Source organism: Numida meleagris, chromosome 19, assembly GCF_002078875.1.
Source record: "Numida meleagris isolate 19003 breed g44 Domestic line chromosome 19, NumMel1.0, whole genome shotgun sequence".
In the NCBI taxonomy this organism is placed as follows: domain Eukaryota; kingdom Metazoa; phylum Chordata; class Aves; order Galliformes; family Numididae; genus Numida; species Numida meleagris.
In genome coordinates this window covers 7,734,852-7,804,110 of record NC_034427.1, presented here as the reverse complement: position 1 = coordinate 7,804,110, position 69,259 = coordinate 7,734,852, and the positions used below count along the sequence as shown (strand labels likewise).

Here is a 69,259-nt window from a genome sequence, read left to right as displayed (position 1 = left end):
AGGGTGTGTATCTCTTACAAGGAAATGGCTTAATCTGGGAAAGGAGGCAGAAATACAAGGTCAGATCCTCACTCCTCTGCCCTCATTTCCTCTTCTGGCCATGCTGGCTGTCCAAAATCTGTCAAGGAGTCAAGAAATGAGTGTCTTTGAGGCTGGTGTCTGGGATGTCTCTCAGTGGGAAAGGCCGCACTGCTTACTGAACCCAGGGCACTGACAGCTGCCAGGGTGGGCCTTGGGCAGGGATGCTGGAGAACCTCTCATTCAGTGATGTCTTGCAGGTAACTTGGTTTCTCTGCCCAATATAACACTCATCTGCCGATCAAACAGACGTCAAGCTCGTCACAGAGTTTGGTTGGAGATACCACTGACTGCCTGCATGACTGGGAGTTTGGTCTTGGATATGTGGTCACAGACATTTATTGTGTCTTTGACAGCGCTCCCTGTACATGGAGGGTCCTTCATAATATGCCAGAGAAACATACTGTTATTTGCCTTATTTCCAGCTGTTGGCAATTAAGACAAAGGATGGGAAAGACTGAAAGCCAACGTATGCTTGGGCTAGAGAAAAACACCTCATGCATGGCATGGGTTGTGGAAGGACGGGGATTACCCTGGAGAAGGAACGAGACTTTGTGGCCACAAACCATGAGAAAGCCCTTCCCCAGCTCTGCTCACAGCAAGCTGCTGGTTCTCGGGTTCTATTTTATTTCTGCCTGTCCCTGTGTTTGTGAGACTTCTTGTCTGTAGGCCTCTCCCCCCATGAAGCCATCAATCACTGGTGCTGACAGAGGTTCCTGCTGCCCGAAGCGGCCAGGAAGACTTGTTGGAGCCAGAACCCCAGGGGTCAAGTCCAGGTTGTCGTGTCTGAGTGAGAGCTGCTCAGGATATACGCGGCCTAACATCATGTTTGGAAGGCAGCAAAGGACCAAGAGGGAGGAGGAGGAAGGATAGGATGTAATCTTTCATCCTGCAAGTAAGCTTTCAGAATGGGAATACTTCTTTTTGCCTGGGTTTTGAAACAAACGCTGCTGGGGGTATGGCTCCAGGCAGCTGGAGGAAGGGACTCCCCAGCCCAGGGAAAACGTGGCCACCAGCTCCCTCCTGAGAATCTGCTCATTATTGCTGGCTACAGGGGAAATGCTGGGCACCTCACGCTGAACTCAGTGGTGCTTCTCGCATGGAAAAAGAAATAGGAGAAGATCTAAAGGCCCTGTGACCACTGGGGTCAGTGAAGGCCATGTGCATGGCCAAATGGTGCAGGCTGAAAGTTCTCCTTCATGTGCCAGTCTCGCCAACAAATTGTCATATCTGCCCAAGGAAGCTGGTTTTGTGCATTGGGAACACTGTCTTGGTGCTGAGCCACCAGTACACCACACACAGCTGTTCCCATGAGCTATCAATGAAGAGTTGGACTCAATGATCCCTATGGGTCCCTTCCAGCTCAGGATATTCTGTGATTCCAGCCAGTGGGGACAGCAACATTCCACAGCGCACTTCAGCACCCCCGCTTTATGTCAAACCCCATAAAGTGACCCTTTCTCACTGACTGCAGCAAGACAATGGTCCCGTGGCTGGGCACCCACCAAGCATCCTCAAGGATATGCTGAGACGCCACCCAGAGCAGTGATGAGGGACACTCTGGTCACACCCCGGCAGAGGGATGCTCTGCCTCAGCCACACGTGGATCTCACCCAGCAGCCACGGCACAGCCCGAGCCAGCTCTCAGAGAGCAGCGAGCACTCCATCACACTTGCATTGTTTCAACACATTTACATAATTAGTTTATCAAGAAATGTGTTTGGCCTCGTCTGATACTCAGGAAATGCTGTCTGTCATTTGCAGGCATCCTGCAGGGCCCCGGGGAGCTGACAGACCCTGGCTCCTTCCTATCTCTCCTTAACTCCATTTGCTGGGACTATTTCCCATTATTTTTTTTTCCATGTAGCACTCCCTCACCATTTTGGGATTAAAGTAATAGATAACAACATTATGCCTAAAAGAAGGCTGTGACGGGTAGAGGAACAACATGAGTAAGGACTGGGAAGAGTATCCGGAAAAATGTTAACTGAATGAAAGTGCAGGAACTTGAAATGTTTTTACACCCACCCAGATTCTCTGCAGATTGGATCCACTTCATAGAAGTGCTGATAAATGAAAAATTGCTAATTATGAATAAAACATTCCTGCCACCAGAAGTTTCTGTTTGTTAGAGAAGTTCTTCTCCAACAAAGTGAGTTTGAATGAGGATGGGCCTGTTCCCAAACCACTGACGAGGATGGGCTGCTTATGGGGATCAGGGCTCAAGTCAGGCAGCCCGTGGCTTGGCTCCCTTCGTGCCCAGGGCTCAATGAGCTGGGAGCAACCCTGTGATGCTCACGCAGCAGCCAGCCCACTGCCTGGCACTGCTTCCATGGGAGCAAAGGCCTCTCCTGGGCAAGGCTGGGTAATGGGGGGCACAGAGTGACTTCAGCGCCAGGTCTCAACTAGATGGGCTTGCTGCAGATTTGCTTATTTTGAAATTGAAAGCTTCAAGATGAGGTTTGATTCATGCAAGCTGCAGAAATATGCGGTATTATGAGTTTTTTACTCCTGGTAGTCACCCATCATTAAGTTGTTAAAATAGCTCAGCTGGGGAAAAAAACTCATTCTGTTTAGTGCCTGGAGTAGTAACACAGGAGGCATTTTCAGAGACCTGTCAACCATTCCATAACCAATAATGTTTCAATCTCCCTACAGGCTGCAGAACCAAGGCAAGACAGGAGAGCTCTGCACGGACCTACATCTTCAGCACATCTCCTCCAGAACTCCTGTGAGTACTTCTCATGGTCCTAAATGAGTTTCCTTGTCTTCAACACTACTGCTTGGAGTTCAGGTGTGTGGCTGAATCACTTCAGCTGAACAAAATGTATCTGCTGAACAGCAGTAAAGATTTGGGTGTGCTGTCAGCCTGACTCCAGTGCTCAATGTGTGTTTTCTGTGAAAGCAGTGCAAAGCACTGAAGTAAGTAGGAACATTTAAAAAAGCATATGTGATCTATTAGAGCCATCAGCAAAGGGGTAAAGCTGAGTTCAAGTAGGTCTGACTGGTGATTTAGGATCATAGAATCTTTTGGGTTGGAAGGGACTACTAAAGGCCATCTATTCCAACTCCCCTACAATGAACAGGGACATCTACAGCTCAGTTAGGGTGCTCAGAGCACCGTCCAGCCTGAATGATGTTGAAGGATGTTGCTGAAGGATGTTGCCATCATCATACATCTGCCCATCATTGAGTGGGCTGGAGAAAAACATATTCTGGAGTTGCTGCTAAAATCTTGGTTACACTGATGGAAGCACAGTGTATGAACTTAGTGTGCCATGACAGCTCTGCCTTCAGTGTGTTGAACCCCCCGTGTTCATCAGGTACCTGGTGTGTTGTCAATGTGCTACCCTACTTCCACTGGTGACCTAGAACCGTGGACTGTCCCCTCTGACCTCAACCAGACACAGGACTCTGAGGCTCATTCAGCTGGGAAGTGCTGTCTTTCCCTTTGCTGAAAATTGATATCATTCCATTTTTCCTTGCTGGGACTAGGGCTCCCGTTATCATAGGGGAGGTAACATGGGATGGGGTGAGGGCAGGCAGTGCTGAGTGAGCTTTGCCAGGTACCCCACTGGTGCTGCCAAAGCGTGCGGGGCTTTCCTCCAAATGCTTCCACCGCAGGAGAAACATGTCTTCTGCTGCCAAGGGTCTGGGAATGCCACTTAACTCGGAGAAAGCATGCACTGCAGCATGACAGCCACTTCACCAGTCAGGCCAGGAACGCTCTGTGAAAGCAAAAGAGTACGTGCTCCGTGCTAGAACTGTCCTCACTAGCAATGGAACACATCAGATGTCTGGTGTGTCCAGGGAGCCTTTCTCAGTAAGAACATGAGGAAATGGGAGCCATGAGTTATGCAGTAGAGTCCTCTATAGTTGAAGGCATGTTGGCTAAATATAGGTCACATTTCTGTAGCTCTTCTTATGACAAATGCTGTACAAACTATATCCAAATCTGGTTTCTTTCCCCATAAAGAGCTCCTCCTAGATCCAAAGATATCTGACCCACTCACATCCTGGATCTTTTTGTTTGTCTTTCAGCAAATGAATAAAGATGGGTGCTTTTTTTTTCTCAGATGTCACTTAAAATATGACACCATTCTTTTGACCTACTTATATTTGCTTCTTTACCTATCACAACATCCTTTAAAACATGGCATTAGAAAAGGTAATTTCATCTCTGTAGGCAGAAAAAGCTTGCTGGGGGGAGTGAAGGGGAAGAGGAAGCACTGAGGAAACACTATGTCTTGGTCACTAGTCAATAGAAGAAGAAGCTAATGGTTGGAACAGGTTGGCACTTCCCACCGACCCCAATTAACAGATGGGAAGTAACATAAAAATAAGTATCACTAAACTTTCCTGCAGACCTTTAACCAACACACAAGCTGTATGAATAGCTGCCTAGCTCTGAATAGAGCTTCTCCTTACACAGAGTAACTTGATTCTCACTAGAAAGGTTTGGTGAACACTGATCTAACCCCTGCTGCAGGCATTTATTTGAGTACAGTGAAATGCAGAGTGGTCAAAGCCCTTTCTAAGCACTAACTCAAATTCAGAACACAGACCAACTCCATCCAGGGCTCTGCTGTGTTTTAATCCACATTTGAAGAGTAAATAGTGATACCCTTGAGAAGGTCACAGGAACTTTCTGCTTCTGCCCTCTCCCATGATGTGCATGTGTTGGTGATTTGCTGGCTGCTCCTGATCCCCTGTCCTACAGCAATCGCCTCTGGAGTGGTTGGTAACATCTCCTGTACCTTTCATGCTCCCATGGGCTGCACAAATACAGATGTACAGCTGCATCTTAAGCAGTATTTGAAGAAGTCCCTTCTCTTACTGAAGGCCCTTGCCCGTGTGCGTGGTGTCCCCAAGGTCCCCTGCTTGCCAGATGTCACACAAATGGGGTGTGAATTGCTTGCCTGCAGTAGCTCTTCGTAGTGTGCAACACTGGGTGCTGAATGAATGAATGAATGCTGAATGAATAAACCCTCTACTCAGACAGGGTTCTAAGCTTTGTTAGGTGGCACAGGAGTTAAGAACGGGGGAACCTTGTCCTCGAGCTGACCCCAAGGCTGTGAGTAAGTGCTTAATTAAGTATATAGCTAAGTGACAGAAGGGGCAGCACGGATGTGACACATATATGACTCAGAAATGCGAAGTTCTGACTTATCCCTTCCTATACTCCCACCAAATGGCTCAGGGGCAGCACCTGGGTAGCAATACTTGCTAGAGTACTCAGAAGCATATAAACATATATCAAGCTCATTGCCAGCCCTGCTAAGCAAGTGCGTGAAAGGCAGTTAATTAAAATGCTTTGGAGAGCCTCATAATCCATTCTGGGACAAAGTCTCGCTCCGCCACCACTGCTGTTGTTGCTAACTGTATTCCAACTTTCCTGAGGCTGTCATACCACAGAATGCTGCCATGATCTGTGAGTCTTTGTTCATAGATAAAGATGTGAGCTCCCAGCTCTTGTCATAGATAACAGCACAAAGCATTGCAATGACAATGCAAAGACGTAAAACTCAGCTTCAAACACGCAGCCATTTGTTACTGTCCTCAGTGCAGCTGCTGAGCAGCACTGAGGGTTGTTCATAAGTGGGAAAGCTGAGCTGTGAGGGTTTGTCCATATGTTCCCTGGTTTCTGATGGTGTTTTGCCCCTCTGCATTGCTGGGTGAGTGCCTCTTTATCTGCCATCACCCGCAGTGGGGCTGCTGAGGATTGGGCTTGGGTTAACAGAGGAATATCATGCTCCTAAGCCTGCTAGAATTGGTGGGAAGATCACAGTGCTTTTTTGCTTGGGTTTTTGTTATGAAGTGAGCCTTGAAGTTCTTCATGCATTTAAAAAACACAGCAGCTCTCTTCCACAACCCCATAGGATCCCTATGGCCACAGGTAACTGTGAGCAGTGGGTGCGTGTCACCTGCCTTGTGCAGCAGGATGAGGAGCCAGCCTCTGAGCTGCTGCACTGAAGGTCAAGAGTTGAGACCTCATTTTCTTGTCAGAGAGGTCTGACCCATCTCTCACTGGAAACCTGTAATGCTGGTTCAAATTGCTGCATCAAAAAAAATTATCCAAAACCTATCACCTGCTTTTATGAAAGCAAAAAACTTGTTCTGAAATAAGTTTTTTCAGTGAAGACACATCCAGCCTTCCACTTGCAATGCCAAGGAGGATAATAGAAAGTTTTCTTTAGAGCTCTGCACCGCATGAACTGCTACCTCAGAAGGTGGTTTCATGTCCTTTAGTGAAGCTGCACCATTTCTGCCAGGTTTGGTGTGAGGAACAATTTCTTCTTAGAAAGAGCAGTGATGCAGTGGCACAGGTTGCCCAGGGGGGTGGTGGAGTCACCATCTCTGGGAGTGTTCAGGAGCCATGGAGATGTGGCACTGAGGGATGCGCTCAGTGGGCACAGCGGAGTGGGCTGGGGTTGGACTTGGGGATCTTAGAGCTCTTTTCCAACCTTAAGGATTCTGTGATTTCACGTTCTGATTTGGGAGCCCATTCGAGTTACGGATGGCGGGTCTTTATTGCTAGAAAAGTTCTTTGTACCTTTGTGCCTGCTGGGAAGCACTCACAAACTGCTTCTCCTCCCACCACGTTGCAGGCGACCTTCCTGCTGGCACGGAGGCTGGCACACCGCGCTCTGCAGCAGCCTCGGTGCGGGAGGTTGGTGGGGCCGCACCGGGCTCCCATTGTTCCCCGCCCGCGAGACAAAGGGTTAAGTAAATGTTTGGAGAAGATAAGGTGCCCTGTTGACAAGCAGCAGGCTCCAGCGGTCTCGGCAGGATCTCTCGCGGCGGTGATAAATGGGGAGGTTTTCAAAGTGGAATCAGCAGACGCCACGGAGAGGGCGGTTTCTGATGCCGTGATTGGCAGCGAGGAAGGAATCTGAAGGTGTTTAATGATCCCACACTCTGCTGCAGTTTTTTTAAAGGCGCTGTGTCTAGCCAGGGGAAAATCCTCTATCAGTCACAGAGGCTTGCACGCCCGGGTCTTTTTTGTTGTTGCTGGGCTTTTTTTCCACTAAAACATGGGAAACACTGAATGGGATCCTGATAAAGCTCCTCTGGGATTCTTCATCCTCTCACATTGGCTTTGTCCCTTTTAATTTTCTCTTTGAAGTGTCTAGCATATGTTAGGTGAACTGTTTTCTTTGGATAACTTCAGGCAGGAGCTGCGTTTTGGGGGAAATAGCGTGCTAAACTAACAAGGTTCTTTCTCTACGTAGCTGTATTATTCCAATTACTACCATCTCTTTGCTATAGTAAATATACAACCAAATGACACCAAAGGGTAAAGCCCTTGGAAGGTGCTGAACCCCTGGCATGACATTATTGCACATGCAGGAGGCCAGAAAAGAGTTTTCTCCTCCTTTAAATAGTTCCCAAAGCTGTTCATCAGGCCAAACTCCAGTGCCTTTTTTTTCCAGATCACTGACATATTTTCTGTCCTAATCTCTGCCCAAAAGCTGCCCTGGGTATGAGGAAGAGCTGCAGTGGGAAACAGGCAATGGCAGTTGGGTCAAGAATGGAGCTTTGCTGTGTGTTGTATTCCCTTGCTCTCTGCAGAGTGAGGACTAGGTCCTGGATGCTGCCTGGTCTGATTCACACCACAATGAGAGGGCAGGGTGGGCAAGCTGCTGGATAAGGGGGATCCAGGCACAAGGCATGGGCCAGTCCTTGGGACCATGCTCATCCGGGAAGGTCTGAGATAGATGAATGGATGGATGGACGGACGGATGGACAGACAGACAAGTCTGGTTTGGGGAAAGCAACTTGCCCAATAGTGCTGCTGTCAGGCTGGAGGAAGCTGCTCTGATGAGCAAAGATGAAAGGAGCAGCGTATAGCCCAGACAAGGGACAAATGAGTTGGGACATGAAAAGCGGTGAAAATATCTGAAGAATGTAAACACCAAGGTGGAAGAGGAATTATTTAGTATGTTATGGGCTCAACGCTGGGTGCGAGGTGATGGGACAACAAGGAAAACTTGCACTTGCTAACAGGAAAGCCTTGCTGACTGCTAGGGCTGAAACTCAAAAGGAAAGGAATGGTTTCTGACGACCAATTCTAGAAGAAGTATTGTGGGCAACCAGCCCCCATTGCAGGAAGACTGCAAAGCTGCCTCCGTGATACTGCTCACATTCGTGCTCTATGCCTCCGACCATGAGCCGAGTGGGTCATGGCAAGAACAAACAGGATTTAGTGGTCGTAAGAGGGAATGCGCAATGCCCAAAGGAATTTTGATTGAGATTTTATAACTTCAAGAAAATCTTTTGCAGATAAATCAGGAGGGGGTTTAATAAACAGTTTGAGAGATTAGTATAGAAACAAATCCCAGTTAAGTCTCAGCGGAGATGCTGGTAATGGAAGCCCACTGCAGCAAAAGGACGTCAGGGGTATTACAGGCACTAAACAGAAGGCTTTCCAAAAATATAAACAATCTGGGGAGGGGGCAGATTGGGAAACCTGTAAAAATAAGCAGAACCACATTAAAAGGCTAAACAGAGGAGCAAAATCAAATGTTAAAATATTGAGGGAGCTTCCAGCCACGGTGTTGGCCGGCTCTGTTCTGAGAGCCGAGGGTGTGCAGGGACATGGGGACACTGCTCGTGCCACCACGGGATCCCTGCAAGGAGTGACAGCGTGCAGCCAAAGCAATCAGCGTCCTCCTCCAGAGATTAGGCATGAGATAAGAGGGAAAATATCCCTTTAATGAGTATCCTAAATGCATCAGACACTAAGCAGATGCCCTCCACCAAAGAAGACATCTTCCTAATTTCTGAAGCAATAAAAGAAACCTGCAGCTCAAAGACTAAAGCTCTCGAGATCTGCAGAGGGGGGATCCTAGAATAGCCAAAAGATCTGGCAGAGAGGATGTGCAGGTGATTTACATGGGGCAAAACCCAGACCAGCAACAACTCACTGTAAATAAGCTAAAAAACAGGAGAGAACTGCAGTGATTTCACCCATCAGGACAAAAATCTATCCCATTTCCACTGCAGAAATCACACATCAGTCCACATTGTTCTTAAGAGCAGAAGAGGATGGTGCTGAGATCTTCCATTTGTGAAATAATTTGGTGTCCAAAATGAGTCTTCAGCTCCAGGTCGCATCTTCTCTTGGGCTCCTTTGGATGAGAAGGAGAACCTATCCAGAGTGGTGTAAGGAGCCAGGCACTGATGCTGAAGGCACAAGCAGTTTCCATGGGTGACGCTGATGGGTTGATGGTTAGACAGGATGATCTTAGTGGTCTTTTCCAACCTAATATTTCTATGATTCTACGTCCATCCAGGCAGCAGCAATCAAAAGCAATGGTTGATGTCCTGCTCTTGGGTGGTGTGATCCCTGCTGAGGGGAAACTGAGGCACGGCAGGAGATAACTGCAGAGCTGAAGCCTTGAGGAGGTTGTGCCTCTGCCCTGCTTTCCTCCAGCCAGTGCTCCCCACTGGTGGCACATTGACAGCCCCCATAGGTGCTCATCGAGGGACTATTTTTAATCACCTTTCCACCAGCTTTTTGCAGCGCCCCATTCACACTTGCTCTGTGAAAAAGGATGTTAGAGCAGATTAACAGCTGGTTCCTGCCTGCTCCGACAGCTCTGACAATGCGTCCCTCCTTCTCAAGGTGACAGGAACATGCAGCTGCCTAATGGGTACAGAAGTGTCTATTCTTTCCCAGTGACATTTATTGTGAAATATCTGAGTGGGACTGAGAGACATGCAAGGCTTTCCCTCCCTTATCAGGCGACCCTGGTCAGTGTCCTGCTGTCAAGGACTGAAGTAATTTATGTCAGAGCCGCGAGAGTTTACTTATCTGCCCCAGCGCCCGCCTGGGCCCGGAGCAGCCAGACTGGCTCCGTGGGGCTCACCAGCCTCTTCCTGCCACTGGGAAAATCCTGGTGGGAGCAGCAGCCGAAAACGCTCCTGCGATGCAGAGGAGAAAGATGCAGTGCTGACGCAACGGGTAGAGCTGGAATCCTGCAGCACAAGGGACACAACCCAGCCCCAGCAGCGGCATGTGGCGTATGCACAGATGGCACTGGGAAAAGCGTGAATTTAGGGAGAGTTCTGCAGAGCAGAGCAAAGCAGTGCCTTCTCTGTATGTTTTCCCTGGGCATCACAGCTGACAGCCTGCAGAAAGCATTAGTTCCAAAACCTTCCAGTTCTACCAAGCATCACTGTGATCCCAGCCATCCTCCGCACACAGCCACCACTCCCCATCCCAACCATGGGGACTGTTCCCATCCCACTGGGCATCACAGCCTTCAGGCAGGGCAAAGTCAAGCCAGGACCTGATTGCTCTGCTCCCAGGGGCTCCTTCTTGTCCTCCCAGCACGCAGAGGTATCTTGGGTGGCCACAGTTTCCTCGCCAGTTCTCACCAGCTCTTGCTATTGGGAAACCTTTAGCTGGTTGGGACATCACCAACAATAGATTAAAGGAGACAGACCATCTCTTGCTAAATGAGCTGTTACTCTAAATTTGCTCCTCCTTATCTTTTTTTCCAATCCAGGGCGCTCATCAGAAAAAAATGTGTTCTGGTGACGTTCTATTGCTGCTGATTTATGTTGTGTGCTGGCTGCTCTCCCCACCCATCAGGGCACAATCAAAGGGCAGAGCCAGCACTGAGGAAGCCCTGGCTGTGGGCTCCGTGATGCAAAACCCATGCTTTCCCTCCGCTCCCCCTAAGTGTGATGCTGCATGATGCTGGGTGCAAGGAGGAGCCTGGGAGGCAGCAAACAGCTTCACACAGTACCTTTGCATTTGCAAAAGTGCATTGGCAGCTAGTGGAGAAGGAGCCTGATGGCTGCTCATCTTTTTTTTCCCAAATGCTGGGAGATTTCTGAAGTGCAGACCAATCAACCAAAGTGTGATGCCTCATCTTTCTCCATTGCAACCATGAGCATGGCAGACAGCAACACACAGTAGACAGCAACACACAGCCTCAGCTCTTGGCCCTCTGCTCTCTGACAGAGGTTCCTATGCAAAAGTACAAAAGCTTCACTTGAAAAAATAAGATATTTATTATGCCTTTGATGTTCCATAAGAATGGTTGTGGCTTCTGCTTAGTCTCCAACATCCGATTGACAATTGTTTATTAGTTTTAAAATAGCTGAAATTCATGTCAAACATTCCGCATGTTAGAAAAATGTTTATGAAGTGTTATCATCGTTTATTTAACTGCGAATGTTTAGGAAACCAGCATAAAATATAATGGACCACACAGGGCTCTGAGCAGTCTGACGGTGGCAGCCTTGTTTCAAGAGCACCGCCATCCCCAGCATCATGCAGGGTCTGGCTCATAGAGTGTTCTCCAGGTACTCTGATAGGGATTTGTGAGAGAAGGAGCCAGGATTTGGGATTGTTCCATTTTGTTTAAAAGATATTCCTTCTAAAATGGTCACTAGAGCAGTGCGCACCATTGCTGCTTGTGGACAGTCGGGGCCAGGGAGGGAAGGATCACTTCTTGGCTGATGTGCAACCGGAGTGCCCTGGGAGATCATTCAGATGTCAGGCATTAATATTCATTCATCATGAATATTTACACTACACACACGTAATACACTCTGCATTAATATTTATAGTGTCCAAGACACTACATATTTGTCTTAATATTTTGGAGGGGAAAAAAAATGTCTTTGTGATGGCAACAGGTTTGGAGGAAGTTTTAATACTTCTTTCTCCAGAGCTGTAATTTCAAGCCTTAGGGCATGCTGGCAGCCAACTGTTTTGTGAAATTCTTTGTGTGATCTTTCGCACTCAGCTGGGGCTGGAGGAGAGCACCCAGTCTGCAAGGACAAGGCACACACTGCAACCTGAGCAAGCAGCTCCCATCATTTTAGGATCATAGAATATCCTGAGTTGGAGGGGATCCGTGAGGGGCATTGAGTCCATCTCCTTCAGGTCACACCGCTCCGCACAGATGACTGCAAGTGGAAGTAGCAGTGCTTTGTCTCAACTGAAGACCCCTGGAAGTAAATATACGGTAAAAAAAAGTCCCTATGGGTGATCGCCAACAGCAGCTGCTTGACATCAATGGATGCATATGGAGGAATAGATTTTGGAAATTCAGCACCAGCAGCTCCTGTTTTGGGGAGTTTTCCCTTGAAAGCTGCAGTGTTAGCGGCAGGGCAGATGAAGGAAATACAAGGTTATCCTTCCCAGCAAGTGACAGAAAAGTGGAACAATAGGGAAGAATGTTTTAAGCATTGGGTTAAAATGCTTTTTTCCACTCACTGATAGAAACAATCACATCTGTTTCATCATTATTCTTGTGCTCAGGTCTTTATTCTGTGCCTGGAAGCCAACAGCTCTGCAGGGATGCGCTGACACTGCAAGCTCTTCCTGGGACATTCCTTGGGAACTGCCCTCCAGACTCTAGTCATAGGCTTATCCAACAAAGGTAACACGAGGAGATCCATAACATCAAAGCTGCAGTGAGCTCTCTCCTATTGAGGATCCCACTGAGCGTGGTTCTGCTGGAGGCAGCCTCCTGCTGGATGTGATTCCATGCAGGATGTTGCAATAGTCATTCCTAGCCCGGAACCAGAGAGGACCAACCCATACTCCAGCTCAACCCCCAGATTGTTTTTTTTTTTCTCTAAACCACGTCTGACAGCAAAGCATTGCTTCACTGATTTTATTTTTGTCTGTTGGCACACACGTGGGTTTGTTTTAAGCAGCTTTGCTTTCCTGTTGTTTTACAAGAAGACACTGGGTCGTGTCCATAGCTCTGACCTCTGGAGCCTGATTCGGATCCCACTAAAACAGGTCTCCCACTGGTGTCTGTGGGGGCACTGCATGGTAGAAGGGTTCCCATGGGGCAGGGCTGCAGCTGTCTGCACCAATGTACCAAGAGCCACACTCCTGTGCTCTATCTGCTCCCATCACCTTCAGCTGAACGCCTTTCCCCCTCCAATCATAAAATTTCCACTTTTAATATTTTAAACTTATTTCTCATAAAACCCCCAACTACGAAAACTTCTTTTAAAGAAATACGCCATTAATGTATCTTTATGACGTGCAGCTGATGCTCGCAGCATGGTCTATGACTTTTTTATGTTCCTTACTTGTTCTAGAGACATTTTATTTTGACATCATATCCCTATATGCTAAATTAAAGCAAATTTTTATTACCTACTATATGCCAGCAGACAGCAGTGCCTTAAAGCTGTTGTATAGCTCGTCATGTCCATCCCGGGGCACCTTCCCCTCTTCCTCCCCACTCCCTCCCTCCACCTCTCCAAAAACCCATGGAGCGAGTTATCCCCACTGACAGCAATTTACAGTCCCCATTAACGGTCATATAAATTCCAGTGGATCAAGGGAGCTTCGAGTCCACGATATTCAGACGCAGCTAATAGCTCTGGGATAACTGCCATCTCGTGTTACCATGCTCTGAGCCCGACTGTTTATAAGTGCGGGACAAGCAAGCAGTAAAACAAGTTTCCACATTCCCCACGTCACCCAAGGAGCCGCCGGCTCCAATAGCAGGCAGAGGTCTGGAGGTGGCAGTCATTTCCTATAGTTAATGTTTGCTGCTGCTGCACAGCTCCCCGCTCCCGGAGGGAAGTGGGGTCAGCCCTGAGCCCTTCTGCATGCGGGCGTATGGGGAAAAAGCAGCCAGCTTGGTGTTATCGCTGTTAGCAAAGCGGCTTCAGCGCATGCTGTGAAAGGGTGGCACTGGTCAGTTAAATAAAATGTCATCTGTCATTTTAGGTTTTGGAATCAGTGGTTTGGAAGCTTCATTGATAGGGGTATTTATTGGAAATCCTTATAGGCTTTGAATGCTCTGTTAATAGAGATATTTACTGTGCTGATAAATAGCCATTTAGTTTAATGGTGGAAGGAGTAAGGCAACATGAAGAGCCATCCCCTTCTTGCCCAGGCCCCTGGCAGGGGTTGTTTGTTGTCCCACAATGCAGGAGCGTGGCCAGCATCACCCCTAGGGGTGCACCAGCCTTCTGCAGACAGCCTGGGAGATGCCATGGGTAGCCATGGTTAGGCTCTGCAATGAGGAAACACTCACTGGATGGGATCTAAATCCCTCCATGAAAACAGCCTAGGTGTGGGGAAATGTCATGTTGTCACGTGCACTTTCTCTTTGCGGTGAGAAAACAAGAGATTCTTCAGTCATAGAATCATAAAGGTTGAAAAAGGCCTCTAAGATCATCAAGTCCAACCTCAGCCCACTCCACCATGTCCAATGCCCATGCCCCTCAGTGCCACATCTCCATGGCTCTGGAACACCTCCAGGGACAGGTGACCCCACCACCTCCCTGGGCAGCCTGTGCCACTGCATCACTGCTCTTTCAGAGAAGAAATTTTCCATAATGCCCAACCTGACCTTCCCTGGGTGCAACATGATGCCATCACGTCTCATCCTGTCACTGTTACCTGGGAGAAGAGGCTGACCCCCACCTTGCTCCAACCTCCTTGCAGGGAGCTGTAGGGAGTGATAATGTCTCCCCTGACCCTTTACTCTGGTTTTCTTGAAGTGATGCAAAACTCAAAATCTTTGTGACTTAAAACCTGCATGTTTGTGTTATTTTGCTAGGAATTCCAAAGGGGAAGGTTCTTACTTCATTGGAAAGTAAGTTGAAGCTGAGGGCTTCCCATGTCCTGGTTGCCCTATGATGCTGGGGCAGTGGGGGCAGCACTGCTCCTCCTGCTGCATCCCGCCCCACTCCTGCTGTGATTCACTGAGCCCTAACGCCTTCCTTCACACTCTTGCTTGCTTACTTGCAAGCCAAAAAACCTTTATTTTTTGATAGGAAATTAAGAGAAACCCTCTCCATTATGCACATTTCCAATAAATTACTGGTGAGTTCACGCCTTTCATGTTGGCAAGGTCTGTCAGAGGTGTTTGCTCACCATTGATTCACCCCACCCCAACCGGGGGGGATCTGATCGCGGCACATTATGCCTGACAGGGTTATCAGATGGCCTTCTGAAAAATTGCAAAGCACTTTCCATCTTTTGCAAGGCAGATAAAGCTTGGGGGGCTTCTGTGGTGCAACAGCTGAAAAATGCAGCAGGGATGTGGCTCTGCAGGCAGCCCCAGCTCTTTGCCTTGTGCTGGTGGCTGCTTCCCTATAAATCTGTGGGGCTGGCGGGAGCCACTGGCTCTCTGCAGTGAGATGCCAAGCAACACTCCAGAAGAACCTCATTTGTACAGAGCCCTCTGAAACGTGGAGCCGGCCAGCCAGGCATTCCGCAAAATCTGAGCACCACACTGTTTTGTTGGAGGGGCAAAGGGCTATTGGGGGAATCCAATAAAAACTCCTCTGTGCAAACGCCAGGGCAGTGCCAGTGGGATTCTGACTCTCCTCCCTGTATTTGCACCTTGTTCTCGTGGATCAGAGCACATTTCTGTAGGGCACGTGCCAAGCCTGCTGGTAGTGGGTGGGAGTTCTACCCAACATTCCCTGCTAGCCCCGGCTATTTGCTGATTTGCTTGGCAGCTTTCATCCTCCCAAAATGTTTCCTTCAATATTTTTTTTTGTCTGGAAAAAAAAAAAAGTCTTTTCTGCTACACATCCAGAAATTGTCGGCAAGGCTGAAATTCTCTTTATGAGAATTTTTGGTGCTTACTGAGAACTGGGACTCTGGGAGGAGTGTGGCAGGCTGCGAAGCATTTGCAGAATTTATTCACTGCGGCCAAACTCTGCCACTTTCCACCAGCTCTGCTAAAACACACACTGTCTTTAACCTTAAAAACTCCAGGAATGAAAACGGAAGAGAGGATACATGGGATTTGCTGATGGGCTGCGCTGTGCTGAGTGATGCTCAGCCACGACGAAATGATGTCTCTGCTCTTACTTTTCCTCTTCTTATTTTTCTGACCATTTGAATCAGCACTATAATATCCCACGTTGTTGGGAATGTGCAGATTGGCACTTCCCAGCAAATAATCTGGTTTTGCCACAGTGATGCTGGTGAAGATGAGAAGCCACCAGCACCGCTGGAAGGAGGTGACCAATGCATCCCCATCCTCATCTCCATCACCATCACCATCCTTATCCCCATCCCCATCCCCATCACCATCCCGACCCCTGTCCTCGGCCACCACTGGCACAAAAGGGAGAAGCAGCAAAGCCATGGATGCAGAATGAATTCAGGTTTTAACTTTTTTGATTTCGCAGTAAACCTAAGTTCAGTAAATTGATTTTTGTAGTAATAAAAGCTGAACACTCATAACCCCCAAAGCGATAAACTTTTTACTGCTATTTAGAATTTATATTTTATTTCCAGTCTTTTCCTTGGATGTGCCCTGAGGGGGAGCACTTTATGTGCAGCTCTAGAAATGAACTGAGTGCAAATATTTTTATTTTCCACTAAGCATCAAAATTTTGATGCATTCTCATGAGACCAAATGCACTTCTTAAAAGTACAGGGCAGCCAGCAGAGCAACTTGGCTGCTCTTCTTTTAATTATTTTTTTCTCCTGAAGAAAAAGCACTGCCGGTACAAAGGCTGGGCACTGGGCATGGGGAAATAGACTGTACATAATAAGCGCCAAATTCTGATCTTGGCCACCTCTTTTATTGACGTTCAGGTAGAATTAATCATTCTATGACCCTACTTTTTTTTTTTTTTTTTCCTGAGCTTATGAGTCCCTGTAACTCAGAGGGGCAGAGGAAATCCTATTGACGTTCCTCAAGAAAAAACGTTCATGTCCCTCTGGTTCAACACTGCCTTGGAGGGTGGGGAAGTCCCAGGATGCTGAAGCTTAAAATAACATCATGGTGATGGATGAGGAGACCATTGCAGGTACGTTTTAGAGATTTTTGAGATGTCTGAACTGTAATTCTTCTCTCCTTACAAGTCCTGGGTGGCCAGATTCACCTGGCCTTTTATGCAAAGCGATAAAAGAAGCAATACATAGAAATGGTATTAATGCTCCCTAAAACATCCTGGAAATATTCCTTCTGTAAAATCTGTATGACAAGTATAGATGGCATCTCATAAGGTGACCCAGATGATTCAGCACTTGGCTGCACATGAGTAATGTGGCCATCCCCATCACTGCAGCAGTAACCTCTTTACACTGTGTATTGCCATCCAGGCGATGTACAGGCTTTCTGCACGTAGAAATGAAGGCTGGAGGAGCCAGGTGCCAGATTTCAGCTTTCTTGACTGTTGCAACATCCCAGAAAACTTGATGGGGTAACAGCAGCTGGAGCTGGGAGCCCCCAGAATCTCTGCCTGAGAGGACGTCAATGGAGGCTCAGTACAGGGGGCTGCTGAGTAAATACTGAGAATGGGGAAATATTTGAGCATTGGCCTCTCCATACTATTACCTTGCTTGCACCCTCAGGCATGCTCTGTTTAAGCTCTGTTTTCGTTTGTATTTTCTATTAATCATAGAATCATTAAGGTTGGAAAAAAAACACAACATCATCAAGTCCTACCATCAACTCATCCCCACCTTGCCCACCGGTCATGTCCCTTAGCCACCTAAGAGCCACTTCTGTCCTACACCAGCACAACGTGGGCAGCATGAGCCCTGGAGAAACTTCCTGTTGCGTGACACCAGCTCTGAAATCTTCCCATCAACGAGACCATACAATGAGCCATGTTTAATGAATCAAAATGTTAATTAACATTCACATCAATTCAGCAGCCCTGCCTGGATGATGGCTGCCCCCCTCTACTACTCTGAATTCCTCCCCCTCATCATCATCACATCCACTGGCTCTCTCCTTCATTAGTTTTTATCTAATGATTGGATACCACAGTTAGCCAAAAATTATCAGTGCTAGCATGCATGCACAGCACACTGCAAAGGAGCATTGTAAAACATGAGGCAATTCGTGCTACAAAGATGTCACAAACTGAAGAAATATCTCCCTTGTTTCCTCTGAGGCTGAATGAATGAAGCCTCAGCACTGCTGCTGTACAGCACTCAGCTCCTGTGGAAAGAAAAGCATAACAGCCAGATACAATGGAAGAAAAAGCAGATTCTTTGCAGTTAACATAGGCAATTTGACTGGAAGAATTATAGAATATCCCAAGTTGGAAGGGACCCAAAAGGATCATCAAATCCAGCTCCCTGCTCCACACAGGACACCCCAAAATTGGACCGTGTGTCTGGGAAGAGCAACATCACCTCATGGAACTGACATTTTGGAGAAAGGTTTCTTCTTGCTGCATTTTAGATGAGTTGCAGTGAGTTTGTGCTGGTTAAGCCACATTAGGAGGAGGTTCCCACATGACCAGCCCTGCCAGGCAGGAGGGGAAGATGTTTTCAGTATCTTTGCCTTCTCTTCATGATATCCCACCTTGAATGCATCTTTAGGCATCTCTTTGCTCCGTAACTCAGCTAGAATGAGTCATTAATTCCTAATTAATTAAACTTTGTGGTGGCCCTCAGCATTCTTAATGTTGTTTTGTAAGAGTATCCACTGTCACTCCATGATGGACATCTCCATCAAGCCAGAAAATCTCATGTGGAAATGACCTAAGGCACGAACAGAGCCCTGTTCCCCAAATCTGCACCCAAAAGCAGATCACTCAGAGCCTTGTTTTGCATACAGAATTAGTAGGGGTGGTATTTTAATGTGTTTTCTTCTCATGGGCTGATGATCCCAGCAAGCGTGGTTGGTTGCTCTGGACATGTGCCCCAGGGCAACTCTGCCTGCCCATCACTTCTCACTCAACACATTCCTAACAGTTTGAATTTGGAGCACCTGGCATCAGCCACCACAGGGAGAAGTGTTTGACACTGGAGCCTCTGGGTGGGGTCAGATTTGGTCATTAGGAAAGATTACAGAAATGATGATGTCGTTTATTTACTGTTGGTCACTGGCATTGGCCAAGCTGGAGCACTGATCTGTCACTTTGTGTGCTGGGGGTTCCTGCTGAGCACCAGTGGGCAAGTGCAGAACTGGGATTCCAATGGACTTTTGGAGAAGGATTGGGCTTCTCGGGCTGCCCGTGGAGCTGCTGCACCCATTGCGTTGCCTTGGCTGCTCAGCCCAGATGCTAAGCAGAAGGAACATGTTCAGTGTCCCAGGCACTGACAGCTCAACGTATACACAGCCTAGATAGCTTGCAAACTAGATAAAGGAGTGACAACATCTCCTTGAGAGAAAACACAGGATTTCCCCCTCTGCGGTGCTTCATCTCTGCTGTCTCCTGATTTTGATCTCCCAGGGCACACTGCTCACTGCTGCCTTCCCACTGCCCTGGGGCTTATGGAGCCTCTTGGAGCAGCATGGAGCTGCCTTCCTGCACACTTTATGCTTATCAAGGTTCTCGATGGACAGTGTGCTTTGTGGGGTGGGGTGAGACTCTGGTTCCCTGCTGTCTTTGCTGGAGTTGTTGGTTAGCAGCACCCCAGGCCACCTCTTGCCCCCTTCTCTAAGCAGCTTTTTACTCTGCACAGCTCAAAAAGGTTGCAAATGCCTTTTCTCTGGCTTAGAGAGAGAAGAAAATGCTTCTGGATCTAAACCAACTATTCAAACTCTCTCTTTCTGGCATCCAAAGAAATCCCAAGAGTTTGTTTTGCAAAGGAGAAAGTGCTGGAGATTGAAAAGTGAGCTGTAGAGGTTAAATACAGAGAAAGGTGCACACAGGGTTTAGGACACCTTAAGAATAATGTGAATTATTTAACACTGAGAGCACTGAAGGATACACCAGATGAAAGTTGGGATGGATTTGCACTGCCCTTGTGCTGCCATTGATTCCCACTCCCGGCCCATTAGTGGTGCCATGGGGCAGGGGCTCAGGGCAGCTGGAAACCTCTGGCCTTCTGCAAAATGTTTTTCAGTGGCCACAAACTGGGGACTGTGCAGCCCCACAGGGACAACCCTGCCTGTGCCCAGCTGCTGAATGCAGAGATTGGTGGATGGGCAGCAAATCCTGCACCAACGGCCAAGCCTGATCCATGTGGTTTGAGGGTTACACGTGGGCATCCTCAGTCCTAAAAGAGCTGTTTGGGGCTGATGCTTGCAAGGCTTAAGGTTTCCAAAGGTGCCGATGCGATGCATTGTCACAGTGTGCCATTAGCCCATCAAGCAGCATGCTGCCTTCCCGACGAGGCACCAAACAGAGGGCAGGAAAATTAATTGGAAAATGCATCACCAATCTCCCCATGAAGCCACAACCACGCACCCACCGTGAGGCTGCTGGCTTCCTGCAGTCTTCCCATGGAAAATGTCCTCACCTCCTGCTGCAGTGGGGTGGCATCTCCGGAGGTGCACGGCGGGAGCTGCTTGTGTTTGGTTGGAGCACCAGGAAGGATTTCAACTCAAGGTTTTGCTCCCATGTCCTAGCGGAGCGGCACTGCCACGAGCAAACAGAGCCCACAGCAGGGAGAAGATCACTGAGAAAGGAAAGGGCTCTGCTGTAGGCAGCTCTAGGTTAATAAGTGAACTATTCATCTGATAGGGACACAGGAGAAGTTTGCAGGTATTCAGCCCCGCTACAATTCAGCAATACCACTTTGCTTTATCTCTCGCCCAAGTAACACAAACATTTATGGAATTACATTTTAAGGCTTTTAAAGGTGTGTTTAGAACTTGTTTTCTTTGAAGCGTTATCTTTGCAAGCTCTCATGCGCTGATAAAGGCCGTGTTTGGCTGCCTCTCGAGGAGAGCTCGTAAGCGGTTGGCTCAGGGAGGTTTCTCCTCGGGGGCTGCAGGACAGCAGTGGTGGCAGTGCCGCAGGTGACAGCCTCGGGGACGGAGCAGACAGAGAACAGATGGGAAATAAAGCCCTTGGTGTCAGCGTGAAAGTTGCCATCTCCTCCCCGGGAGAAGGGAAGGAGCGCAGCGAAGCGAATGACCTCACTGCAGGATGGTTCCACTTAGCATCCCCATCCCTCCTCCCGGCCCTGCCCAGGGATGAAGACGTCTCCCCACAGCTCATCACTCACAGCAGTGCATACCCGCGCCTCGTCCCGCAGTCGGGGATTTGACCCGGAGCTCCTCGAAATCAATGGAAAGGCTCCAGCGGATTTCTGCGGGGCTCGGAGCTGAGCGAATGTTGGCAAACTGCACCGAAGCTAATGGGAGCTTTGCTGGCAGTGCGGGCTGACGGGTCAGGCGAAGGGAGAAAATTAATTCGTCAAGAGGAAGATTCATCTTCTCTTGAAGTTTCCAAGGAGTTTCTTAAAGGAGCACTCACCACCACACTTTCCTGCACGGAGAGCAGCTCCGGATTGGCAGTGATGCTATTGCAAATATCTTGGGGGGGTGTGAAGTCTCTCCCCACTCCCTTTGCCCTGTTTCTGTCCCTCTTCAGCTCAGCTCCTCACCTCCACCCTTGCCTGGAGCCAAAATCTCCGTTCTGGAGCCTGGCCCCGCTCGGCCTCCCCTGTGCTGTTGCTTTCATTCATTTTCTTCCCTCCAAATCGCCAGGCACAACTTGTCTGAACGTATGCCGAACCTGATAAGCCTTTGGCAGCCTCAAGAATAGATTGCTTTCATAAAAATGAATACCATTTCGTGAGAACTGGGGAAGGGGGAAGCAAAAGCAAATGCGAAAATAATGTGCAGGCAAGGGCCCATGCAATCACCTGGCAGGAAGAGGGATTCACAAATCAAAGCATAAATCACAGCGCTGCAAGCAGCTGGGCCAGGCGGGCGGTGAAGCCCCGCACCTCCAGGCTCTGTTTGCACACTTGGTTCTGCACGGAGTGCGGAGCGGGCACATCTTTCACCAGGGCACAGAAGGGAATTTGCTGAAAAACTCACAAAGGAGAAAGGAGCCCCAGGACTAAGATCGAGATCCAGGAGTGTGTGGGTGCAGCGGTTTTGCAGTTATCGGGGCAGGGCAGGGAGGTTTGAGGGATATGGTTTTGCCCCAGCCGTTGGTGCAGCTTGGCAGAAATATCGGCCCAAAGAAATCACGTGCCCAATATGAGTTTTGCACTTAGAGAGCAAAACTTCACCGAGGTCCCTGCAAATAGACGAGATGCTTGTGAGGAAAGGACATGAATCACTGCTCCGTACAGCTCAAGCCATTGCACAACAGCACACACTGCAGTTCCACCATGCCAAGCCAGCAGATTAGCAGTGAAGCCCGAGGGCAAATCTGACATACCCAAAGATGTTGGCCCTAGAAGGAGAGTGCAATGCTGCTAGTGCCAGCTTAGCAATTCGTGTGTGTAAGCACGGTGCTCACTTAGCTGAGTCCTTTTCTCCACCTTCTGGGCTCTGCGGCTACAGGAAACATGCAGTTTCTTCCTTTGCACTCTTTGGTGACAGGCACGGGGTGGGCACTCGCCCGGCTCCTGGTTTCTCATTATGGAGAAGATGGAAACAATGAGAAAAAGTGAGCGGTGGTTCCAGGCTCCATCTGTTGGTTGTCCACCTGGAAGAGGAGAGCAGTGGAACATCTCTCTTTGCAAGGGTTTGTGCCATAACTGAACTTCAAAATAAGCTTTCTTGTCTTTAAGAAAGATACTACTGATGGATTAATTACGTGGGAATAAATGACATAGTTGTGTTTTACGGGTAAAGCATTGAAGTCTACCAAAAACTAAAGAGCTGTCATCCCTCCCCAGCTCCAGAGAGCAGGAGCCATTCTAATCACAAGTTTTGCTAACGAAGCAGTCGTGAAAAATATTTACTGCCAGAGTTCCTTCAACTGACATTTGCATCTTCTGTAATTTGCCAAATTCTCTGTGCAACTGGAGCTGTTTTCGTGGGACTATAATTTACAAGAAGGGTTTTTCCTCACTTCTCAGTGTCTGCTTAAAAAAAAAAAAAAGAAAGAAAAGCAACAACCGAAAGCATCTTTGGTTCTGAGATTCACACTTAATTTTTTATTTTCTTTTGGCCAGGGGAGGAGGGAGAGGCAAGGGGAAATGGATATCATAGGAGACAGAGCAGAGACGAAGGAGTGAGAGATAGGAGGACTGCTCAGTGCAGTGAGTCACGGTCGCTCGCAGGAGAGCCAAGAAGTGTCAGAGCACAGCGGGGTCCTCCCCAGTTCAGCTGACTGGGAGCCAGCTGAGAGCGGGCTCAGTTCCCCTGTCCCTAGAGAAGAAAATAAAGATGGATTTGGGGCAGGATCAGCATCGGGATCCAGGAGGAAGTGGGTAAAACCACCAGATGTCATTGGTCTCCTCCTTGGTGGTGTGAGAGCCAGGCACAGGGACCATGATGCCAATGTGCCCTGCAAACCACCCCGCTGCTTTTTTTAGAGCACCAAATATTTGCGTGTTGGGCTATTGGGAAAATTGAAGGAACAGTGACAGCAACAGGTGAATGCAGGTGGGATCATGAAAACTTACAATGTGTTTCCTGACTCAACACATTGTGCCAAAACTGGGCATGGACAGATGCATTTCCATCATTGTTTTGTGCTTCATTGAGAACAGCTGCCACCCACTTTCCCACTGTCTTTGTACTCCTGTAGGTTTGCAGCACCTTGGAAGGCAAACACTGCTCTCCCCATGTGTTTGCAACCCAGATGTTGCAGGTTCAAGGAGGTGAAAGAAAACTGAGCCAACATGGGAAGGACTCATCTGCTTCTCCTTCCAACCCAGAGAAAAGCCACAGCTAAAGGGCAAAGCAGCGCCGGTGCGAGAAGGTTGGAGGCACGGGGGCAGCTCTCCAGCCCAGGAAGGAGAAGGAAAGGAGGATATTTTAGCAGGAAATTTGCCCTTCTGTTTCAGTTTGGACAATATATATTGCCATTGTGAGAGGCAAAGGATAAATATGGACTGGCAGCTGCTGGATGCAGCCCTGCTGCAGGAAGGACCTTGCACCCCACGGCTGCTCCATCCCACCTGGCTCTGGTTTGTAGGGCCACGAGTGAGCTCCATCATCTTGAACAAATCATTCCCACCCCTCAAATTGGCATCTCCTCCGTCTGCACACTGAGATGCTGATATTGCCCGTCGCACTGCAAAGAGCCAGGAGATCTGCACCCCTCATTTGTCAGCTGTCCCTGCTCGCTCCAAGTCTCTGTGGCCACATCTCATGCGCTGGGGTTGTTGGATCCACACCAGGAAAGAGCAACTCAGAGAGCACCAATATCCCTGTGCAGGACACCCCCTGCAGAAATGGCCTTTCCCAGGCCTGGCAAGCTCCCTGCCGGTGTGAAGCCCCCAGGTCTGCGGAATGATGCCCTTTGCTGTGAGTCTGAATGTTTTAACGTTCTGAAAGGGGAACGTTCATCCTTTTCCCCATTAGGCATTTTGCTCTGGCTTGCTAACTGTGACAGGGAGCTCACAAGCTTTTGAAAACAGTGAGACGACTCAGAGAAGCAAAGAAGCAGAACAGAAGAGGGAAACCCGCATAAAACCAGAACTTACTCTGTCTGTGTCATCACTATAGTTGGAGTGGCCGCCCTTCTCCCGTCCAGTTTGGTTTTATATCTCTAAGTACTGGAAATAAGAGGTGGGTGACGCCACCGGGGAGCCTCCTCCTTGCTGCTGCAGATGTGCAGGAGTAACAGGGAGGAGGACAGGGTAACACGCGTGCCCCCCGCGCCCAAACCCCGCACACAGCTCCGCGGGGCTCTGAGCGGCTCCGTGCGCAGCTCCCGGTCGCAGCGGGCGCTTTGCAAAGCCGGCAGCAGCCCCTGGCGGAGGCTGCGTGCTACGCGTGCCCCGGCGGCTGCACGGCCCTCGGGGACGTTGTAATCGTCTCAAGCGGAAAACCAGCTCGCTTTGCTCTGCGTTGCTCTTTTTTTGTCGGAAGAGAAATCTGCGGAACTCAGGCACAGGGGGTTAGGCTCGCCCTCATTCGAAGCCCCAAGCAAAGGGGACGTTTGTCTTTTGGACGCTGATGGGACAAGTCGGAGTCCTGAATAGTTAATGGAAAGATTTTCATTGCAGGTGAACACATCCTGTATGTGCCTCGCTTTGTATGGCGTGGACAGCTGCATTCACCCCACTGGCCTCGCCAGAAAAGCTGTGCAGGTGGAGCAGGCAGTTCCACCAGGGCTTCTCATCTCCCTGGTTTCCACTTCCAGTCATCTATTTCAGTCCTGATCTGCTGTCTCCAGGTTGCACGAGTGCTCTCATTTTACTTCTTTTAGAAGACTTCTCTTTTTTTTTTTTCCTACAAAAAGTGCTTGACATTTTTTTGTTCTCAGCTGTAAAGAAGTTTAATTCCTGCCCAGAATTTGCACTTTCCAGCCTAGAAGCAGAGCAATCTTTGGCATAATCATGATTTCTCTAAGCAGCCTGCGTGATCTCCAATAGACATCCACAAGACAAGGAAGAGACTATTTCAAAACGCATCACCTTCTACTTCCCAGAAGTGCTCCTCACCCATCAGCACAGCCCATCCACCCATGGCACCAGGCCCTCTTGCTCCCCTTCCCAAAGCTGGAGATGGAACCAACAGTGCAGCTGCTGAACCACAGGAGCAGGCACATGGTGGTGTCCCCAAGGCCGGTGCCACTTGTCCCAACGCTGCTGGTTGTCTGGCAGAGCTCTGTGCCTGTGGCTGGGCTGTCCCAGCGTGAATCCCTCATCCATGTGGTTGTCATTAGTTCCATCGCCGCAAACATCAGCCTGAGGTATTGGGCTGCATCGAACAGTCAATCTCTAATTGCCAATTCCTTTGTAGAGCAAACAGCCCAAAAGGAAAGGGAAGAGTAGAAAGGAGGCAAACGATTCCTTTTGCCCACTGGCTTGTGCAAAGCACTGACTGTAAAACAGCCCCCACAGCCCCACACCATGTCCCTCCTGCAGAGGAACGAGCCAGGAATTCCATGAGCAAACTGCCACCGCCGAACTGTCCCTACAGGTCGGCCGAGGACCATGGCTTGCCGAGCAGCTGCTTGTTTACCTGCCGCCCATTTCCATGGCGTGGGAGTGCAGCCACATTCCTGCGAGCCCCGACTGCTCCCCGCCTCTCCGACCCATCCGCGTGCCACCAAGGAAGCACAGAGCCGATGTTTGACAAGAAATGCTGCCAAGGATGCTCAGCGCCGCGCCGGGCTTGCTGAACCGGCCAGCTCAGCAGCAGGGTGTAAACCATCGCGGGGATGGGGCTGCGGGTGGATGGATGCGACCTTATGCCATTGCAGGGTCTGAGCTGTTTTTGGGGGGCTGAGCTCTGGGGGCGTGCAGAGGGGGCTGTGCCAGTGGGAAACTCGGCCAAGGGGCTCAGCTCTGTGCATCCAGTTCCCCTCCCTGCCCAAATGCAATTTCATCCCTTGTGTTTGTGGCACATTTGTGGCTTCAGCGGCGCGGGGGAAGGCTGCTCCTGCCCAGCTGTGGTGGGAAGCACATGGTAGCCAGCATTTTTCCGGGGGATGCTGCACTTCAAAGGCTCAGGGACGTGTCCCCGTTGCCTGGGGCTGCACCGGCCCACGGCTGGGTGGAAGCTGCTGTGTCAGCAGCCGGAGTGGGGAGATGAGCCATGCTGAGCCAGGGCTGCCTGCTGGGGTCAGCCCCACAGCCCCCACCCAACCATTGCTCCCCAGAGCATCCCCCACTTCACAGTGCCCCAGGAATCCACCCAGGACTGTGGCATTTCTCTCACCCCCCCACTTGCAAGCACTCAGATGCATGGTTTGGAGAACATTGCTTCTCCTTTCCCAAGTGTTTTGGGTTTGCTGCATGACCTGCTTGCATGCCCTGTGCTGTGCATTGCATACCATCCCAAGCCCAAACGCAGCCCCTTGTCTGAGCTGCACCACCAAGATGTGCCCCTCTGTAGAGGCAACATTCCCTTCAGTGAGCCTAACAAATGCATCAGGGTTTAGCAGGATGCTGATGTCACTTTGATTTTTTCTTTTTCTTTTTCTTTTTCTTTTTTTTTTTTTTGCTCTTCCCCTCTGAAGGTGCCACACGTTATGTAAAAAGAAAAAATTCCCACCTTAATGGTGGCTGAATTATTTAAATGGGACTGTTTGCTAATGTGATTGACTTCAACCAACAGCACAGGTTGAGCTGTAATTATGGGAAAACAATCAAATCTCTATCTGGGTTCAAACCATACTGGTCCTGCCACTTTTTTCTATTACAGCAGAACCTGTTCAGCAGCTTCGGCCAAGCTGTGCCTCCTTTCTGCTGCTGGGGCAAAGAAATGCAAACCAGTAGAGCAGGTCAGACTGCGAAGAAAAATTATGGCTTATTGTCTGTGCAAGTTCACCCACACTGCTCACTTCTGTCTCCCGTGTCCCAGATGACTGCACTCAGATCACAGCTTAACTGAGCCCGAGGAGCCCAGGGAGAGACACAGATCCCCATGTGAGTATTGTGCCTGCACTGATTTTTATCTGTCCCTTAGCACCTGGCACGGGGAGCTGGGAGGGAGCTGTGGAATGGCCCCAAAACTGCACATCAGTGCTCTGGGGAGCGATGTCAGTCAGTGCCGGCAGCCAGAGCCCAGTGCAGCGCTCAGCCCATGGGCACTGTCCCGGGTTTGCTTGCTCTGCTGTCACCTCTCTGAGCTCATGGAGGCTCCTGGGGTTTTTCCAGTAGCCAGGGAGCCGCAGGCGTGTTGCAAAGCATCTCTGCCTCTTTGGGGAGCAGGGAGCCGGGCTGGGGACCTTTCCTCTAACAAAACCTCTGCTCCAGCGTGGTCCGTCTGAACAGGAAAGGCAATGAGGCGTCACTGGGATTTGAAATGCACCTAGCTGTCGCTCAGGCTGAGTGCGATAGCTGCACAAGGATCAGAGAAGGCTGTGGGTGTTGGGGTGTGTATGTCAGGAGTCCGGTCACGTTTACATCTAAAGAGCAGGGACCGGAGGCAGGGAGCATCAAAGCTTTCTGTGACCAAATAGCCGGGGCTGAGGCAGAGCCCTGTCCTCAGTCGCACTGGGATGTGCCGTGGGAGCACGGGGCACTCAGCAGTGCCCATCCCAGGCAGGTGGCACTGCTGCCCCGGTGTCAGCACCCAGCTCCTGTGGCATCACCCCCAGTTCTGCCTTTCCCATACAGCATCTCGTGCACTCAGGAATAGAGAGCTCCCAATATCAGATTCACTTCCCATTTTCTCACCCTAAATCAACTGTATTTCTCTTGCTGGGGCTACATCTACTCTCCCCTACCTTACATCTGAGCTGAAGGAAGGGATGGGGATACCGGGGGCAGGGGGGATAAGGGGCTGTGTCCATTGCCTGCTCCTCATCCCTGTCTGCTGGAATGGTCCTGTGATGGGGAATGCCCTGGGGTTAATGCCCTGATGGGTAACACTTCCCTGGGGCACTGTAAGTGCAAGTCCTCCTGAGTGCTTCCCAACCTGGGAATTGCTTCAAAACCCAACCTGGGCAAAATGTCCCCATCACCAATGTGTCACCAAGCATTTGGGGAAAGCAGAGATGCCTCAACCCATAAAAATGCCTGGCTGAAGCTGTCCTGCTTATAGATGGCACTGTGTGGGGCTGAGTGGTAAGTAGGGACCTGGCCATAATGCCAGAGCTGTGCTGCAAGTCAGAGATTTGTGCCATAGTTGCCTTGGAAGAGCCATGTGGGATACGAAGGGAAATCCAAGGCACAAAGTCTTCCAAAGCTGTGAGTGTTGTTCATGCAGAGCAGATCCCTGCAAATGGTTCCTTGCAGCCCTCCTTGTCCCACATCAGGCAGCCAGTCCCCCATCAAAACATCCCCATCTACAGGGGATCCTGGGGCATTCCCATTTGAGAATCTCCATCCGGGCATTCCCAAATGCAGGGGGTCCCAGAGCATCCCCCTAGGGCATCCCCCTTGGGGGAACCCCATCAGCAGGGGCTCTTGGGGCACCCTATCAGGTCATCCCCATTCTCAGGGGTTCCAGAGCCACACCCAGAACACGAGGCCCCACAAGATCCTGGGGGCAGAAGTCCCTCAGCTCCACCAGCACCTGTTTGCAAGCCTGAGCTTTTCTTTTTATAAATACCATTGAGGAGAAAAGTGGATTCAATTAAAAACTTCATTACCCGCGTTGTGTCCAGAGGAGAGAAATTTACACTTTTCATTCGCATTGAACTGACTCGGGATGCTCGTGCACACAGTGCCACAGTGGGTGCAGAGATGCCAGTTTGTGTGTGTGGTTAGGATGGATTTTTGTGCTTGAAGTGCTCCAGGTGCCATGCACAACATCCATCCATTGCTCCCCAGCCCTCCCCAGGGCTGCTCCCATTTGCTGTGCCCAGCCAGGGGCTTTGGGCAGGGTGAAGCTGTGAAAGTGTTGGGTGTTCGGGTGCTTTGGGTGCACCTCTGCTCCCGACAGAGCCTTGAGCTATTCCCTGAGCCTCGCCACTTCTCAATTAAAACACCTGAAAAACGCAATAATGCTTTATTACCCTCTTCCCAGAGCATTTTGAGGTGTTAATTAAGCGATGTTTATAGAAGCTGTGGTTATCCCGAGATGCGCAGGCAGATAAGGGACTCTTTCAAACCATCTTCCAAATCCTCACTCAGACAGCCGGAGCTGCCCGTGCCTCTGCCCAAATCCCACTGCGCCCTGGGCAGCAGCACGGCACGGCCACAGGGTCCAAGTGTGTACCCAGGTGGGGGATTTGGGGCAGTAATCATGTAATGGGAGAAAATCCACAGTGCTTTGGTGATTGCCACAGGTGTTAGAGAAAGGAGGAGCATCCCCCAGTGGGCCAAGGGCCCTGCAGAATCTCCGTGACTGATCAGGCAGTTTTTGTGAGTATAAATTCTATTTGTATTTCTAAAATTAGACTGGAACATAGAGGGGTGGCCAAGAAAAGAAAGGCTGGCTAACGATGGCAGTGCTGCCCAGCAGTCACACAGCAAAAGGTATATTGCATAAACCAAAGCTGAACCTCTCCAGCACTGCTGATGGGGAAATATTTGATTGTAAATCCATTAAGCTGAGCTGATCTGATAGTGTCAGAACTTCAGAGTCTCGAATTTATTTATTTCTGAATGAGTTATTCTCATTTAGCCAAAGAGCTGCTTCATTCTTCCAAAACAGGCAGTGCTGCCCAAGCCCATCACTTCCCAAACCCTGTAGCATGGGATGGGAAATCATCCCCCCAGCCACGGGCATGGAGAGCAAGCATCAGTCTCAGCTCTCTTTCCAAAGCAGCCAGATTCAGGGGCTGGCCCCAGCACTGGGCTCTAAAACAGGGAGCACCCATGGCTCTGAGAGATGCACAGCCCCATGGCACCAGCACACTGAGGGGCTGCTCCTGGCCTCGCAGCATCCAGCACCGTGCAGTGTAAATTATGGTGACAGCTCTGGGAAGGGCTCAGGGCTGTCAGTGAAAACCCTGTCACGGGGATTCTGTGGTCTAGTCTTCAGTGATAAATCTCTCTCAGTAAATCCTCCCAAGTGGATCGGAGGAGCGGGGGTGTGTGGATTCCCACCTTAGCTGCTCCATGTACGGTAAGAAGAGGGCAAATTGAACCTTTCAAGAGCCTGGGTGGTCTGCAGGGCTGATCTGCATGGCAAGAAGCCAAATTCTGGGTACAGAGGAGTGGGGGACAGTGTTCATACAGTGTCTCATAGTAACTGTGGTTGTGCACAGACCAGTGACCGAAACATCTCCAGATTTGCTGCAATGGCAGTCCCATTTGCAGTTCCCTTTTGCAGACAGGAATGGATGCTGGCATCTTAATAAAAGCACCAAAAATCTCAGTAGCTTTTTTCATCCTAAAGCTCAGGATCAAATCCCCAGGCAGGCACATCCCCTGCTGACTCAGGAGCACTGAGAAAAAGACCAGGATGGAGTCCCAGCCCCAATGCAGCTGTGTGCGGGGAGCAGGGCTGCTGCCTACACCCCAGCCAAAATTACAGCCCGGATCCTGACCCACCAGGTTCTGCCCACAGCGCTGACTCACAGCAGCTGCCTGCTGCCGGCACTGCTGGCGGGGCTCTGACCCAGCTCCCCCAACATCCCAGCCCAGCTATCTCCTTCCTGGTGCATCCCAGCCTCAGCCCTGAGTGCCCAAGGTGGGGATGGTGACACTGGGACAGGGCAGCATGAGCAGGGGCTGATCCAGCGCAGAATGGAGCCCACGCTGTGATGCTGGCTCAGCTTCCAGGTGCAAAGCCATCCCATCCCTCAGCACTTCAAAGCCTTCCCAACCAGCACCCTACCAGGCAGCGGCAAATCTCCCCATCTCCTCCTCACCCCAAATTCAGGACTCAGCAACCCCAAGAGGCTGCCAGCTGCACAGATGGTGTTCTCGTTAACATCTTTTCATGGGGTTTTTGTCGGAGATGAGCCGGGTATTATTTCACCTGGCTCATTGTTAAGCGATGGTTTTTGAGGTTGAGCAGAAGGAGATCAGCTCCCAATCCCATTTCACGGTGGCTGATCCCAAGCAGCCTGTTGGCTGTGCGAGCCACAACAAGCTATGTGTGCTCAGGAGCCATCACCCAGTGCTGGCACAGGCTGCTTTCTGCCCACAGAAGCAGCAGCAATGACTTTTTCTCACATTTTTATGCTCAAAAGGCAAGGGGAGCTGCTCAGAGGTTCATGTTCAAAGAGCGTGGTTTTGCAGCTGAGTTTCTGATCCGTGTTTTGGTCTCCGTCTTGCTGAGCTGAGCGTGGTGAGAGCACACAAGCCCAGCTTGCTGCTTGTGCTTGCTGGCGCGTGCCTAATTTCTTTTTAAAATCAGACCCTTTAGGGGAAAGTTTCTCCTTCCAGCTCTGCATGCCCACATCTTGCATATGCAGGCGATCAGGCACACCTCTGCTCTGCATGCAGATAAAGGCACGCGGGTGCCGGCAGGGACGGGAAGCGTGCAGCAGCTGCAGAACCCTTCCCATGCCGCCGTGGGGCTGTTGGGTTCTCCCCATTGTGCGGGGTTTGCTGGCCCAGGGCACACAAGTCACACACCCAAAGCAGGCAGGGGACCCTCTGCGATGCCCCACAGTGGTACTTGGATACTTGCTGCTCAGCAGCACTGCCTGGCCCAGGAAGGTCCACAGCTATCTGGGGGACCCAGTGTCATGCCCCGATACTGCCCAAGGTTTTGGCTAAGTACTCCCATTTTGGAAGGAGAGAGTTTAGCTCAACGTCAGTGTCCCTGCTGGCAACTTCAGAGCTCGTGATCACTGGGGTTAGGGCAGATTTTAAAACCAACCATTTGACTTTCAGACTGACGGCTACCTGGTGCCTTTGGGGATGGACTGGATGATGTCCAGAGGTCCCTTCCAACCCCTACAATTCTGTCATTCACAGCTTCCTGAGCTGGGGGTACCATGGCTTACTAACTCTGACCCTAACCCCACAGTATCAACAGGGAAACCAAGGCGGGGGCAGACAGGAAAGAGACCTGAGCCCTCCCCAAGGTTCTGAGGGGCCTCAAACCTCACCCAGCCTTCACCTCTCCAGGCATCTGGAAAACAGGGCTAATAATGCTGGTTTTGGTGTCTCCCCAGGTGCAAGGAGGCAGCAGAGGTAGCCAGGGCAATGGCAGCTGGGCAGCTGAGTGGTGCATACCAGGCAGATGGCGAGCGTCTCTGGAACCATCAGGCTCCAGCCCTACAGCTACAAAGACTTTTCTTGTCATCTGTCCTCAGCAGCATGGGACACAAGCCCTGCTCCCCACATAGAGCCCCACAGTCCCCAAAAATAGAGGAAAAGCCTGATTTTCAGCTGCTATGGTGTTCCCACTATCCAAGAGATCACTATTCTGATTCATCTGTGCTCCCAGCCCTGGGCTGATGCAGGGTGCACAGTTCTGAAAACCCCAATGAACACATTGCTCTTGTTGCGTGTGTGGGTTAGCAAATCATTTTACTTTCTATATTTGGGAAGGTATTTATTTGTCTTCTTCCTACGACTTTGCAAAACACCGTATCATAAAATCATAGAACCTTTAAGGTTGGGAAAGACCACTAAGATCATCTAGTCCAAACCAGATATCCACAAAATGCATTTTTCATTGGACATTTTTTTCTGTTCTAGGCTAAAACCTGAATAATTTGAAACAAAGGGACAGCCTTGCATGCAGCCCAGGAGCACGGCACAGCTCTGAACATGACCACAGAGAGCTTTGCAGAATTCTTGAACAAGCTCAAGGAAATCCATGAAAAAGAAGTCCAAGGTAAGGAGACGCGAGAAGTCTTCTTAAAAGCTGGCCAAAATTCATTTCTTTTTGGTGCTGCCTTGATCTGTTTGGTTTCAAATAACCCTCTGATGGTGTTCTCTCTCTGTCTTATTGGGATATGGCTTGGATACTGAGGGCAAGAGGGAACAGGAGAGACACAGTGGTCTATAAGAAAGAAGCAACAAGAATTTGAGGCCCTGTTAAAGAAAACCTTAGATTGTTGATTCCTCTAGGGAATTTCCCAGTCATACATCATTAAAGTAAGAACCATTCTGTTAAGAAAGCAAATGCCAAATCCTATTGCTTTCCTATTAAAACAATTCCCAGTGTCAGCATTATGAGCAAAACAACAGCACTTTTGGACGATTCTGGCTTATGAATTCATTTTTGTCTTTGTGATTTCAGGCCATTGGAGAGTTAGAGGAAACTGTTGAGCAATCTAAACCACATGTTTACATCTATTTTGCATAAAATGGATTTGACAAAACATAACATCTGCAGATCCATAAATGAAAGCGTTCTCGTTGAGCTGTAAATATTCTCCAAGACGCTTTGCAGCCCCCAGAGCTATAAAATACTGCCCACCTGGGAAACGCCTGCTGTAGTTCAAATAACCAGAAACAAAACTGTAACAGACTTTTTGGGGGTGGAGGGGAAATGCAAATTCATTAAACAGTAGAAATGCAAAACGTGCTCCCATTCTGTACAGCTTTGGCAGTGATGTCAAACTGCGGTGTCACTTAGTGCGGGCGGTGTGTTGGTCTTTCTCAGGAAAGTGGTTTGCAAAGCGAAGAAGTTCCTTTCAGACAGAAGCCAGGTGATTGCTTTTTGTTTCTGAGGTGCCGTGGGATTTGCAGTTGGCACCCAGCTCTCCACCTCTCCATCTTTGTTCCTTGTTCCAGGTCTGCAAACAAAGCTAACGGAGCTGACGACAGAGAAGTGCCGGTGAGCAGCGCCCGCGGTGCCAATGTCCCGGCGGGTGCAGGGGTTGGGTTTTAAGACCTCCAGGCACTTCTGTGCCTCACAGAGGTGCCCACGAGCCCTGAGCAGGTGGTTCCATTTTAGAGAGCATCCTTTGCCTATTTGGCTGTGCCAAATTTAAGCCTTTTAATGCCAGCAGTGCGAGCAGCACGGTGGGCTCAGAGCAGAAACCCTTCCCACAGACTGGGTGCTGAGGATGAAGCCATAGGTACTGGGAGAAGCCCAGTAACCCCCTTTTCCTGGCTCTTTTCTTGCACTAGTGATGCCCAGAGAATTGAAGAGTTGTTTGCTAAAAACCACCAACTAAGGGAACAACAGAAGGTCCTCAAAGAAAATGTAAGAGTGCTGGAAAACAGGTAGGATTTCATGTTCAGCTATTTGGTGTCACTCACATTGCCGGGGAATGGTGGGGAGTGCATGGTTCTGCACACACACAGTGCCCATTTCCCCATGTGGATGCGTGGTAACAAGCTCCTGACCGTGAGTTTTCATCCAGGCTGCGAGCGGGTCTCTGCGACAGATGCATGGTCACCCAGGAGCTGGCAAAAAAGAAGCAGAATGAGTATGAGAATTCCCATTTCCAGAGCCTCCAGCACATCTTCATTCTCAGTAGGTACCGAGGTCTGCCGTGAGCTCAGCTTTGGCTCGCTGGGGCTGTGCTTTCTGACATCTGCAGTGGAGCCACTCGATGGCTGCACACACAGGAGGAGTCTGGAGACAGGGAGGAGGGAGGGAGTGATGGAAGCATGGAGGTGCTGGGGAATCAGGTCTGGTGACCACACTTGAAGCAGAGGAGCTGGGGTTTCAGCCCTCCGAAACTCCAGAAAAAGGAGAGATAAGAGATCGAGCTCCATCCCACTCCGTGCAACACCCAAAGCTGTGGTTCCCTGGTGTCTCTCTGCAGCCAACGAGATGAGCCGCCTGAAGGAGGAGAACAAAGCTCTCAAGGAAGAACTGAAGAGGCTCCAGAGCCTGGAGTAAGTGCTCTCTGGATGTCATTTGTGGCACAGGGCGCTGGTGTGTCTTCCCTACCACCGAGCAGGGCTATGTCTGGACCTTTGTGTCCAAAGGGATAGTTTAGCATCTGATTCCCGTGGGTTCCTGTAGACATTAAGACAGCAAAATACCTGTAATGGTCCAAGTCTTCACTGAGCTTTGCTCATTCCCCTCTTCACATGCACCCAAGGGCTGAGTCCTTGGTGAACACGGGGATCCAGTGATATAGAGGGAAAGATCTGCTCCAGCAGGTTAATGCTGAAAGCCAAGGAACCTGCCAGGCAGGCTGATACATACAAATCAGCTCATTCCTCAAGGGCTTAAAGTCCAGAGGAATTAGCGCTGAGGGATTAGTTTAGAAATGTGTTTTCTTTGGAGCTCAGAAGCACCGCCCGCTTAAAGAGAAACCCTCACTTCTACACTCCGATGCTCCCCAAAGTCTGAGCAGTTTGGGAGCTGCTGATACTATTGGGTTTGCTAAGCACCGAGCTCTGCTCTTCCCTGGGCTGCTGCATTGGAAGGTTCCAACCAAACACCCATGTCTTGGCATCAGGGTCTGGTCAGGACTTGATCCATGACAAAAGTGTGGGGGCTCAGACTCAGTGGCTCCCTCAAAGGGACCCATCAGAATGGTGACAGTGGGAGCCCTGAATCCAACCCTCCACCAGATGGGGACGTACGGGTTGTCACAGATCTTTTGCAACAGCTGCAGTGGGGTTTTGCCTTACCCAACTTCGTGGCTCCCCATGACATTACCCATGGGCAGGTGGGGAAATAAGACCTTAAGCTGCCATGCTGGCTCCATCCCATGCTGCAGAGTGCAGCCGAGCCAGCAATAACCTGAAAGAGAGGGAGGTGAGGCTGAAGATCCAGTCTATCCACATGATATATAAATATGTATATTTACACATCAGGTTCTGTAACTCAAAGCTGCTGATACAGTGGCTCTCAAACTGATGATTCCCTTCTCCTGCCCTTTCCCATCCCTTTGTGTCTTCTATCTTTCCGCAGGGACAGGACCAAGTACCCAGGAGCCATCTCCAGGGAGCGCAGCTCCACGCCCAGCTCCCCACTGCCATTACTGTCCCCTACTGGCAGGAACACCAGTGCCGAGAGAGTGGTTCTCGGGGTGGCAGAAGACTCCCAACATGGTGTGCCAGGGCTTGAGCTGGGGGAAGGTGGGTGCTGTGGTCTAACCACTCGGTGGAGTCCTGGGGACAAGGCAGAGTGGCTGAACCGGGGGGCAGAGCTGCTCAAGGAATGGGCCTGGAGAGCATAGAGCAAGCTGCTGGCAGCTCAGATGGATGCTGTTACAGAATAGGGACAAATATGCTGTTCTGCTTTATGCAAACAGTCCCTGGGGGTGTTTGGGTGCTCTCTGTCTAAGACAGGTTCTGTGCAGGCGTGCAGCCACCACCCACTTGGTGCATATGTTTGCCCACCATATGTTTGCCTTGGTGCCAGCAGTGGAGAGTCCACTCATTCACATACTTGCTAGAATCAGAAGGAAATTTCAGCTCAATGGGACCATCCCAGAGTCTGGTTTTGTCTTTTTTTTTTTTTTTGCAGAGAAGTCCACAGGACAGAGAAGCTCTCCAAGCAGCAGGGTTTCCCCAAGCACTGTCCTCCAAGAAGCCAGCCTGGCAGAAATGGTGAGCTGACAGAGGGAGCCCAGAGTCCTCAGGGCTGCTCCCAATCTGCACTGGGTTAAGAGGGGTTGAAGTGGATGGAGAATGAGTAGGAGACACTTAGGGGGTAAAACAGTTACCTAGAATTGGGCAGAACGCTGTTGCCAGGGATGAGGAGGAAAACACCCCAATGACAGGTGCATGCTCTTCAGGAATTGCTGCTATCTGCTAGCAAATCATTTACATTTTGGCATAGGCTCCTGTTCCCTATTGTAAGAGGGTACATCTTCAGTTTGCCCTCCATGACAACACGCCTGGCATCCCTGTGTCCTCTCCCCCTCATGCTGGTTCTTCTCTTGCTGAGAAAACCTCTCTCACAGGGAGATCAACTCATGTGTTGGTGCAGCTTATTCTGAGTGATAGTCACGAACAAGAGGCTGCAGCACTGTGAACAATGGTAAAGCCTGGAGAGCATGTGAATGGTGGAGGTTTGGGATATACAGAATACAAATACAGCACAGCAGACCTGCCCAGGAGCATCGCAGGTATCTCTCCATCTGCAGCAGAATGAATATTGGTGTTTGCAGAGGGACTGGCATTCAGTGGTTGCCACTTTGTGCATAGATACAAGCCTGCCATGCCTTTGAAGCACAGAGCATGTGTCAGCTGAGGGATGCTGAGTGATATGATAGTGTTGGACACTGGGAAATGAGGCTGCAGGACCTGGAGCCCTGCTCTCTCCATGGGAACCCAAGCCCACAGCACACACCCACGCAGCCGCTTCTGTTTTGGCACGGCCTTTACTTAGCTGAACTCTGCAGAAAACCTGAAGGAGTGGGTGAAGTGAGGTTTTGGTGAGGCTGCAGACAGGCTGCAAGGATAATTAGTGGGGATCGCAGGAAGGATTGGTGACATCTCTGGGTAGGCAGGGAGAAGGCAAGTAAGAACTTGCAGTGAGCCCTCCATGGCAGATGGGATCGCGGTGTCCTGGCTTCATTGCTGGGTCTCTGCTGGAAATGCACCCCCAAAGAAATACCAGGAGCGTCAAATGAAGCCCAGAGGCCCAAGCAGTGGTTGGGGAATTTGCAGGGTCTTATCTTGGTTAAGTGGCTGAATCGTGGCTTGACTTGAGACAAAGCATATGGGCTCCTTGGCCACAGATCGGTGCAGCCAGAAATGAAAGAATATTGAGGAAAACACAAAGGGAAGCTGTCCTGGCAAAACCAAAACAATTACAGTTCAGCCACTGATTGGAATTAAATCACTTCTTACCACCTCTGAGGTGGGAACTGTTGTGAAAGCCGATGGGGAGCCATTGGTACAGAGCAGCCAGGAGCAGTTTCTGTTAACGCCGGTGAGGAGCCAGGTGCGGACCCAGAGCCACAGACTGCTCTCAGAGCCCCAGCACACAGCCCAATGCCTGACTCAAGTTTTCCTTACAGGCATCCCAGAGGATTGCCAACCAGCTGCACGGCACCATCGCGCTGGTGAGGCACAGCCTGGAGAAAAGTCCCTCGGGGGCCGCAGTGTCCCCACCAGCCAGGAAGACCCCACTGCCACCGGAGCAGGAACGCAGCCCCAGCCTGGAGCCGTGAGTCCCCTGCCTGTGCCCCTTGCAGGAGCAGAACCCCATTAGGTGGCCCCTAATGTGTGATCCCTATTTGTCCACCTTCTTCTCCATACTTCTCACGCTGCCCACAGCCTGAGGGATCAGGGGAGGGTCTCCCAGTTGAGAAAAATGACTGGAATCCAACTCAACCAGCCTGGTCTCGTGTTACTTCACCTTCAGACAGACCCAGGTGCCTGTCCCCAGCCTGCAGAGTGAGGACCTGGCTGAGCAGGAGGCAGCAGTCCCTGCTACTCCTTATCTATTCTAATGGGCTTTTCTGCAGGGCTCAGCGATTCCCAGGGCTTCTCCTCCCCATTGATTTTGGAAGCGCAGAGGCTGTTTGGCTGCAGACTGCCAGCTGCCCACAGTGGGAGGGATCCGCCGTGCATTCCCAGGAACTGATCACACACAGGGCACTTGCCAAGTGATGAGCAACAGCGGGGATTCGGTTTGCATGGGCAGGTTCATGTGTGGCGCTGTCTCCTTGGCACTGCTGAGAGATCCGCTCAGGAGTGAGGCTGGGGATTGCTTCTCTGTCATCAGGTCCCCCAAGCCACTGGGAGAGCTTGGGGACAGCCATGGTGGGAGGCAGGGGGCCTCTGGATGCACAGCCTGGCTTGGGCAGTGGCTTCCAGGACGAGGCTGTAATTTGCACCAGGGGAAGTCCAGTTTGGATACTGGAAACAATTTATTCTCTGAAAGAGCAGTGATGCAGAGGCACAGGCTGCCCAGAGTGGATGTTGGGGTCACTGTCCCTGGAAGCATTCAGGAACCACAGAGATGTTGCACTGAGGGACATGGTCAGAGGGCATGGTGAGGGGATTGGGGCTGGATGTGGGGATCTTAGGAGCCTTTTGCAACCATAAGGATTCTGTGATTCTATGATTCTCAGCAGCAGTAAGCAGTCATCGCATCCCCACCACCACCATCATGAAAGTTCCCCCCAAAAATGTGATTTCTTTCCCATTTCTTTTAGTTATTTAACAACAACGAAGCCAATCTCCCCCAAGATTGCTCCATCCTATGAAAACCTAAAGCTGACTGCCCGCAAAGAGCAGCTCTGCCTCCTCAACAAGCACCTCGCCCTGCACCAGCTGGGGCTGGCAAGCAGCTGCGCTCCGTCCGATGGGGACAGCAGCTTCCCCAGCCGCTTGCTCAGGGCCACGGATGGCGATGGCAGGACAAGGCTACGTGATGACTGGGAAGACAGGGCTGCCCTGCTGAAGCTCCCTGCAGCTGTGGTGTACGTGAGAGACCAGCACTTGGAGGGGAAGCTGCATCTCCTCAAGCACCGTGAGCAGCTGCAGCACCTGGAGCAGCAGCAAAGCCATCGTGTCAGGGTGGATGGGGAGCCCAAAGATGTGCCCAAGGAGTGGCCACTGTCCCCATGCCTGACCATCACAGTGGGATGCAAGGAGGAGAGGATGGAGGATGCTGTGGTAGGGAAGGTGGAGAGGGAGCTCTGGTTGAGCCGGGATGGCTCTGAGCACCGAGGAAAAGTGGAAGCATTGAGGGACTATGGTGCAGATGCCCCACTGGACCTGTCAGACACCAGGCGTGGGAGGGGAATGGGATGGATCAAGCACCAGGAGGCCAACAGCCCACGGCCGAGCCCTGGGGACAGCCCCATGCACGGCCCCTGCAAACGACATGGGACAGAGCAGGACAGCTCACAGCCCCACAGCCGCTGGCATGATGCTGCCCAGACACTGCTCACAGGGCAGCCCAGTGCCATCAAGAAGGAGGAGGAAGATGAGGAAGAGGAGGCAGCTATGGTGAGTACAGCTCAGGTTGGCATCACACTGACCCCTTCCCTCCTGTTGGAGTTCCTGTGCTCAGTGCCAGCATCATTACAATCACAATTCATGTCCAGTTCTGAAATGGCCTGGCAACAGGTGGCTTTGTCATGTGTTTGGCAATGCAGTTTTCCACACAGCTTAGAGGAAAGGTGTGCACCAGCACCTTGCCTCATTCCCACTGGTTTACGTAGAGGTGATGCTCATCCCAACACTTGTCACAGTCATCATGTTGGGACTGGGGACAGCCCTTTTCTCCCACCTGTGAAGGCAGTGGTTCTATTCATGGCACTTATGGGATTTCTGCACTCACTGCTCCTTACAGCTCACTCTCTCTCGGGTGCATCCTATGAACAAGTCAACACCAAGCAACACAGAGACACCTCCAGAGGCCAGGGTGAGACCGGTAGCCAGTGCACAGAAGGAAGAACCAGGTAAAGAGCCCCAGGAAAGCATGACACCTGAGAAGGCAAATGCCAAAGGTGCATTTTGGTGCGTGTGAAGGCAACCTCCAGTGGAAAACAACCTTTGCAAATACCTGCAGTGCCTTCTGACCACAGCAGGTGCTCTTCATCTTCCCAAACTTCTCCTGAGCACATGGGGAGGGATGCTGTTACCTGCATTCTCCCTTTTTCCCCACCCCCATCCCCTATAAAACCTTTTTCCATCCCCAAACTGAGCTATGCCCTGTGGGTGGGCTGCTTCCCTTTGCTGATGGCTGTGGGAAAGGGCCAGGTTCGCTGGTGAGGGGAAGCAGCAGCCATGGGGAGCACAGTGGGCAGCACGTCTGCGGGCAGCTGCTCCCTACCAGCACTACTGGCTTGGCCAGAAAGTTGAGTTCACCTGGATTAGTTGGTCTGGGCGTGTCGGAGTGGTTTGGGAACACTGGGAGCAGGATTTTGCACAGTGGAAAGAAAAAGGGGGGGGGGGGGAGGGAAGCCCTCTGTGATTTACATGTTAAGGAGATATCATCATAGCAGAAGAATTTCAGCTGATTACATTCTGGGTGTGGGAAAACGCAGAACTTTCTTCAGTTCTCACCTGAAGGTTGACACAAAGCCCAGGAAGAAGCACACAAAAACTTTTTGTGCTTTCTAGTGGACCTTAACCCCTGGAAGGACAGCGTGAGGATGGGGTTGGGTGCTGAGGGTGCTGGGCAGGAATGAGGGCACAGCTCTGACCCCAGCCCTGCTGGTACAAGGGGCGTGCAGATGGGGTGATGCCAGGTCCTGGCCCCATGCAGGAGCTGGGTGTGTGCAGATGCATGCCAGGAGTTGTGTGGCCTTGGGGCTGTGTGCAGCAAAACCCCTTTTGCTGAGCAGGAAAGAGGCTCCCCCCGCATCTCCTGCTGTCAAAGCTGCCAGCCATAACAGGGAGCAACTTTATTTCAAGAAGAGAGGTAACGGCTGTATGTTGTGTCAGGAGAAGTTCAGGTTGGATATTAGGAACAATTTCTTCTCTGACAGAACGGTGAGGCACAGGCTGCCCAGGGAGTGGTGGGGTCACCATCCCTGGGGCTGTTCAGGAACTGTGGAGATGTGGCACTGAGGGACGTGGTCAGTGGGCACAGTGGGGTGGGCTGGGGTTGGGCTTGGGGATTTTAGAGGTCTTTTCCAACTTCAACAGTTCTGCGATTCCATGAACACAGACGCCCCATAATGAAGGCTCTCCAAGCCTGGGCCTGTGGCTCTGTATCTTGCCCGTGTGCTCGTTGTCCCCCATGCCAACCAAAAACCCCTAATTCTGTGTTTCCTTAGATGATGATGATGATGATGATGAGTCCATGAAGCAGGAATCTGATGAGGCAGATACGACAGACAGCGAGGTTGGTTGCCTTTGGTTGCTTGGGTCAAACAGCGCCTTTGGACCAGGGATTCCTGTTCTGGGAGCAACGGGAGACACGGAATGGGTTGTCCCTGCCCATCTCCCTCTGGGAGGTGACAGCTCTTCCTGCACCAGGTGCCAAGCCCCATTTCCACACTGTTACCCAACTGGTTGCTGAGGGGTAGATATGTCACTCTTTGCAGATAGGTTTCTGAACACCAGCCCTTGTTACAACTCTGTGGCGATGGTCGCACAGGTCCCTGGCAATGCAGCCAGGCTGTCAGTGCACTGGCAGTCAGGTATTTTGTTGATTGATGGCTCTTCTCCTTGGTGTAGGTGGCTGCTCCCTGTGAACACGACATCCTGCAAGAAGCCCAGTCTGAAAGGAAATATTTTTGCACCAAAGACAGAGCTCAGGCACTGCAGAAAAAGAGGAAAAGAGGACAGGATTCCTGCACAAAAGGTGGGGAAGAGGAGTTTCTCATTCTGTTTCCCAAGGGGCTCCTTTAGTACAGCACCTGTGGGCACTGGGCACCTTCCTATTCATGGGCATTCCCCTGCAAACGAATCCTACCGTGTACACAGATGTTTGCCCAAAGAGACACAGTAGAGTCCTTTGGTTTTCTGCAGTAAGTAATGCCGGGCCGTGATTTGGCAACAGCCGTATCCCCAGCCAGAGCAGAGCTGTTAATGGAACTGGATGATCTTTAAGGTTCCTTCCAATCCAAGCCATGCTTGATGGCCAGAGAGTACCCTGAGCACCTAAGCTAGCAGCTCCACATCCCTCCTGTTTGCTGTCTGCTTGGGAGGAGCTGGCTGGGGACAGCCAAATTCCCAGCAGAGTGCTGTTGACATTCGGATCAAGACTAGCTCTGTTGATTTTCCACTGTGGCCCCAGAGGTTTTCCCTGGCTGACAAAGGAATGTGTTGGGCCTACTCTTCCTACAGGTGAATGAGCAGAGAACTGCTTCCGATAAGGGTGAGGATAAGCCAGTGTGGCTGTCAAGCCTTACATATCACCCTGTCACACTCTCTTTTGCTGAGCTTTGCTTCCCCCTCTGCAGTCCCTGCTTTGGGATTAGGCCACACTGACTTTGTATGTGCAATTCCGTTGCTCTGCAGTTAACTTCTGGGCTCATCTTGATGTTAACAGGCTCCAAGAAGGCACTGAGAGGAAGAAAGAAAGTCAAAGCGGAGCAGAGCTCACTGGGGATGACGGAGGAAGCGGAGAGTTGCTTGGCTTCCCACCATGACCCCTCTGAGGAGAGATAACTGGGGGGTGTGGAGACACATGAACACTACAGCTGAAGGAGAAGAGCTCAGATTCAGCATCCCACCAACACTGAGAGAGCAACTCCTGTCCATAAGAGCCCATAAAGACAACTTCAGGAGCAGAGCATCCTCAAACCCTCCCTGGGTGCTCCTGGGAGAGGCTCAGCATGGACCCTCACCCTGGTGCCGGAAAGAGGGACCGTTCTCTTCCTCAGGATTTGGTGCCTGAAGGAGGGACCCCAACCTCGCTCCCTGTCCCCCAGAGCCCAGTGCCCACCTGAGCACTGCAGGTCCCACTGTCCCCATGCATCAGTTCAATCCCAACCCGGGTTTTGTACAGACGTGAATCTTGTTTGAGCTGCAAAGCCCATGGATTTCCTTCTGAGCACATGGGCCGGGCAGGTGGGACACATTCCCGGAGAGGGCAGAGACAAGAGCAGGCAGGGCTACTCCTCTACATGTGCAGCAAACAGAGCTGAAAGAAAAATGCCAGAGATAGCACGTGCCCTGTGTGCTGCCTCCCCATCACCACTTCCTCTGCCAGGCACTGCTCTTCTTTTATTGTGGATTTGTTTGTCCCATTCACACGGGGGGGGAAGTGTGGCGAGCCAAACCCCCAGCCAGACACGCAGCTGGTGCGGGGAATCTTCTCCACATCGTGTTTCCACCTCCTTCGAGCAAGCCAGGTAACATGAAATTAAATAATAATAATAAATAAAAATATATTTTAATAACGACAATAGCGATAACAACAACAATAATAATAAAGCAAAAAGATGCACTGCAGCCGAGCAGGGAGGGAGCGGAGCTCAGCAACCTGGGCCCGGCGCTGAGCGGGGACAGCCGCGGGCGCGCAGTGCCGCCTGCCGGGCAGAGCCGCTCCGCACCGCGCCCCGCAACGCCTCCCCCGGGGCTGCTGGGGTGGGGGAAGGGAAGGGAAAAATATAAACCTGGAAAGAGGCCCCTCCGCAAGGAGACAGCCTCAGACCAGCAGGGCTGAAGGAGGGAGGGAACTTTTATGCAACTGTAAAATAATCCCCTCCCTGTGACGATCTCTTGATAAGCAGTGGTGCTGCCAAGAGAAACAAGCTCACCGGTTTCTCTTTTTTTTTTTTTTCCCACAACGTTTTTTTTTTTTCCTTGCAGCGCATCACGCAGAATTCTCCTTCATTTCTTGGACTTTTATTATTTTTTGTGTTGCCTCTTGCTTTTTTTCCAACGGGCGTTTTCAGCTAGTGCCCCCATACCTCCATGCAATCTGTGTTCTGGGAGACTGGAGGTGACACATGTTTCATAGTTAGGACAATCCCATCACTATAAAAACAAACAAACCATGTTGTTTGGTTTGTTTTTCTGAATCAAAACACACGTAGCAAGTTGCTGGAGGGAAATCATACTTCACACACCACACTCCATGCAGCCCCATGATGCTGCCCTCACCCAGTCCCTGTATGCTGGCATCCCCCACCGTGCTGCAGGGCCATGGGTAACTGCTGGAGCCTGTCAGTCCCTGTAATTCTGTTGCCAGTCTCTTGCTCATGTGATTCTTGACAGATAAATGCAAGTATTGATTTGGTGATGTCCAGGCAGGCTGAGGCTTGAGCTTGTTCTGCCACAAGGAAGGAACCTCTGAGCACAGCACTGCCTTGTGCAATGACCCAAAATCCACCCATGATGAGTGTGTGAGTTACGTCCCATGGGGCAAAAAAGCAGAAGAGGGGCTGTCCCAAAACCAGCTCAGTCGTTTAGGAGGGCTGGCAGCCCATGTTTGCTTTGTTTGGACAAATCGTGGCTCTGCTGCCATCTATGTAGTCGTGCATGCAGGTGCGGTGCCTGTGCCCATGAGCTGCTTTCCCAGAGGACCAGACTGGGAGCACAGCTTGGTTGCAATCCACTCACTGGCTGCGCCTGAAATTGTGCAAATCTGAAAGAGCAACAGGATAAGTATTGCTGTTCCCTTTTAGCCCATCAGAAATAGCACGGCTGGCTGCCTCGCTGCCCGTCATGCAGAACATTTCTGATTGCAGACCACTGCAAGTCTTTTGCTTGCTGTTCCTTAGGCATTTGTAGGTGCTGAATCATTCTCCCAGCGCTGCTGGCTGCTCTCAGCCCGCAGACCTGGGGGATGCACACCAGCCCCTTGTCTTCAATGCATAAGCCTCCCACTGACTCAGCAGCAAAGTGACATTTCCAGCTACCGGTTTGTAAGATGCTGTAAGAAATATGTTTGCGCAAGCCTCGATGTGAATATAAATCTCCATCTCGGGGGAAAAAAAAATTGCCATCACACAAAGGTTCCTCTGTTGCACTGTAACTGAGCTGCTGCTGTGCAGGGAGGCAGCAGCAGAGCTGGGAGTGAAGAGGGCCATGCTGGGACGCAGGAACTAAAAGCACCAAAAATAGGGAACTGCACACCAGATTCTCCTCCCTCCCTTAAAGCCTTCAGCAGTGTCATTCCCTCTACAGCAGGAGGTATTCTGAAGATATCCTGAAGCTTTTCATTTCTCATGAGACTGACTGCCACCTTCTCTGTAGTGAAATGGCTTTAAATGGGATCTGCTCAGTGATGCCCATTTATAGCGCTAGCTTTGGGAACATAACTTCACCCCTCCACTCACCGCAGGAACACTCATTCCAGGCATTGCTGCGCTCTTGCTTAAGTCCTGTTTGGGGGATCTGAGTGGGATGGACATTTGGGTGAGTGCTTCCCAAGGTCAGATGCGCTCTGCAGGCGTGGTGCAGGCAGCCATGACCCCACAGCCTGCGGGTGCAGGACAACTGCAGTGTTGGGACAAAGCTTAAGGGCAGGACTTGAAGCTGTACTCATTCATGCAGGGAATGGTACCCTGCAAAAACTTCTGAGGCATAATACATAATACGTAATAGAAGGGGCTGGAGGAGCTTGGCAGAAAGCATAGTCCCAAGCTTGGTAGCTGGGATGGATGTGGTGAGTGTGACAGTGATCTCTTTGCCTGGCCATGATGGGGTTGGAGAGGATTTCATGAGGATGAGGAGTTCATGGCACAAGGACGTTGTGCTGGAGCCTGCTCAGGAAAATGGATGGGAATCATAGAACCACAGCATCACTGAGGTTGGAAAAGAGCTCTAAGATCCCCAAGTCCAACCCCAGCCCACCCCACCATGCCCACCGACCACGTCCCTCCGTGCTACATCTCCACAGCTTTGGAACAGCTCCCCTAGTGAACCCCTACCCCCCTGGGCAGCCTGTGCCACTGCATCACCACTCTTTCAGAGAAGAAATCTTTCCTAACACCCACCCAACGTGACCCTCCCATGGCACAACTTAAGGCCATCTCCTCTCGTCCTATCACTGTTACCTGGGAGCAGAGGCTGACTCCTACTTCACCCCAGCCTCCTTGCAGGAGCAGTAGAGAGTAATGAGGTCTCCCCTGAGCCTCCTCTGCCCCAGTCTGAACCATTCCAGTTCCCTCAGCTGCTTCCTGTAGGTCTGTGCTCCAGACCCATCACAGCTTCATTGTCCTATGAAGGAGGACTGCAGGAAAGCAACCTGGAGAACTCGCAGGTCTCTTGTTCATTTTCTCCTGCACAGGAAGAGGTGGAGGTGGTGGCGTCAGGCTGAGCTGGCGTCTGATGTCACCAAGCAGCCACCACCGCCCCTTGTCTGCGACAAGAGGCACAGGGAGCTCCTCCTGCCCAATGTCCCCTGGGCTTGGGCTCTGCACAGAGGAGCGCTGGGGACTGTCACTGTGCTGACCAGGCTGCTGCGGGGCTTGACACTGATGGGGGCAGGGCATGCTGCTGCAACCACGGGATATGGAGAGCATTTCAGCAACTGCTTGTGGAATTACGTTTTCAAACCATGCCCCAGTGTTTGGGCTTTGGGACAAAAGCAGCATTTTTCACTCTGTTCCCCTTCTCCTGGGACAGATGGCACAGGCTGGCAGAAGAGGGCACCTGTGCAATGTGGGACTGCAGAAGGGTTGCACTGCGCTCAGGATGGAAAATGTGCAGAGATTCCTGGTGCTTGGTCTTCATACAAGGAGCTGCTCCAACTGGAAGGCTGCTCTTCTGGCTTCCAGCCTAAATATATTCCTGACCTGCTTATCTTTGCTTAAGCTCAGGCCATGATTTTGCGAAAACATAACACCCAGCCCACATATGTACTTTAAATGCTGTCTCATATCAGATGTTCAGATCAAATCCTGCAGTTCTTGCATGTAGGGAAAAAAAGCTCCCTGTGACTTTGGTACTTCTGTTCCCCACATAATATTGGAATAAAGGCTTGCAGCTCGCTGCTCAGAGCAGGGCCTTATTCCAGCAACTCCTGGCTAACCAGCCGTGTATCCACATCGTTCAGGGCTTCCTGTAAGGTCCAGCTGTTAGTCCAGGAGCAAAATGAGGCGAGTGATGTACTGGAAATCTAAAGCAGTGCTTTACATCCATGCAATGATCCTGCTAGAAATGCAGAACCACCTGCTTTTACCTGGGGCTTGGCAGAAGTTAAGATTCATGTGTGCTCCAGCTTGGAACTTGGAACTGTGCAGACACACAGAGAGAAGCCCGGCCCCTTTCCAGAATAGCATCCTTGCATTTGCAGCATGCTAAGCCAAAGCAGAGCTTCCAAAGCAGCAGCGATTCCCTATCACAGGGAGCAGTGAGGATCTCCCTGCCCTCCAGCCATCCCCTGCCTTGTGAAAGAGATGCAATGGGGCCGCCCATCTCTTTTAGCAGCAGAACCATGAAGCACAGCACCGTGCCTGCTGCAGCTACGCGCTGTGAGCCCGCCAGCTGCAGATGAAAGCTCCCAGCACTGCAACACTCAAACCTCTGATTTCAGCTTTGAAGGCAGCAGCCCACCAAGCGATGGAGGCCGCCTCCTCTGCTTCATCCCGTGCCAACTCAGTGCAGGAATTTGTGTCCTACACCTGGTTTTGCGAGGAAAAATGAAGGAAAAAAATAGCTTTTTGTTATTATTATTTGAACCTTGAGTTCTGGAGAACTGCTTGCAGGAAGCCTAGTGAGGTTTCCATGCCTGTTTATCCCTTGGCTTATTTGATTAGCCTGCCAGCAGGAAGGATTTTAATTCCTCTTTATCCCAAATTATTTTTTCACAGCTGTGATATGAGATCGTTCTGCCAAGTAATTTTGGCTCAAAATCTGACCTGTATGGAACATCATAAGGTACTGAAGAAGGACTTTGAGGGGAGACTTTATACTGTGCTGTATTATTTTAGCAGTTTTTAAATGAGAGCCTACAAGAAAACATTGCATTATATCTCCCATCTTATTGCTGTTATTATTAAATACTGTCAATATTTCGGGAGAAAGTTGATGTACCACTTGTAACTGTAAGCCAAAATAATCTCATCGCGCAGTCCTTAGCACCTGTTTGCATCTTACACGACAGTTTCAACTTCTGTTTGTTATTTAGTGCCCACATTTCAGTTCATGTCATTGGCCATCATTTGGATTGCTGGTGTTTCACTCCCAGCAAAACCTCCAGAGCACATCTGGACACTGCACAATGTCACCAGCAGACACTGACATCCTCTGGGGGTGGGACGTGGGGCATAGCCCTTAGGAGTGAGTGCTCAGACCATCACCTGGGGCAGAGGGTGTGCTTATATTGTACAGCAGAGCCATGAGACTGGGAGCAGCGTGCCGAGCCGCTCCATGCAGATAACAGTTTGTGCAGCTGTGCCACCCCTGCTTGCAGGAAGGCCAAATCTGTGGCAGTGTTTGAGAGAAGAGATGGAGAAGTTTTTAAAAAGTCCAAAAAAATAAAAAGCGATGCGATGGGTGGTTGTGGGGATCTGGGTGTGGAAGGGATGGACCCGAGGGAGGAGGGGGCTGCCCGCATAACAGCCCCGGGGGGGGGGACAGGGCCGTGCTTGGGGCAGCCCCCGCCCTGCACGCCCCGACCCGCAGGGTCCTGCGTTGCGGCGGCGCTAGGACCCTGCGGCGCGCAGCCGGCCGGCCGGGTAGGCGTGGCCACGATCCGAGCCAATCAGCTCAGCGCTTTGTCCCGTTTTATTTGCATCCCGCCGGCACGCAGCCAATGAGCGAGCGAGCCGCCGGCGGCGCCGCGCTCCGAGCCGCCCCGCCCGGGCTGCCGAGGCGCTCGCGGCTCATTCGGAGAATGGCCGCGGCCGCTGCGTGCGGCTCCCCGGCCCCACGGCCGCCCCGCGAGCAGCCGGCACCGCCTCCGCGGAAGCGGGGGGACTCCCGGAGGCGGCAGGCCGCGCTCTTCTTCCTCAACAACATCTCCCTGGACGGCCGTCCGCCGTCCTGCCCGGAGGCTGAGAAACCGCCGCCTTCCCCCGCGGGCCCGGGAGAAGCGGAGGAAGCGGTGGAACCGGCCGGAGCCCCCTCGCGTCTGCTGTCCCCGCCGCGGGCGTCCAACGGGCCCCCTCCCGCGCTGCTGCTGCCGCCGCCGCCCGTCGCATCCCCCGCGGGGCTGAAAGGGGACGCGGAGCCGCCCCGCGGGGGCATCGCGCTGCTGCTGGGCGGCCCGCTCTGCCCGCCCGCCCCCCCCGGACCCCCCGCGCTGCTGGGCGCCGTCAAACCGGGGGCCGCGGGGTTGCTGAGCCCCACGCAGAGCTCCGGGTTAGCGCTGGAGGTGCAGCGGCAGAGGTGAGTGAGGGAGTGAGGAGAGGGGTTCCCGGCTCCTCCCCGCCCCGCGGAGCCCGGCCCCGTTGGGGCGTGGGAAGCCGAGGGCAGAGCGGAGCTTTCCCAGGGCCCTCACCCGGCCCGGTGCCCCCGGGGGGTGGGAAGCGAGCGTGGGAAAGCGGCGGCCCCGGGGGAGGAGGGGGGCGTGGGACGCGGGGCCGTCCGCTGCCGGGGGAGCACCTGGAGGGGGCGGGCGGGGCAGCCCCGGGGCCGCTCCGGTCGGGAGATGCTGTCCCCATCCCTGCGGGAGCGCATCGCTCAGCCCCGGGGTGCGGAGTTCCCGCTGTGTGGCCAGGGGCTCCGCTCAGCCCCGCAGTGCCGGCGCTCTGCTCGGTGAAAGGCAGCGTCCGGCGCGGATCTCGGGGATTTGAGCTGTAAAAGAGCTCCTTTCAGGCCGCTTCTTGCATAAAGAGCTTTGTAAAGCGAGCTGGCCCCCAGAGCCTGCAGATAAGGAGAACAAAACGGAAGGCACCAACTCTCTGTGATCCATAGAGCGGCTCTCGAGGCTCGGTCAGAGCTGGCGCTGACGGCCGTGTTCTAGAGCTGGGAGCTGCGGTGCAGTGACCCGTGCCGCCTTTGGGTGCACAGCCGGGCAGCGGTGTGCCGCCGTGATCGCGGGTGGATGAGCAGAGCCATAGAGCATGAGCCCTGTGAGTAAGGGTGTGGGGTCCTCCTCCAGGGCTCCTCCTGGGTGCTGAGCTGTTCTTCTCTTCAATGTTCTTTGGTTTAATACTGTGGATGACGTTTTTGAGTTTAGCATCAGGAGCGTTACAAGTAGAGAGATGTCTGTCCGTGGATTTACCGAGTTTTGGGCTGCTGGAGTTCATGTCAATTATTCATTCCTTCTCTTTTCCATGCCAAGTCAATCAGACGCTAAGAAAATACTCTTTAGTATGTGTTCCATGGATCTGCTCTTGTTCAATATCCTTCCTGCCTCTCTTGGCATCTCATCTTGAGCCGTCATGCTCCACTGGTGGCTCCAATCAATCTAGCTGAAAAGAAAGATTAAATTGGGAAATGAAGGTAGAGAGAAGCGTGAGGAGGTAACCAGAGGAATGAAAGGGCTTCTGTGTGAGCAGTGACAAAACAGACTGATATTTCAGCTTGGAGAAGAGACGGCTGAAAGAGCGAAGGGCATTGCATTCAGCATTTGTCTGCTTGTATCTCCGATCTGTGTTATGTACTGTAACCTGCCTATGGAACATGGTGGGGAGTTCCCGAGCTGCTCTGTGGCTGTCAGATCCTTCAGGATGGAAACTTCCAGCATGAGCCGGGTGTGTGCTGGCAGCACTCCTTGGAGGCATGTTTAATCTGAGTGGTTTGCTTCACAGTGCTTTGCTTCAGAAACTGTATGACTTAACCTCCCTCTTTTGTTTCCCTTTAGGTATCTTCTGTTAATGGGATCTTAAATTATAATGCCGTGTGTGTACTGCTTCCTTACCCAACTTGTTCTCCTCCCTTCTCCCTTTCCACCTTACTCTGTTCTTTTGTTCTGTCAAAGAACAAGCGGAACAAGTGGCATCAGAAGTGACTGAGTTAATCTAAATCATTTCAGGGTGGGAGTCTGAGCAGCAGCGGTAACAGCAGTGCTTTGGACCAACTCCGCTTGGCAGCGTTGATTGGACGCTGTATTGCTGACATAGGTGTGATCAAATCAGTTCCTTGTGTGCAATAGCAGAAGTGCTCAGTCAGGCTTTCCTGCTGGTGATGGCTAATGCAGTGTTTTACCCTGCTGTCAGCTCAGCAGCTGCTTTCATTTTGAGGAACATTTATTTAAAAAAAAAAAGCAGAAATCCCGTGCTAACACACGTTTTTTGGAGATGAATGAAACATAATGCTTAAAAGCTTTAGCTGTAATTTCTAAGCCTTCTGTAAGTTGGCCTGGGCGGGCACAGTGCTGTTAAGGAAGCAGCAGTACCCATCAGAGGCTGTGAGCTGCAACCTCTGAGCTGTGGCCGTGGGTTTCTGGACTGCTCGGGGCTGAACGTGAATGCCTCCTGTGCCTGGGCTTTATTTAAAGCTCAGCTGAGATGTTACGGCTGCACTCTACTCCCCAGCAGCATTGCTTCAGCAGACTTCTCCCACGCTGCACCCACAGGTGAATGCATGTGGCCAATAGCAAATGCCTGCCAGCTCATAGCTGCCTCTGTTATTGATTGCCTGTCGTTCCCAGCCAGGTACATCCATCAGTCAGCAGCAAGGTGTGTGCCTGGCAGCTCTAACTCCTGATTCTGTAGCCTGCAGGATCTCAGCATGCTGCCTCAAAGCATAGTTTGTTTGGTTTACAGTCTGGAGTACTTGTCTCCGTTCTCCTCCTGTTTCCCCCCCATCTGGTGCCTCCCTTTTGAGCCATAGCACTTGGGTCTTGCAAAGCCCATCCTGAACAGAGCCATATGCTGGATGCTGTGTGCACGTGAGGGTGAATACTGAGGTTTGAGGTTCTCGGTGCTTCTTGCGTAGCTTTGCTGAGCACAGAAATCTGCTGCAGTTTAACCACAGGCCAGTGCTTTTGCTTTGGATTTGGGTATGGCTTGCTAGGCCTTTTGTTTCAGGGGAAAAACAGAAAACAAAAAGAGAGAGGGAACGTGACTCTAACAAAATTCTGTGTTGTGAAGTGTGTGCAAGCCATGAAATCTGGGTTTTTCAATGAGGTATTGTTGATGTCAAAGGTTTACGGGCGTTCGGCCCGGTTCCATGATGAATGGGACGGGGGACCCACGGACCCATGCCCCAGGAAAGGGAAAAGGGGAAAAAAGGGTAGGGAGATGGGCCTGAGAGCAAAAACAACTGCAACAATCTGAGGAGAGACAAACTAATTTACTAAATAAGATATCGGAATGCAAAATAACACACTATAGTACAATACAATTACACTTTAAGCTGATAAATCCAATACAATGAGAGAGAATGTCCAAAAATCAAGGTAGGCCTTACTCTAATACCGACGATAAGATGGCTGGAGAGCGAGGTGCTTCCAGGACAAGAGACAGGAGGAAAGAACAAGGTCTTGTGATCTGCGAGTTTTTATCTTTTCCCTCTGACCAGAAACGGTAACAGAGGAGCAAAGTCCCCTGGGGAATGTAGTAGTCCTTCTCTTCTGAGAACCAGGTACATACACTACATGATGTTATGATGCGGAATACCAATAACAAATCATAAAACCATGACAGTTGATAAGGCAGGTGGGTGGCACTAGCAGGGCTGCAGCTGAGCTCTTTGGGTGCAGAGCTCTTAAACTCCTAACCTTTGGTTTATAGGTACCGCCCGTATGATTTACTGTGAATTATTATATTTCAACCTGTGAAGATGATCTTATGTGAAGAACCCTTTGCTCATCTTGGAAGTGCAAGGGAAGGAAAAGTGTCTCACAAGGCAGTGCCCTGGTTTGTGGGAAGCACTGAGGCTTTAACACAAGAAGCTTCTGGCCCTGCTGCTGCCTGTGCTGTGATCCTGCAGGAGCTGGAACACCTCGGCTGGGAGCACTGCCCTTGGGTTGTTTGTTGGGTTTTTTCTTTAAACTTGGGAGTTTTATTGTGCTGAAGACTCTTATTTTAGCAAGGCACATGATCAAATGTATCACCTCTCTGGGATGTACTTGAATATTTCCATAATGCATAATGTCCTCAGTGATTTAAAGGACACCCCTTGCATTTCATGTGCCTGTTTTGGTCAGCTTAGCAAACTGAGCGCAAAGCACAGGGGGACCACACTGGTTCCAGCTGGGGGCACCCACAGAATGTGGCAGAGCCCTGGGGAGCAGTGTCCTGGCCAGCACCGCCTGCTGCCTTTGGGAGCAGCAGACCCAGAGGGCTGTCCAGAGGTGTAAGCATGCTTTAGGAGAAGTGGGCTCTGGGCACAGCAGCCTTACATCTGCCTGCCTTGAGGCTTCTGTTGCAATAGACGGCTTTTGTAAGGCTCACTGGAAGGCATTATTTTCTCCTTGGATTGTCAAAACACCCTTAGCACTAGAACGATGTGATAAATGGACGCCATGAATACAGAGCTCGTTTCCGATTAGCATTAGGTCTTAATCTTATGTGGTTGTGAATCAGCAGTGAGGTAGCAGCCACTGTGACAAAGATCTACAGTCACTTATTTCCTTGTTAGTACTTAAAATCTTACAGGCTGAGTAAGCTCCCTGTGTGCTCTGCCTCCACCTCCAGTCCACCTGCAGTTTCTTGTCTCTGTCTCATTTGCCCTGTGTGCTGCATGTTCCGTTCCTTGCATGGGGCTTTGCTCTGTGAGGAGCACAGGGTTTGGTTGTGGGTTTGGGACCAGCAGGAAAGCCCTGCAGCCCTTCAGTTTTGTAAACAAACCTTGAGTGAGAACACAAAGGTCAAAAGATTTGAGGCCTCCTCTCTAACCCCGAGGTATGACACGTAGCCCTGCTCCATGCTTTGGAGTGTACTTTGTGTGCTTCGAGTCATGTATTGCAGCAAATATGCGGTGATGGCAGTGGTCTGAATGTGATTTACTATCAGTGTGGTCTGACTTCCATGTCTGTAATTACTGCAGAGATGTTGCTGCCAATGAGCTGTGCTCGATCTTTGTGTACTTTTGGATCTCTGTGCACTTTGGAGGAGCATCAGTGAGACTTGGAGGGTGGGAATAGGGATTCTCATGCACTACAATGCAAGCTTGGAAGCAGCAAGTGTCTTTCAGGCTGCCTGTGTAGTAGCAGTTGACAAAAATTAAGCTTAAAGATGAGATCCGATTCCTGTAATCCTCTGACAGTAGTGCTGTTACCCGGTCACAGCAGCACAGTTCATTGCAGGTTGTTGGCTCACCCACAAGGAAGGGAAAGCCACACTGTGATTCTGCAGTGTGTCCTGACAAAGCAGATCTAACAGGTGTGTCTCCCTGTTGCAAACAAGGTTTGGGATCTGTGGGCTCCTCGAGCAAATCACCTTTGGCAGTTGTCAGTAAGCCTGTGCCTGCACAAGCCAATAACTGATTTTTGTCATCATTACATCAATAACTCAGTCTCTTGACAGCTGTGATTATGCTGAGGTATGTGGAACACCTTACAAGGGGGCAGCCATGTAAGTAACTTTGGAGCGAGAAGTAAGAAGCCAAATTCTATTAGCCCCTAATTTTACACTGTAATTAAAAATCCTTGACCTCCTCTGTTCTGTTCCTCTATTAGCAGTGTGCGTTGTGAAGGAGCAGCAGAGGATCTGAGCCCCCCTGCTAATTTTAGCCAAGTGCCCATGGGTTTGTGTGTGCACCGTAGCATCCTCCCATGGAGAAGGGCGAGGGATGCGGCTCATGGTGTTATGGGATGGAAGGAGCCCAGATATTATTGAGGAAAAATGTAGGTTGGGTGTGGGTCATTTTTCTTCCTACTCTTTTGCCTTCCTTTTTTTTTTTTTGATCATCTGGTTTGCTTCCTACTTCTTGCTTGTCTTGCTCATGGTCTCCTGGGTGTCTGTGTGCAGCCTGGCCTGTGGGTGGCCTGGGGGACGCTGCCCTGAGTCCCCTGAGGGGTCACTGCTCTCCAGTCAGAGCCCGTGGCTTACATAGCTTTTTCCTTTCAGTTTGCAGGGCAGGACACAGGGATTACCAGTGCTATACATAGAGTGCTCTTAGCTGTGTCCTGTCCTGCTGGGAACACTTAAGAGCTTGGTTAACCTCTGGTCCGGGATCCGAGTGCTGCTTCTCTTTGTTGCTTCCCTGCTGATACAAATCTGAGGCTGGAAGCACTGAGAAGTGGGGTCCTTTCAGTGGGAAATCCGTCAGAAGGGAAACTGGGGCTGGCTGCTGCCTCCCAGAGTGGGAGTGGAAATGAAACTGAGCACATGTGGTCGGGTTTTATCTGTTCTGGAGGTGTTTGGTTGGTGCCTGGACAGCTTCTAGCAGTGCTGTTGGATTCTGTGTGCACACAGATAACAAGGCCAGGCTTAACCCAGAATTTCTCATCTCGTCCCTTATCTCTGGGCACATGCTCTGCATGGTGCAGTCCTGGGTGGGTCCTTCTTTACTGGCTCTTAAAACAGTGAGAAAGCACCAAAGGGAGGCCTTGATGGGACTGGATGGGCAGACAGACACAAACCAACCCTCTGTGGCTTGTCCAGGAACAAGCCATGTTGGCTCTCGGGTGGTTTGAACTTCCCTTAGGGTCCTGTTGACATTGCAGCCTGCTACACAGAACTTATAGAAGTTTTAATGTTGGCTGCTTTGATTTCTAATTGCCAGGCAGAGCGTCAGTGAGGCGAGTAAGGTAATCAGCAGTGCATGTTCTGGTTTTGGCTTTCTGCTGCTGTATTGAGGTCGCACTTGGCAGCAGGTGCTCTGTGTAAATGACTTGAAGTCCTTTGAACTCAGCAGATCAGACACAAACAAGGGGTGCTATCCTGGGTGACTCTGCTTAGCACAGGGTGTGTGGCTGTGCTGTTCTTCATTGGGCAGGAGCAGGGCTGCTTCCTGTACGTATGAGCTGACTGTGTAAGACGAGCACTGAAACTAAGACAGGTGGCAAGCTAAGTGCAGGCAACTCAAAAAGCCCTCATTTGCAGCATACTTCACTGTGTAATAAAGAAGTGTTGTTGATAGCACTACTCCACCAAGGCTCTGGCGCCGCAAAACGTTTGTTTGAGCACACAATGTGCGGTGTGCTCTGGATCTGTGAGACTCCTGAGATTGGAGGAGAGCATCCTGCCTTGCCCGGCGTGTTGAATTCCTCTGAGGTGACAGCTTCACATGAGGACGGAAAATCTCAGCTGAAGTACAGCTAAAAATGAAGTTTCCTGTTGGCACAGCAGGGATGAGTCATTGTGGCTCTGAGCGAAGGGGCAGGATCCTTTCACTGCAGCAGCACTCACTGAGATGTGAGATGTGCTCTCACAGCACCGCGGGGTCAGGTGCTTTGTGCTCTCATCCCTATCATCATTGGCTTTGCGTTTGCTTTTCCTGGTTGGAATTTTGGGTGGTGCTGTGTGGAGCCGTGGAATGTGTAGGCCTGTTTTGTTTTATTAATTGCAGGATAAATGCCAAAGTAGACTAAAGCATGTGTTTGTGAAAGCGTTAAACTTTACAGGAAAGCTTTCACTGACAAGCAAAAATATTTTAAAACTGAAGCCTGGATGAAAAGTGATTTGGCTGCTTATGTCCATTTATAAGGAGGAACCAGATCTTGTTCACATCCAGAACACCGGTGTACCTCCTGTGAAGCAAGAAAGCAGCATTTGGGATGCTTATCCAGTTTTGCTGTAAAAACTCATCCGTAGCTGCTAGCAATTAAGAAATCATATGTTACCTGCCCTCCCTGCCCCTCCGTTCCTCACACCCACCTGAGGTGCCATGCTTTTAGTCTAGGCTTGGTTGTTAACTTTTAAGCTTTACGCCTTGCTTAACCCAGCGTCCTACAAAGTATGTCCCATAAGCTTCTTCCAAGTTGGCTTCCATGGTGGGGTTTTTTGTCAGTTGAGTGATGGTGTCACTTTGTCACTGGCACTGGAATACACGTGGTTTGTGCTAAAAGCACAGCACAATGCATGTTTAAAGTGGAAAACATAGAGTGTGATAGTTGTGGTGTAGTGTTTTGCACTGGTTGAATCTTAGAGCCTTGTTCCTATAGAAATTGCAGCCAATTTCTTTGTAGAATTCTGAATAAGAGAATAATTTGACTTTCTATTAACTGTCATACTAACTCACAAGGTTCCTACTGTTGCTCTCTTTGTATCTTCCATTCAAGGATTTCAGACAGGCCCTGAATGCTCTTTGCTTCCTCTCACAGCACTCCCTGCTGCTCTCCTAAGAAACCTATCCGTGTTACTGAGCTCAGGTCCTGGACTCATGGTCTGCTGCTGGAGTAGCACCGTGTTGGGGCAGGAATGGAGCTGCAGGTGTTCAGTCATCATACGGATGTGTCTGTGTTGATATGTTTAGGCTGATACAAAATGCCTTGCCATATGTAGGGAACTTTTTGTAATATTTCTGATAGGATTTTAAATGCGTATTTGGAAGCTTTCTAGGTGTTTAACTTAGAGGTAGGTGTTCTTTTGTGTTGAGTGGTCTTGTTAACGAAGCCAATATAAATATGTAGCCAAAGAATTCAAAGTTCCTAGCAGGGAAAGCAAGTTCTTGGCCTTTTTAGGAATGTGGAACTCGTAGGTAAGCACTCTTCCAACAAAACAAATCCAAGAAAAGCTGGCAATTTGGCAATGGCGGTCTGTCCTAAGAGCTCATACATCTGTTGCAGTTCATAAACTCGGAGGCCATGAACTAATATTGTTCACTCTTCGTGGTGTTGTACATTTTACAGAAGGCGTTTTATCTCCCAGCGCTGCTCTCTAGACTTTTTAGAAGACATAGTGGAATATGCCAGTGTACAAAGGTACTTTTTTCAAAAGCAGCATTAACCTTGACTCGTTGCATGCAGTCCTTTCCTCCCTCCACCCTCTTCCACGCCAGTATCTGAGGTCCTGCATGCTAGTGCTGCCATCTGATCATAAATCTGGCACGGTTTTTCTTTTCATTTTTTTTTTAGAGCACTTAAGTGTTTGGGTTTTTTTCTTATATTTGCAGAACCAAGAATATATCTGGGTCTCCGAGGCACAAGAATTTGAAGAAGATGCACTTCATCAAGAACATGAGGCAGTATGACACAAAGAACAGCAGGTAATGCCTGGAGGTCAGCTGAGCCCTCGTACTCATGTGAAATGGGATGTGCCCATAAATGAGCTCTAGTTCCGCGTGGTTAGCTGGTTAACATCAGTGGGAATAATGCAATGTCCTTGTGGTCTTCCTAATTTTAAACACGTTTTATGTCGAAGGCGGCAGGTGCTCGTATCTGCTACATCTGCAGCAATCTGCTGATGATTCTGCCACTCCATGAGGAGAAAGGGAGGAGGTTAAACCATTCTCTCCTGACACCATCCTTGTCTCTAGCACAGGGAGGAATCCCATGTTTGTGTTTCATAGAAAGCTGCTTTGTAACTGCTGGATCATAATTCTTATCCTGATCTTTTCCCATCTGCTTACAGGATCGTATTAATCTGTGCTAAACGAACACTGTGTGTGGCTTTTTCTATCCTACCTTATGGGGAGAGTTTACGTATCAGGTGAGTTGCTTTTAACTGCTCTATTGTTTATGAAAGGTCTTAAATGAGTACAGCTGCTTTAGTTCTCCTGTTGTGAAGCAGGTGGAATATTTGACTCACCACTTGCATGTAAGGACACGAGCTTGCTCTCAGACATTGCTGCAGTGTCAGAGTTGTTTGGAATTTCTAGGAAAAAAAAAAAACACTGGAGAAAGGCAGACTTTTCCTTAGGTGTTTGGTAACATTTCGGGTGTTGCAGTTCTGTGAAACCCCTTGAACGGATGTCGTGATTTGTTGCCATGTAGGCTGTACCACACTCCTAAAGTGGTCAGAAAGAAACATGTTAGCACAAGGAACGATTCTGTTGCCAAAAAAGCATGAGGAGCATCAGGGAGGGATGCTGCCACTTTCTTACTGGGAAGCCTTCAAGGTTCTATAGTGAAGCTGTAACAAAGTTTGAAATGCGATTCTGTTTTTCATCTCTGCAAAGCCATGAATGGCACTGCCTGAAGTCTGGGCTAAATAGAAGCAGTTTAGCCTGATTAATACTGCTTCTAACAGCTGTACTCGATTTCTGCATGGAACTGTAAATGTGGTCAAATATGAGAAACAAGTCCTGCTAACTAGATTTCCATGCAGCTTTGCTCAGTCTCTCATGAACTGCTGATTCTATGAAGGTTTGACCTACAAGTACACTATAGAAAATCATTTTATTTTAATCCACTTCTGCCAAAACAATTGTGTTGTCACTTCTGTCCTGTACGTAACATACAGCAGAAGGAAACGGATGTTTAGTGGTGGGAATTGTATTGTATTCAAATACACTCGCTGTAAAAATAGTTGATGGGAAAACGTTTTCCCATTTAATGGGAAAGCAGCAAGGTTGCTGGAGTTATTTTAGGGCACTTGTGAGCTCAGTGTCATTCTGCTTGTGTGGAAGCTGGCCATGCAGTTCTTCAACTGAAAGCTGTCTTTCTGTGCTGGGATATAGGTGACAGTGCTGCACGCTGCCATCACTGCAGCAGAGTTGTGGTAGCAGCTCTAATTCCTAGTGTGAGCTTGTGTGCTCAGTGGCTGGAAAATGGCAACTGAAAGGCCAGCTTCTGATCCTGGAAAACTAGTCATATAAATTGTGCTTGCTGCTAAGCATTTGAGCATTTCTGCCTTACCAATGGTTTGTCTTAGGCAGGAAGACTGTACCTAAAAGTAACTCCTTTTTAGATGGGTATGTTGCTGCAGATTTGACTTTTAAAATGAGATAAAATCCAATTTTTGAGTTAATGAACATCTCCACATTTCGAAAAGAGTAGGGAAAAATTAATGCTTACATGGAGATGAGGTTGGTGCACGGTTCCATTCATACATAGTGGAGCTCTGACCCTGCAGTGCTGGTGGAGGCACAGGGCAGGCCTGGCGTTCACCTTAAAGGAAGCTGAGCTCGTGCTGCGTTTTCCAACAGCACATTTTCTTGTCTGCATTTAGTGATCTGAAGATGGATGGGCAGAAGCAGCGACATCCTTCTGGGGGTGTTTCAGTCTCCACTGAGATGGTCCTTGGAATGGAAGGAGTAGAACTGGGGGCTGATGGCAAGGTAAGGAAATACTTTTTGTCTCCTGATCTGTAATGCTGATGACCAAACCACTGCCTGGCGTGGGGTGAGGGGTGGGTCAGCTGGCTGCTTTCACCCTTGTGACTGTTTGATATGGGGGCAAATCTCTTGCTTTATGCAGCGCTTCCATAAAGTGAGAACTGTGACTATACAGAGCAGTGGAAGTCTGTTTAGATCCTTAAAGTTTTGAATGTTTGACTTGTGATAATGCTGCTTCTGAGCAGGCTGTCAGTCTCTGGTCATTTCTGCCTCTGTTTCTGGAGAATCATTTTCACTGGCATCTAAGACAACATGTAAATTGTTCTTTTAATATTATTTTCTTAAAGGATGAAATTTATACCTCTTCAATTAAATTTGTATACTGCCAGAATTTTACTGATGTGATTCTCCCCTTCTCTTTGCCCATATCCTCAACAACTCTTTCATACTGAAGACCACAAAAGCAAAGCATTCCTGCATGCAGGATTTTCCTCCCATCCTCCAGTTTCAAGGTCCTCACTCTCACTGGGGATCTCTGAGTTGTAGAATCCTATACATCTGGAAATAAGCTTTCAATATTTCTTTATTTTTCCCCTTAACTACTACAACTTTCTTTTCTTGAAGGTTGTGTCCTATGCAAAATTCCTGTATCCAACCAATGCCCTGGTTGTTCGCAAAGCTGACAGCCATAGTGCTGTCCCTTCCTGCAGAGCTGGTGCTTCCCGGAGTCTTCTTGGATCGAGATATAAACCTGTGACTGCAAAAATGATACCAGCAGGAACAGAGATTGGTAAGGATGGCTGCCAGCATGCTCACCACTTCTGCGGGGAGCAGAAAGGTGGGAAAGGACAACGTTTGTCTGAAACAGTTGCAAGTGGTGAAGTGTTTGGAAGGAGACTGCTTATAGCAGAGCAGAGAAGGTTTGGTAGTGAAGTATAAAGGATGAGCCCTAGGACTGAGGCTTGTTCGCATTCCTTGCATCTTCTGTATATCTGGCCTAGTTCATGCAATTCAAGGAGTGCAAAGAATTTCCTTGGAAATGTGAAGCTTTATATTGCTCAGCAAGAAACATCTGGTGTACATGGGTACAGATGGCCTTCTTTGCCTTCTAGCACTGTAACAATGCACAAATCAAAGGTTTGTGTTAAACTGTGTTAAAGAGCAAACCTGACAATGCTCAAATCTAACATGATAGCAACGAGTCGGGTTTGTGCAGTTCTCTGCATGTATTTGTGGAAGACAAACCGTTAGTTTGCACTGTCTTAAATTGCATTGGGCATATGTTGGAGACAGCTTGTTTGCTTTGTAATAACTCTCTAATACTGACACTTAAGGAATGCAAACGGGTGACTCTAGCTGCAGCTTGCCTGCCCTGTGGGGTCTGCCAAGACTTCCAGTGTTTGCTGTTTGAACACTTTATTAGAAAGGAAACAGGAAATTTCTGCAGCTCAATATTGTGCTTTCCTCATTCGTTCAGGAAGCGAAGCTGGGGAAGTGGCAGAGTATGATCCTAATCTTCTGGATGATCCTCAGTGGCCCTGTGGAAAACATAAACGGGTTCTCATCTTCGCCTCTTACATGGTGAGTGGTTTTGTACCTGAGCAGAGCGAGTGTCTGAGAGCTCCTCCTATAAACAGCTTCCCCTGGGGAGAAAAAGTCCTTGAGGAAGTGATTGTGGCTTCTTAACAACGGACTGGGAGATGCACAAGTAGTTGAGTCTGTATCCTGAGCTTGTCAAGGACCAACTTTGTCATATCTCCATGTTGGCATTTATTTGTGGTGACCATTTGCTTACTAGTTCATTAAGATTTTTTTTCTGTGGCTGAGATTCAACCTGGGCTATTACCTAGATATTACAGAAATATAAAATGAAGCTTGGTTTTGCTGCTGCGCTTATGGGTCCTTGAAAGACGTGTTTGGTTGTCAGTGCTGTTCATAGGAGAAATAATCAGTTCTTCCTGTGTTTCAGACAACAGTCATAGAATACGTGAAACCCTCGGACCTTAAAAAGGATATGAATGAAACCTTTAGAGAAAAGTTTCCTCATATCAAGTTGACACTGAGCAAAATTAGGAGGTAAGAAACAAGCAGTGAATAATGAGAACATCTACGCTATGCAAGGCTGCTTTTATCAGCCACTTGTATGGAGCAAATACTAGATCTATTTATAGTATATATGATTAAATGCTAATCTCTTGTTGCTGGTTGAGCTGGCTGTAGGATGACAGGAATGCTTAGGTTGCTCGGAAAGGGTAACAGTTGGTTTTCATAGTTCAGCCTAGATGTTTTGTTTCATCAACACTAATAGCCAATTAACAGTGAAGTAGCATCAGCCTTGAAACAAATACTTGTAACTTGATTGGCTTTTGCGCAGTCCCTCTCTTGTCCAGATCATCTCTCTGGCTGTTTTCACCTTTCAATTACAAGGCTTGCTGATGAATGTAGACTCAACGGGATTCTAGAATAAGAAAAGAATGTTTGTTCTGGGATGCTTGGTAAAGTATTTCTTGAAGGCAGGACTGTGCACACAGAATTCCTCGCTGTCCAGGGAATGTCTGGCTGTTCACCAATTAGATGTACTGTTGCGCCTTCTGAGAGCTGTAATCTTGCCGGTATTACACCAGAGTTAATGCAATTAGGACCTTCCAAAATAGCCAGCTTAGAACATGATACTGCTGAATCACTAGCAGTGCAGCTCCCAGCTGAGGGCCAGGTTTGCTCATTCAGAGTCTGGCAGTGCCCTGCCTGCTCCTCTCTGTAGTTATTTCAAGCAGGATCTTTTGCAGAGAGCTCTGTAGCGTGGTGGTAGCAATGAGAGGGAGCATCCAGCATAACGTTCATCTTCATGCAGAAGTGAAAGGCCATCTGCTGTGGGAGGGTATGAAGCAGTCTGCCTTCCCCCTCGGACCTGACTCTTCTCTGAGGTGTGCAGGAGACAGGCCTCACACTGCACAGCGTTGATGTGACGGTGTGTAGGTCAGGTCAGTTGGGTCTTATGATATGAATCATGAACCAGTTTGAGATCTCTGAGGGATCCATACAGCAACAGCCTGTGCTTCAGTGAAGGAGCTGAACCCATAGTGTTCATGGACAGATAAGGAACTGTGCTTCCACAGTAGATGCAGTCAGCCAGGTTAAATCAGTTCGTGGATCAGCTCCAGCTTGCTGCCAACTGGGCTGCTCCAGTCTGGGATAATACCACTCCTGGTTTTCCAAATAAGAGTCTTGAATGTGTGCTTTTCTGAGTTTCCACGCTGCAGTGTTCCTACAGCATTTTTGAAATGCTGTTGTGTTTCAGAGGGTGTTTTCTCTTTTTTTCTTCCCTGTTCTCAGTTTGAAGAGAGAGATGCGGAATCTGAGTGAAGAATGCAATCTGGAGCCAGTTACTGTGTCCATGGCTTATGTGTACTTCGAGAAGCTTGTTCTCCAAGGCAAACTGAACAAACAGAACCGCAAACTGTGTGCTGGTGCTTGCGTTCTGCTTGCAGCCAAGATCAGCAGTGATCTCAGGAAACATGAAGTTAAACACCTTATAGATGTAAGTACTACGAGGCATGTTTCTGGTGTGGTCAAACCTTCCTTTTTCATAGAACAAAGCAAAGATACAAAACCAAGATTTTCAGCAGTGCATGCTGCATTCAGACAATCTCTTTCAGTTAGTTTTAAGCTTCATCAGGGCTCTTCCTTTGGATGCTTTTTCAAATTCATTAAAAGCTCCTGACTGATGCAGTGTAATGTCCTACTGATCCTACAGTGAGGTTATTTTTGTGTTTAGTGGTTGCCTGGAAAACAGTAACTGTTGTGTGGGTGTGACAGCTGTGCTGATTTACATGTTAGATCTGTGGCAATACTTATTTCTGGCTTTGCATCACTTATTTCTCTTTTATGCTGACTTAATCTGAAAGTGCATTGATAAATGCTGGATAACTGATTCTGTTTCTCCCCTTCTCTTTTTTTTATTATTTATTTACTACTATCACAGAAACTAGAAGAGAGATTCAGATTCAACAGAAGAGATCTTATTGGTTTCGAATTCACTGTCCTTGTAGCTTTGGAACTGGCTCTCTATCTTCCTGAAAACCAAGTGTTACCTCACTACAGACGGCTCACACAACAGTCTTAACCAAAGCTACACTCCAGCTGGTAGCCAGTGGTGCTGGGGATAGCATTGCTGAGCTCTGCTGCTGACTTTGCCATTGGCCTTTGTGCCCTGGGTGCATCCTGCAAGCTCTAGCTCTAAAGTCTGCAGTGTGTTTTCAAACTGCCGAGGTTTGCATTATGGACACGCATGCGAAGTCTGGGAGATGGTACGAGAAGAGTTGTTGAACTTCATTTTCTTTTGGACATTTAAAGCACAAATATTCACCAGTCAGCTGTCATGGCTGCTGATTATTCCTTATTTATCTATTCAGTTTTACTAAAACTGTTCTTCCCTATGAAGAATCCTATGGTATTGTTCTTTTTTTTTTTTTTGAAGCTTTCATTTTATTCCTTGAAACTAAAGGAAGCATCACTTCCATTCCAGTGCACCATAAAGTCCACATGTTTCTAAGAGTCTTCTTGCATTTTTACATTAATGGAACACATACTTTATTTTTTTAAAGATGTGCCTAAAACTGGCTGGTCTGGTACCAGTACTTTTTAAGTTAGTTATGTTATTTAGTGGAGGATCCTGAATTTATATAGGCATTTATTCTTTACCTGCATTGGCCTTGCATATAAGAAAAACAATTCCAGTATATCTGCACTAATGATAGCCAGGGCATCTATCCTATCCTATTCTATACTATCTATAACTAGATTGAAATTACTGTTTCAATTTAGTTAACCGTCTTAAGAACATACATTTTATTTAAAGTAAAGACTGTTTTGAAATCTGTCATGAAATACCACCTGTTGAATAAGGTAGCTGCAGCAAAGTGATTGCCAGCCTAATTCACTCTTAAATGGAAGAGAAACTTGCTCTAAGATATATAATTTCTTATATTGATTTGTTTGTGTTCTGTAGTCTGAACTAAGCACCTTTTTCAGTAGGACTGTATTATATATGGTCTTACATGCTCTGAGCAAGTACTTAAGTCAGTAAAGCTATTTCTGCCAAACTAAGCCAATGAAACAAAGCATGCTTGATATTTAAAATGCTACTTTTTTTACTCCGTTCTTCCAAGCATTGCATCACTGTGACAGTCCTCATAAAACTAGCATTTGTTGCACATCTGAACAGCCACTTACCAGCTGGTGCCAGGCAGCACCCCACTGCTTACACAGAGGTGAATAAGTTCTTTGACCATTGACTATTCCTTTATTTGTTCTTAAAATATCCAGGTTGGGAATGAGCTCTGATTACATGTGGAACCTTCTGTGATATTGGCTCTTGGTTTTATTTTCTGAAGCAATATTATGATACAGGTAGCTGTGTCCATTTGCAAGAAGCAGAACCAATGCTTGGCTATTATGACTGAGAAATTTGTAATTTGTTTGACTTCTAAATGGAAATGTTAAACTGTGTACTGAGGTATGGGTACCTGCTATCTAATATGTAAAGTAATGTAAATTTCTGTTCCTTGTATTAGATGTTGGTTGTAGGCAAAACCAAAGCTGAATCTTTGTTCTTCAGCCATGTTTTGCCTGAAGCTAATTTTGCTTCATTAGAATTGCAGCAAACTGTATTGGAGCCCCTTCCTCTTTATGCAGGGCTCAAATTGTATTTTTCATATGTAATAACTACACTGACTATCGAATCCTTTGTAACTGTGTTCAGCTGTATGTAGCTTCAAGTTATTTGTGTAAACTTAATATGCTTCTGGCTTCTCTTTAACACAGAAGGACTTTCCAGTCTCTGTAAGTGAGATGGTAGCTAATAAGTTAGGCTCGTCAGTTATCTAACTAAAGGGTTTTAAAATTGCCTACTGGTTCAACTTTCTACTGAATATAACTGTCATTGCATGCAATCAATAACAAAGTGCTAAACGTATATAGTGAGCCTTGGAATTAGTGAACAGTGGTGAGCACAACTGAAGTGGTACACCACTCCCTTTGCTCATTGGGCAAGGAGGAAGAGCTGAAATTGAGCAAAGAAATTTTTCATGTGGTATCTCCAGAAATTCATAGAACACTTCGTTTAGTGAGAATGAAGTTGGACAATGTCTCTGGGGACTTCTTTCTACTTAGCTTACAATTAGCTAAGTACTACTTAGCTACAATTAATGTTCTCACCATATAGGGGGAAAAAATGCATTTATTTTTGGAACAGTTCAGTCTGTATTCAGTGGAAGTTTCTCTAGTTGCAGTGGGCATTCGGGCTGGAGTTCCACTCGCAGAATGGGCACTATGGTCTACCTTCATAAATGGGTAAGGTTTTGGTTATTTTGGTGTGTTTTTTGTTTTTTTTTTCCTTCAGAAGAACAGATTAGGATAAGGAGTATTAAATGACAGAATGCTGTTTAAAAGTAACTGTAAATGCTGGCTGAGGCCTGTGCAGTGGTGTCAAGCCTGGAGGCTGCATGGGGTGCGGGCAGAAGTGATGCCCACTGCGGGGCACTGATGGTGGAAAGGAGCAGAGGCACAGTGCTCAAGCAGCGCTTTGGGCTTACACCAGCCAGATGCAGCTTGTAAATGAGTACTTCTTTTGTGGTGTCTCTGCAGGATCAATCCTGGAGCGATACAATAGCTGTGTATATGTGTTAATTTTTCTGTTTCTAGTGTGTAGCTTGCAGCCTCATTCGGTTCTTCCGTGTTGGCAATATTTATCATTTCACCTAAAAGCTGCCACCATGTGGCAAAGGACTCTTACTGCATTATCTATTAATAAAGCGGGACCCAAACCCTAACCAGCTTCATCTGTCCACAGAGCACTCCCTCTCCTGGGGCAGCAGTGTGGCTGAATGCCGTGCACCTGTGAGTGCGGTGCAGCTCTGACTCAGCACAAGCGACTCTCGACAGGAGGCTGTACGTTCTCATGTTTAAAAAAAAAAAAAATACCGTGTTATGGTTTTTGTCTTACTGTGTTATTTAAGAATCTCGGTTAGACCGTTCCATGTACTTTCTTTCTTCCCCATGAATTTTGTGCGTCTAAGATGCTGTGAAATAAAAACTGTTTTGATACATGTTTTGTAACGAAACGTCGCGTTTTGGAATGGTGCTTGTGCTGCTGGCGGGGAGGGGCGGAGGCGCCGTACCGGCTCTGAGGGAGCATAACGGCCGCCCGTGACGTCATGACGCCACGCCGGAAGCACTCCTCCTCCCGCGCGCGCCCTTTTCCGCTTCCGGTGGGCAGCCCTTCCTTTCCGCCGCGGTGCGTGTGTGAGGTATGGCGGTGGCGCGCGGCTGCTCCGGGAGCGCGGCTTGGTGCGAGACGGGGGCCGACGCAAAGGGGCCGCGAGATCCGGAGAGGTCCCGGGGGCGGGAGGGAGGGAGGATGACGACCGTAGCTCGGTTCCCGGGATGCCGTGAGGCGGGGCAGGGAGCGCTGTAGGGCCTGGGCCCTCGTGGGAATGGCGCTGAGCTCTGCCTCGCTCTGTCTAGGTGTTAGCGCTCGGTGCCCGGCCCAACCCGTTCACGATGCAGAACGACGCAGGCGAGTTCGTGGACCTCTACGTGCCTCGGAAATGGTGAGCGGTGCTGCGGTGGTTCCTAGGCAGAGAAAGGGAGCAGAGGCTGACGTTTGGCCTATTATGTTTGGGGGGGGCAGAGGGGGAATCATGTTTCTGTATTTTAACGTATCTACTGTAAATCCCTTTTTTTTTTTTTTAAGACTGTATTTGAGGAGAATACTCTGTATCTTGAGTTGCATACCAGCTGCCCTTACAGTGGCTGTGGCAGAGAGTTTAGGGCTGCTTTCTAAAGAAAACATATTTGTAGTGTAGTAGCATTTCTGCACTGCAGGCTGTTGCAGAAAACATGTCAGATAATTGTTATCTCGAGAGCACATCATAAAGGCAACGCTGAGACTGTAGAAAAATGGGCAGTGAGAAGATTTTTGTTAAATCCAATAAAATGCATCCAAGTGGCTTATTTTTTGGTGACTTTTTTTTAATTAGATGTTTTTAAAGCCAGTGAATTCTGAGAGGACAGAACTTAGCAACGTGAATGGTTTTTGATAGCTCTAATGACTCCCAGTGAATAAAGATACAGAAAATGCATTTTTTTAATAATTTCATTGACTGATGGTTTTTTGCACATTAGGAAAGTCAATTTTAATACTCTGTTTTGGAGGTATGTGCTTGTGGCTGCATTTGAATAAACTGAGCCTGTCAAACTGTAGGGATAATTGGCAATTGAGAATGACTAAAGTGAAAGTCTCTATTAAATGTTCTTAAAACTGAATTTTGATTATTTTTCTTGTGCACTGAAGTGTCTGAGCCTTATATTGTTACTGTCTGAACTTGTGGAGCTATGGTTTTCATGCAAGTCTAGCTTTGATAGTCTATCTTTACTGTCATTGTTCTATTTCTTTTTGTTTAAGTATACCTTGTTATTTATTCCGTAGTTCTGCCAGCAACCGAATAATTGGTGCTAAGGACCATGCTTCTATTCAGATAAACATTTCTGAGGTAAGTTTCTTAACAGAAGTGTTTGATAAGAGAGCAGTACCTTTCAGTTTTCATAGAAGTTAGTAAATACAAACACTTGTGATAAATTCCAGTAATCGTACAAGTGTAGAACTAGAGGGCTTTTACTAAGATACTACTATGTCACTCCTGGTTATTTTTCAACCTACTGGTTGAAAATGGCCTGTTCCAGACCATTTAACTGTGTGACTAAATAAAACATCACACTTTAGGCATTTAGAGTTAAAATAAGGGGATTTCTTTTCCTGAAGGAAATGGAAAGAAGTGCTTAATTGTGGGAAATTGGTATCCC

The 69,259-nt window shown here is 49.4% G+C and overlaps 3 protein-coding genes and 1 long non-coding RNA gene across 8 annotated transcripts in view; 3 read left to right on the top strand and 1 right to left on the bottom strand.

Moving 5' to 3' along the window:
* LOC110408313 lies at positions 16,631-26,729 on the bottom strand. Its single transcript, XR_002444286.1, has 2 exons — positions 24,350-26,729; positions 16,631-22,398 (listed from the first exon to the last, which is right to left on the bottom strand). It is a non-coding gene; the product is annotated as an uncharacterized LOC110408313 (long non-coding RNA).
* RBBP8NL (RBBP8 N-terminal like) lies at positions 27,031-43,857 on the top strand. Of its 2 annotated transcripts, XM_021416890.1 has the most exons (15): positions 27,031-27,244; positions 29,554-29,629; positions 32,870-33,008; positions 33,914-33,956; positions 34,253-34,348; positions 34,489-34,601; positions 34,897-34,969; positions 36,000-36,166; positions 36,558-36,640; positions 38,059-38,207; positions 39,202-40,000; positions 40,347-40,455; positions 41,779-41,846; positions 42,182-42,308; positions 42,999-43,857. In XM_021416890.1, the coding sequence occupies exons 3-15, from the start codon at positions 32,942-32,944 to the stop codon at positions 43,115-43,117; spliced, it is 2,013 nt and encodes a 670-aa protein (XP_021272565.1). In that variant the 5' UTR covers positions 27,031-27,244; positions 29,554-29,629; positions 32,870-32,941; the 3' UTR covers positions 43,118-43,857. The 2 variants fall into 2 exon arrangements, with proteins under 2 accessions (XP_021272565.1, XP_021272564.1); XM_021416889.1 differs by lacking the exon at positions 29,554-29,629 and having other exon boundaries at positions 27,032-27,244.
* On the top strand, positions 49,158-67,503 carry CABLES2 (Cdk5 and Abl enzyme substrate 2). 4 transcript variants are annotated; one of them, XR_002444205.1, is made up of 11 exons: positions 49,158-49,732; positions 58,032-58,103; positions 58,295-58,387; positions 58,753-58,830; positions 60,292-60,400; positions 61,022-61,187; positions 61,875-61,978; positions 62,367-62,473; positions 63,731-63,935; positions 64,380-66,748; positions 67,248-67,503. XR_002444205.1 is itself a non-coding variant. In XM_021416722.1 (10 exons), the coding sequence occupies exons 1-10, from the start codon at positions 49,158-49,160 to the stop codon at positions 64,518-64,520; spliced, it is 1,650 nt and encodes a 549-aa protein (XP_021272397.1). In that variant the 3' UTR covers positions 64,521-67,501. The 4 variants fall into 4 exon arrangements, 3 of the variants coding, with proteins under 3 accessions (XP_021272397.1, XP_021272398.1, XP_021272399.1); XM_021416722.1 differs by having other exon boundaries at positions 64,380-67,501; XM_021416723.1 differs by lacking the exon at positions 58,032-58,103 and having other exon boundaries at positions 49,188-49,732; positions 64,380-67,501.
* The window catches only part of RPS21 (ribosomal protein S21), a 3,495-nt gene continuing 1,833 nt past the window's right edge, over positions 67,598-69,259 (top strand). Inside the window, exons 1-3 of the mRNA XM_021416725.1 lie at positions 67,598-67,704; positions 67,922-68,007; positions 68,886-68,949. Of these exons, the coding sequence (XP_021272400.1) occupies positions 67,612-67,704; positions 67,922-68,007; positions 68,886-68,949 (243 nt within the window). The 5' untranslated portion in view covers positions 67,598-67,611. The remainder of the gene's footprint in view (positions 67,705-67,921; positions 68,008-68,885; positions 68,950-69,259) is intronic.

What these genes read in the sequence shown, in the direction of transcription:
- RBBP8NL (XM_021416890.1), top strand. Translation starts at nt 32,942, where the DNA reads ATGACCACAGAGAGCTTTGCAGAATTCTTGAACAAGCTCAAGGAAATC. An exon ending in AAGAGGCTCCAGAGCCTGGA is followed by an intron (nt 34,970 to 35,999) that starts GTAAGTGCTCTC and finishes ATCTTTCCGCAG; the next exon opens with GGACAGGACCAAGTACCCAG. An exon ending in CGCAGCCCCAGCCTGGAGCC is followed by an intron (nt 38,208 to 39,201) that starts GTGAGTCCCCTG and finishes CATTTCTTTTAG; the next exon opens with TTATTTAACAACAACGAAGC.
- CABLES2 (XM_021416722.1), top strand. Translation starts at nt 49,158, where the DNA reads ATGAGCGAGCGAGCCGCCGGCGGCGCCGCGCTCCGAGCCGCCCCGCCC. An exon ending in GAATATGCCAGTGTACAAAG is followed by an intron (nt 58,104 to 58,294) that starts GTACTTTTTTCA and finishes TTATATTTGCAG; the next exon opens with AACCAAGAATATATCTGGGT. An exon ending in AAGTTAAACACCTTATAGAT is followed by an intron (nt 63,936 to 64,379) that starts GTAAGTACTACG and finishes CTACTATCACAG; the next exon opens with AAACTAGAAGAGAGATTCAG.